This window comes from Carya illinoinensis, chromosome 14 (genome assembly GCF_018687715.1).
Source record: "Carya illinoinensis cultivar Pawnee chromosome 14, C.illinoinensisPawnee_v1, whole genome shotgun sequence".
Taxonomy (NCBI): domain Eukaryota; kingdom Viridiplantae; phylum Streptophyta; class Magnoliopsida; order Fagales; family Juglandaceae; genus Carya; species Carya illinoinensis.
In genome coordinates, this window is record NC_056765.1 from 16,622,038 (window position 1) to 16,694,126 (window position 72,089).

General features: G+C 36.1%; 1 protein-coding gene across 4 annotated transcripts; it reads right to left on the reverse strand.

Annotated features, from left to right (window-relative positions):
• Positions 1-9,859: 9,859 nt before the first annotated feature.
• On the reverse strand, positions 9,860-18,279 carry LOC122295170. 4 transcript variants are annotated; one of them, XM_043104250.1, is made up of 7 exons: positions 18,044-18,276; positions 16,379-16,905; positions 15,970-16,119; positions 12,842-12,946; positions 11,957-11,998; positions 11,396-11,832; positions 9,860-10,566 (listed from the first exon to the last, which is right to left on the reverse strand). In XM_043104250.1, the coding sequence occupies exons 2-7, from the start codon at positions 16,887-16,889 to the stop codon at positions 9,982-9,984; spliced, it is 1,830 nt and encodes a 609-aa protein (XP_042960184.1). In that variant the 5' UTR covers positions 16,890-16,905; positions 18,044-18,276; the 3' UTR covers positions 9,860-9,981. The 4 variants fall into 4 exon arrangements, with proteins under 4 accessions (XP_042960184.1, XP_042960186.1, XP_042960185.1 ...); XM_043104252.1 differs by lacking the exon at positions 15,970-16,119 and having other exon boundaries at positions 18,044-18,278; XM_043104251.1 differs by lacking the exon at positions 11,957-11,998 and having other exon boundaries at positions 18,044-18,277.
• Positions 18,280-72,089: the final 53,810 nt, after the last annotated feature.

The following is a 72,089-nucleotide window of genomic DNA, read 5'->3' on the forward strand; positions in this document are numbered from 1 at the left end:
CAGCAAAAGCTGCAGGCTATTCAATATAAACCTCTTCCTCAAGATGACCGTTTAGGCAAGCAGACTTAACATCCATTTGATGGATCTTCCATTGATTTTGCACTGCGAGTGATAGTAGTAGTCTGATTGTCTCCAAACGGGCAACAGGAGCAAAAACTTCTTCATAGTCAATGCCTTGTTTTTGCTTGTAGCCCTTTGCAATGAGTCTTGCCTTGTATCTTTCTACTTCACCCTTGGAATTCTTCTTGACTTTATACACCCATTTGACTCCAATTGCTTGATTGCCACTTGGAAGCAAAGCAACCTCCCAAGTGCCATTCTTTTTAATGGCTTGAATTTCCTCCTCCATGGCTTGTACCCATTTTTTATCTTTCATAGCTTCTTCAAAACTCAAAGGTTCATCACTAGAATATAAACATAATAAATTCACATCTTCTAACCTTTCAATTTCTTCATAGAGATCCATGAGGCTTTGATATCTACGAGGGCCTTCACTTGAGCTAAATGAATGAGAAGATGATAATGATGCTATAGAGGATGAGGTTGGTGCTGTTGGAGATACATTTTCGCCTTGGGCTTCTTGTATTGGAGTTTCATCTTCATCAAAATAGGGACAAAAATCAAAAGCTGTTTCATTATGTGTACTCCAATCCCACGTTGTATCTTCTTCAAATTCAACATCTCTACTAATCATGACTTTGTTGTTGCTTGGATTGAAGAACTTGTAGCCTTTTGAGTTTTCATCGTAGCCAATAATTAAACACAACCTTCTTACTCCTATCATCAAGTTTTGATCGCTCTTGCTCTAGAACTTGACATAGGCAACAAACCTAAAGACTCGCAAGTGTGACACATTTGGCTTCTATCCACTCCATGCTTCTTGGAGCGCCACATCCTTCAAACTTTTTGTAGGTGAACGGTTAGAGAGATAAACTACACATGCAACCGCTTCAGCCCAAAACTCTTTTGGTATCGACTTGCTTTTCAACATGGTTCTTGCCATATTAAGGATTGTTTGGTTCTTCCTTTCAACAACTCCATTTTGTTGTGGTGATCTCAGAACGGTCAAGGGATGACGAATTCCATGTGTATCACAAAAGGCCTTGAATCCATTGGAAGTGAACTCTCCACCTCTATCAGTTCTTAGAGATTTGATCTCGTAGCCACTTTCTTTTTCAACATGAGCTTTGAATTTTTTGAATGTCTCAAAAGCCTCACTCTTTTACATCAAAAAATAAACCTATCTTTTTCGTGAATAGTCATCAATAAAAAGCAAAAATAAGAGCTTTTACCAAGAGATGAGGGCTTGATTGGGCCACAAACATCTACATGAATAAGTTGAAGTGGCTCGGTGGCTCTTGAATTGGATTGCTTGGGAAAACTCTTTCTTGAATGCTTGCTGTTGCACCTAAACTTTGACTCAAACTAATGAATCAAAAATTTAGTGCAGTTTTACCTGCAAGTATACAGGTGTCGTAGTACCTCACAGGGTCGAATCCACAAGGATTGACTTTTGTGATAAAGAAAATAAATTCAAACAATGAACAGAAATCACTAAAAGAAACATGCAATCGAATATAAAATAAAATTACTGAGATGAAGATTTATAAAATAACTTAATAAAACTAAAATGATAAAATGAATTGATATAGAGAAAGACTAAGATTTCGAGGATCCGTCTAATAATTTATAATATTGTTTCCGATCAATTTACTTCAATTAAACTAGAATAATGATTCCGTTTAATTGGAAAATTTAGCATTTAAGGTCAAGAAAAATAGTCGCTAATGATTGAGCATGAACGATTGATGATTAAAACATTCACAAATCTATTTGAATATCACAGGGATTCCTCAAGCATTCACTGTATTCGAAAATCACAATCAATCAAGATAAATATATAGATAATCAAAATATTCAATAATAAAATCATTCAATCGATCAAGCTCACAAAAGAAATTTTACATTGATCCAAAAACAATGTTTAAATCATTAAACTTCACCTCTAACCTTAGTATGAAAATTTAGCCAACCATGTTCATCACAAGTGCTATAGAAATCACATAAATATTCTTCATTAGAAAACTAAAATAAAACACAAGAAATATTAGAAAACAACTTAGAAGCATTAAAATCTGGAAACCCAGTTGAAAACCAAATCCCGTCAAACGAAAACGTACGTATAACAAAAGCAAAACAAATAACTAGCCGCCGAACGAAAACTAAAACAAAATAAAACAAACTGCGAAAATGAAAAATAAAATGATCACGCCAAGAGAGCTTCACGCTAACTCCCCTTGGTTCCTCCTCAAAACGAAAAGCATCCACCAAAAAAGTAAAAGTTAGGGAAAACCCAAGCTAGCCAATTAAATTCAAACCAGCTGAGGGCCCCTTGTTCTCCGTCTAGAACCCAAAAAGAACGAGAAGCCACTAAGGCCAATAAAAATGATGAAATCGACCGACTGAAAAAATGTAAAACTGAACTGCAGAAGGAAAAAGAAATAAACCAAGCCGCCGCCTCCAAAGGTCTGGACGAAAACTCCCCAAGACGTCAAGACCCCTCTTCGTCCATGCCTTTGTTTTCATGTCCAAAGACTAGAACAGTTCTTTTTACGTTCTGCCATGCCTTGAAGTCACTGAACCTACCAGTCCCAACTCCACCCAGCTGGCATACATGAAACTGCTCTCTACTCTGTTCTACTCCTCCAAAACAGAGCAACTCTATATTTTTTTTCCTTTTGCAGAACGTCCCAATGGGAACCAGAGCTCCGTTCAGCCCGCTGCTTCAGTGTTTTCTTTTTTTTCTTCCGTAAAAACCTTCTCAGCTTTACGTCCTCTCTCCAGCCTTATGTCTAACTCCTCTTTCTTCAACATCCCTTCACGTAAGTCCTCCCTCGTTTTCGTCTCAGCCTTGCCTTCTCCGTCTACGCTTTTATTTTCTGGTTTTCCCTAAGCATTTGTCCCTCTCATCCCGTGTAAAAGTCACCTTCCAGCTTCTCTCACTCTAGCTTTGAAGTTCCGCTCCCCGTCCCCTTATATGAATTTAACGTTGCATGTGTTGTCCGCCAAAAATTATTTTACGTTCAAAGTCATCTGTCTTTATTTTTTTTCAGCTGCCCAAGTACACCGCCTCCTTCCTTCTCTTTGTCTTCTCTTCTGCATGTTTCTTTGTATTTCCTCTCAATTAGCATGTGCTTTTGGTCAAATGTTTTAACCGGATCTCATGTAAATTTTATTTAAGTTGAAAATAAGGAGAGAAAATTAACACTCAAAAATAAATTAAAAGAAAAATAGATTATCAAAAATATGTTATATATGTGAGGAAATATTGTCCAATTAAATCATAGTTATAAAATTAAGCATAAACATGATATCAATCAATTAAAAATCACAACTCATATTTATACTTATTAACTATTTTTCCATTTAAAACCAGTAATAATGTCAGAAAGCATTTAAAATACATTAATTTTAAATATATAAAATATGCAATATTTCAACTCAATCACTTGCCTAATAAGCAAGCTTCACATAAATTATCGTGGTGATCAATTGTTGGAATACCTTTCACCATCTTCTTTGCTCCCAAATCTCTAAGCCCCCCAAAATTTAGATGCCCATATCTCATGTGCCAAATCCATGATGGATCTTTAACACAAGTCTTTAAACACATGGCTTCGACGGTCTTCATATCCAACAAGAACATGCGATTTCTTGTCATAGAAGCCTTAGCAATAAGATTCCCTTCTTTATCTCTAAGCCAAAGAAAGCGATCTTCCATGTTTATTTTGCAACCATTTTCCATAAGTTGCCCAATACTCAAAATATTATTTTTCATCGTAGGAATGTAGTAAACATTAGGAAGAACCTTATGGCTCCCATTCTTTACCTCAAACAAAATTGTGTCTTAGCCTTTAATCTCCAACTTTGATTCATCACCAAAGCGCACATGGCCCGTCACTTTGGTGGCAAGTTCCACGAATTTGCTTCTATCGTCAGTCATGTGGTTGCTAGCTCCATTATCTAGGTACCATGTACTCTTCTCACCATTGGGTTCTTCCTTAAGCATAAGGAATAATGAGGGCTCCTCCACATCTTCCTTGTGCAAAATGAGCTTTGTCTCCTCTTCTACTTTCTTGGTTTGAAACTCCCAAGAATAATGCCCATATTTTCCACAAGAATATCATTCAATTTGACTTTTGTCATTCTTTACCTCATTGTATCTTTCATGGTTGCCTCTTCCTCTTCCTCTTCCATGTCCTCTTGAAGAATTTTGATTTCTTCCTTCTTGAGAAAAATTTTGCTCAGCTTTTCCTCTTCCACGACCAGGTCATCGTCCACGGCCTCGACCTCTTCCATGTCCTTGGCCTCTTTTACCGTTTTCATAAGCTTCTCCTTTATCTTTCAATGAAAGCCTTGCTTGCAAGGCTTGCTCTTGCTTGCCTCGGTTCATTCTTTCTTCATTAGCCCGTAAGGATCCATTTAATTCATCAATGGACATGATCTCCAAATCTTTAGATTCTTCAATGGCTACCACTATGTGGTCAAATTTCAAGTTGAGAGAGCGGAGAATCTTCTCAACAACACAAACATCTTCTAATTTTTCTCCAAGCCTCTTCAGTTGATTCACCACTGCCAAGACTGTTGTGAAGTAATCTGAAATAGATTCACTCTCTTTCATCAAAAGAGTTTGAAGACACACTTTCTTTACTTTTTCAACCCCCATGATGGAATTTCGAAGAGTATCCCATGCTTGCTTGCAGTTTGTTTCGTTGGCAACTTTCTCGAACATGTCATCATCTAAAACAATGATCTTTCTTCCTTTCTTTCTCCAAGGCTTCCTTTTGGGCTTGATTCAAAGGCTCCTCATTTTGAGGTTGATCAAAACCTTTCTCAACAATCTCCCATAATCCTTGGGAACCAAGGATAGCCTTCATTCGAATTGCTCAATTCTCATAATTGGGCTTGGGGAGTTGGGGGTATTGAAAAGAAAGAGTGGCTCCTTTAGAAGACATTCTCTTGAACCAATGCTTAGATGCCAATCTATTGGAAACAAGATGGAGACAAACAACAAAGAAAAAAGTAAAAGAGGAATACACCACTCTGTTTTCATTCAATGAAACATTGATCCAATACGTGCTTATAAATTCAAAAGAAAATTCTGGAGTCTAAGTTAATCACATTTAATACTATTCAAGTCCTCTAGATGTTTTGCACAATTTCTTAATTGATCATAACTTTCTCAATAAAAATCTAATTGATAAACTGTAGCCCCTTCAAATTCTGATAAAAAATATCCCTTTAGTTTCTGCAATAAAACCAAGTTTAATTTTCAACATCGTGAACCCAATCGGTCTCTTTTAGCTTTCAACTCCTATACTTGAAATTGTTGCATCGGAGAAGCCAACGAGCTGCCCTCCACATCGCTGCAACCACGCCAACATCCCTTAGGAAGAGGACCAAATACCACTTTTTTACATCACTGAAATAGAGAGCTATGCCCACCATTACAAAAAAAAAAAAAAAAAAAACAAAGAAACTTTACCTAACCCGAGAGCAACCGAAGTACCACTCCACGTCTGCCCAACGCTACTAAGCTCTACCAGCACATTTCTGGGTTGCTTCCCCGAAAGGGCCCTTGCGCCGCTAGATGCTGCCTGTGATACCCCGTTTTTACGTGTATTTTCACTGAAGGAATATTTTAATTTAATTAAAATATTAGTTCTTTTATTTTAAATTATTATATTTTAATTAGATTTATTTAGTTGTGATATTTGTTTTGTAGAGCTTTCTTAATATTAATTATCGTTTTGAGTTTAAATTGCTGTGTAATTTATTTTAGCTTGTTTTTGGATTTAAAATTATGTTGTTGTTTTTACTAGTTATTTATTATATTTTAGCTTGATGTGGTGTTTAAATTATTTTAATCATTTTATAACTTTTAAAATTGTTTTTGTCGGATCAGTTTCTGGACTCCAGAAGTGAGGATTGGATCTCATTTCTTTTCCCCATCTTTTCTTTTTCTCTTTTTCTTTTTCCTCTTTTCTTTTTCTTTTTCTTCTCTATTTCTTTCTTTTTTTTCTTTCTTTTCTTTTTCCTTCTCCGTTTCTCCATGCGCGCGACCCAACCCCCCATTTCTGTCCGTTTCTTCCACCGCCCAGTTCGTCGCCGTGACCTGCACCGCCCCCACCGGTCGACTCCCCTCCGGCTGCACACCTCCCCACCAAATATCAGCCCCTCCCTTGCCGTCGTTAGCCACCGAGAGCCCCACCATTCCACACGGTTTTTCCCCCTTTTCATCGCCGTCGTTCCACCTCCGGCCACCATCTCTTCACCACTTCATCACCTACCTCTTGCAGTCCTAAACCACCCATTTCCAGCTCCGATCCATTGCCAGAGCAGCTCCCACGAGCTCATCTCCATTTTGCTATTTTTTCGCTTCCACCGCCATTTACACCGCCACCCACGGCCAACTCTCACTTCCATTAGCTTCATAAACACCTCTAAGTCATTCCCTATCAATCACAAGTCTTGGTTTTTCCTCGTTCGAAAGTGGGTATTTTACAACCCATGGCCATAGTGTATTTTACACTGTTACGCTGCTTTTTCTCTGCCATTTGTAGCTCCTTGATCCTTCAAAAATTATTATATAGCACTGTAAGCATTTTTCAAACCTTCTTTTAGATTAAAATATATCTTTACTTTAACGATAAATTGTGATTGGTTAGTTATTTCGGACTAAGTCTGAGGAGTCAGGGGTCAGATGGATTTGAGGATGGAGTTAATTATGTTTGGTTGATGTTGATATTTGTTGGAGATTTTGTGCCTTGATGTTTGCATTGTATAGTGCATGCATGTTCATGTTTAAAAAGGAAAAACTGGGTTTTTGTGTAATTGCATGCATGTACATGTGTTTGTAAAATGAAAACTGGGCTTGTAAGCGAGAAATGATTTATGGTATATGTGAACGATTGGATTGACTGGTTTGAGTCAGAGGCACGCGTAGGGATGGTGGTGAGTAGGGATGGTGGTAGAGTCCCGCCTGCGATTCCCGCCTACGGTGCACGCGGCGTAGGGATGATGGTAGAATCCCGCCGGCGATTCCCGTCTACGGTGCACGCATAGGGATGGTGGTGAGTAGGGATGGTGGTGAGCAGGGATGGTGGTTGAGTCCCACCTGCGATTCCCGCCTACAATGCTCTGATGGTTTGGTTTTTGGGTCATTATCTGGGATAATGGGGAGGTTACGTTTAAAGGGAATGTTTTGGGCCAAAATGGGATTTTTGGCGTGTGTGGAAAAGGTGGACTTTTGGGATATATGCGTATGGCATCATTTTCATGCATATTGTTGTGGCATGAATATACTTTTTATCTTGAGGTTTGTTTGGTTTATTACTTACCTGCAGTACCATTTTGGAACCGTAGATTTTGATGCAGATGTTGAGGAGGAGGAGGAGGCTGAGCCCGAGGAGGTGGCTCCGCCAGAATTTTGATTTGTAGTTGTCTATGTCAAAAAATATCTCTACTAGCTTTTATGCCTTGTATTGTGGTTTTGAACCAGTATTTGAGACTTGTAATATTTTATTATGTGTAATTTAAACGAGTTTGTATTTAAACAAAAATTCTGGTACTTAGTTATAAGACTTTTATTATCCGCTGCGTGATTTTATTGTACACTTGTTGCATGTACACACACTTGGCATTTGACGATGGGATGTGTGACCCATGTTGTTATCATCCCGACGCTTCGATTTCCACGTGTCCGTACGTGGGAGTTGGGGGCATCACACTGCCCCTGGTGGATCGTTGTTACACCGTAAGTCTCCTTTTATATCCCACAGCTTTAACCGCCTCACTTGGCCGTTAGCCACCGATGACACCCACAACCACGTCGAAGAATCACCAACGTGCACCGTGTACAACCAGTACACACACGCAGCGCCTTACGTGAGACCCTCTCTAGCTCTCGGTTCCACCTTCTCCCACCACCTATTATCCCTCGACGAGCATCTATGCCTCTCAACCTCAAATTTTATTTTTGGTTTTGTAGTCAACTGGTTAGTGGTCTCAAATGCAGATTAAAAGAGATCAAGTCATGCATGTATTTTAAGTTTGACTTGGTGTTGAATTATTTTTAATATATATATATATATATATATTTTTTTTTAAAGTGGGTCAATTTTTTTGATGGGTTCAAATTTTAAGTTGGACTGATCTAAATAGCAACAGAACACCACTATAATAATTTGTAGTGGGCTAGGCTGAGAAGAGGGCCCATGTAGAAAGCTCGTATTAATGTTCTAGCAGCATAAGATACTGGCATGGAGCATGATCCAGCTTCTACTAGTGCCATTGTTGATAGACAGGTTCCAGGGGCTACTATTACGGAGATACGATCACTCCTCAATGAGCATCGCAGACTTTTGATCTAGGAAATGAAGAAGATCACTGGCCCACCATGGTTCTCGACTGCAGGAGATTGAGGGACGTATTGTTGTCGTCCAAGAGGACCTGGATAATCTTACACAATAGTTTTATTTTTTATTTGACTTTTTGTTTTGTAATTAACATCATGTTATCAATTTAATTAATATTTCTTTTTTATTCATTATATAGTATGCTTGTTCTTTATCAAAAATCATTTTCCTTATTTTACTTCCCAGTTTATGATAATATAAAAATGACACTCCGTAGAAGGTAATGCCTTTTTAATTGTAAATTTTTATTTAGCATAATAAAATTTATTAATTAATTTTTAAATTAATTATATAAAATTCCTAGGAATATGATATATTTTTAGGTAGATTTTTTCGCTTTTGAAAATAATAATTAATAAACTAAAATAATATTTATTGTTAATATATTTGAATGCATCATTTGAATGCGTATTATAAAGATTCAAATAGTTTAGAGCTCTGTTTGAACATAATAATACCATTCGAACTATGTAGCAACCATCCAGATTTATTTATAACTTCCCACCAAAACATTCATTCAAATGGTCCTGTCAACATTCGAACATGAGTTAAAATACTATTCAAACTTGTATGGGTTAGTTCGAATAGTGTAACAACTTCTCCGCCAGGATTATGCGCTACTTCCCATCAAAATTGTAGGTCGAATGGCTAAATTTCTTGTTTGAACAGTTTTTACCTTTCCCTGTCACAATTGTATATATATTCGCACCACGAGTATTATTTGAACCATTATGTAACCATTTGAATGGTAAGTAAAACATGTTTGAACGTTTTTTGAAGTGTTCGAACAGTTTTTTTTTTTTAAGACAACATATTTCATCCCAAAAAGTCTAGTTCGAACATATATTTATTTGTTCAAACACATAAAAAACCGCTTCCATGTTTTGAGATAAAATTTAATTTTCGTCCCAAACAAGTATTTTTAGGAAAGAAATTTAATTCATTCCTAAAAAATTTTGTCTCTAAAACTCTGATGTCATGTAGTGATACTTGGTTATTTTACACGGTTATCGTTATGCTCTTTATCTTTCAATGAGATAGTTTTAATCCTTGAATTTGTAATTCTTTTAATTGAGTCCCTTCGTCAAACTTCCATTTGAAACTTAATTTAACAAAAATGTAATGTAGCATGCCACATGGCGATATATACAAAATAATAAGAATTTTAAACAAATCTAAATGAAAGTAATTAGGTGAATTAGGAAGTAATTAGGGTTGAGCCATTGTGGAAGTATTTTCTTGTTTCTCAAAATTATTGAATAGAAACAATATCAACAATGTATGTAAAAATGTTCAAATATCACAATAGTTGAATAATTTATTGATGAATTAATGATAATAGGTCGAAAACAATTAACCACAAAACATGCAAGAAAAACCTATGTTGAAAATCCATCCATTGGTTATTGGCCCAACAAAAGGGAACAAATATTCAGTTTTGGCTGATATGCCAATAATTCATACAACAAATTAACATACATGATGATATCCTATTGCAGCTAATTTATAATTTGGGTTTCATTTTCCTGTCAAAGATGCTTGGCCCATAGGTTGAAATGATCATATCTTTAAGAATAGGGAACTGAATCCATAAGAAGAAGAAGATTGGAACACCACCCAAACAAATAAGAGGAATTGAAATCCTTAATTGCTCATTTAGGATAATTAAAAGGGCACTGGCAAAGGTTATCATCATGGTCGCAATAGAGCAAAAGAGGGTGAAAAGGCCTATTATCATTTGCCTTGGCAAATTCTTGAGAAAATCATCTTCTGTGTAACGTGAGGTAAGGATTCCCAAAAAGATCAAGACAGAAGTTGAGGATAAAAAGAAGGACAAGGCATCAAATATCATAAAGACCCTAAACAGGCCCGAATCTCGGTTGTTATCACCTGGAAGGGTAAAGGCCACTTGAAACATAATGGTAACAATGAGAATACCCACCACCATACATGACGTTGCTGTGTCCTTCATCCATTTCTCTCCCTCTTTCATCATGTTCTCATGGTTTTTCGTAAACAATTGTCGGGGAGTGAAACCATTCTCATTGGTACTTTCCTTCTGCTTGTGATGGACAAGTCTCTCGACCTCCTGCATGGATAGTATTAGAAAGACAGTGAAAATCTAACCTCACATAGAAGAAATGGTAATTTAACGAGGTCAATGCTTCCAAATTAGATTAATCTGCCTAGTCCATGCTAAATCGTCATCAGCTCCATTGAATATATAGTGCTAAGTGCATATATAAATATATATGTATATCTGTATATTTCGGACATGTACAAGGATAGAGGAAATGACTGGAATTGATAATCTATAAGACCATTAATCCTTATATATCCCAGTACCTCAACCTCTGCCTTCTACGACCAGATCAAAAAATAAAGATAGAAAAGGTCTCATGACAATCTTTCCTTTCATGCTTTTTACTTGTTAAAATATTGTTCAAGATCTGAAATGCCAACATGCCTGGAGTCCCAATTTGGAAAAAGATCGGACCGCAACAGGATGATGTTGCATTGGAAGAATTATAAAAGACTAATATTTCACCTGCATGTAATAGATCTTCAATGTGGCATTGATGTTTCTTTCTCTATACCATATATTAAGCTGAAAAGTTAATGTAGACTCGGGGTCGAGTCTTGTTGGAAGGGCCTACTTCATATTTTTATTTCGATTTCACTTGAGGTACTCAAGTTAGAATTAACAAGAACTTGAGAGAATCTTAATTAACTATTGCTCCAATCTAGGAGTATGATAAGGAATAGTTAATTAAGTTCAACTCTCAAACACTGCACAAATCTCAGGCAATTATTGTACAAGGCTGCTGATTATGAGCTAGTCATTTTATAAACTTATTTTTTTTGCTTATCACCTACAACATGAGAGAGAGAGAGAGAGAGAGAGAGAGAGAGAGTACCTTGAACCATTGTAACTCTCTTTGCATTTGTAAAGCTGCCCCTGGGATTTGATTAACCCTAGTGGAATGTTCCATCATCCCTGCCATATGTAATATGTTATTTTTATTGACATCTAATAAACATGTCAAGGAGTTGTACTTCATCATCATATCTCTGGAGTATAGAATGCTAAAGATTTTTTCGTGACGATGCAAGACTGCAAGCATAAATATGTTTCTTTCATATCCATCTCGGGCCCATATAAATTGTTGGTCTACTTCAAGCATCTTAGAAACAAACTCGAAAATCCCGTTCTCGGTAGCCCGGCAAATGGCAGAATAAACCAGACCATCTAGAAGTTGCTGAGTTGTTGATTTTGATATCACTTTACACATGAGAGAAAGAAGTTCATTGTACTGGTCGTGGATCTTCTTCATTTCGTACAACTGCATGATTCCTTTGACAATTATGATCGAGACATTGCCAATTAGTTAACTAGATGAAAATTATAAATAAACTAATAAGAATTAAAAAAAAAAAAATTAGTGAATAATTAATTTGATGGATTGTACGGGGTATACCAAAGAAGTTGAGTACTCCTACGGCACAACTTCTTGAAAGTACTGCAAAGAAAAAAAAAAAATTGTGAAGTGAGCTGGAACTTTATTATATTCAACCAAGCTATAAGCAAAATATTTATTCTTTTACATACTAATTCGCAGGTTTTGCAAGTTCCCACTAGTTTCTGTGTAGTGAGGAACTTTAATATTATATGCAGCCAGTAAATTAATAATTAATACTTTAATATTATATAGCTTTAATTAACTAATTAAAAATAATAACATATCAAATTAAATTACTAACTTGTAGCTAGCATATTTAACTTAATAATTTGGAAGTAGGGCATTTGCTCATATATGTTGATACCACATCATCCATTCTTATATTAATGAAAGGTAAGGTTAGTAAATATTAAAAAATATGAATTTTTAAAAATTTTAATTAGATTGAAAATTTAGTAATTCATACCGCGTAGTACTTTAGTAATCGAAGAATGAAAACTTTTATTTTATTTTTTTAAAAAAAGGAAAAAAAACTCTTTATTCTTATCCTGAACAAATTAAAAAAAAAATAAAAAATAAAAATCTTATGCATTAACTGTTATTTGCTCTATTTTTAAAATTATTAACTAGATTTGTTCAAAAATGTGACTTGCATAATTTAAATTATTCAATTAAATTTTTTTTATCTTTTTATTTTTATTTTTTTTGAAAAATATGTTTGTGAAGGCTTCGATTAATGGACTAAATAATCGTCGTTTGATAGGAACAAATTATGTGGCTTCAAAGGATCAGTAAAACTCCATGCTATCAAAATCTTATATACCTAGTATTAGATCATAGCTGATTATCATAAAAGAAAAATTGAATATTATGGGAAAGTAAGCTAAGAAAAAATTAGCATACCTGATATGATATTTTGATCTTTTTGATTCCTTTGGCATTGTCCTTCATTTAAAATGTTCAAACGAGTCTCACTACTAGTCGGAGGTACAGGTGGAATGCGCATACCTTTTTAGCAAGCAAAATTAATTAACAAATCCAATTAATAATATAGTACAACTTATTATATTCTCGGTTTTGAGTGATCAATCTTCTTTATAACGGCAAATCAAATGTTTAGTATGCCCTAGGATAACAAAGAAATAAGAGAATAAATAACTTAAAGTATAGCATCAACTTTATAACTTAATTATATTTTCTTATTTTAGTAAAAGAGAATCTTTGCAAAACTATGATGATATTTGAAGTAAAATACATTAAATGCCTTCTTATTGAAATTATTTAGATTCATATTATATTTATTATTCTTGAGTTGCATTGTATATAATTTTAGATTCATATTACCTTCACTTTATCGAAAGTAGTCATGGATTTATACTTCAAATTCATTTATATTACCTTCACTTTAGTCTAATCTCAAAATTTTGGTGGGTGCAGCAAAGACAATGAGAGAAAGATTCACTAGAAGAGTTGAGGCACAATGGGGAAACCAAAGAATGAGGGTGGTATAGGGTTTAGGGACTTGGAGAGCTTCAATGAAGCTTTACTTGCCAAGCAATGTTGGTGCATGATGTAGCGTCCTTCCTCTTTGGTTGCTCAGATTTTTCAAGAAAAGTACTACAAGTAGAGGAATATCATGGAGTCTAAGCTGGGTAGGGGTCCATCTTTGATTTGGAGAAGCTTATGGTAGCCATTGGGTTGTTGAAAGAAGGTCTAAGGTGGAGAGAGGGTAATGATCAGAATGTAAAGATTTTGGGGCATAAATGGCATCTTAGATCAAGATGCATGTCTTCATACGCTTATTAATGTTGATGGCCATGGATCGAACAAAGAACTAATAACAGAGATTTTTGAGAATGAGCAAACTAAGCACATTTGTAATTTACCCATGAGTCATCTTGGAGGTCCTAATAAATGTTACTAGGGATATACAAATGATGGGTCTTATATTGTGAAAAGTGGGTATTATACTGCACTTCAACAATAGAGAATGAAGAGGAGTGACTCCTCAATGGTGAGTGGATTAAAGAAATGTTGGAAGAGGCTATGGAGCTTGGAGGTTCCAGGGACAGTGAAACACATTTTGTGGAAAGTATGTCAAGATGTGCTGCCAACTAGGTAGAACCTTTTATGAGAAACATTTTCTTAAGGATCTTTTGTGTATGATATGTAAGGAAGAGGAAGAAACAGTCACTCATATGTTATGGAGGTGTATTGCAGCCAATGACATGGGTGGACAATACCAGCCCAGTTTATAAATTGAGTGTGAATGAAAGTGAATTCAAGGAGCTATGGAAGAGATTTAGTGATTGTTTGACATAAGTTGAACTAAAATGGGTAGCTATTGCTATATGGAGGATCTGGCTAAGAAGAAATAACTTTCTGTTTCAAGGCAAGATGGTGTTTCCTAGGAAGATAATTCAAGGTAATGATGAGCTATTGGAGACGTTTCATGAAGCACAGGAGAAAGGGCAGGGAGTTCATCAAGGGTGATCCGAAAGGCATATTGCTCAAAGATGGAAAAGACCAGTTGAAGGTTTTATTAAAAGGCCAATTGGGATGTAGCAGTTGATGAAGGTGCAAGGAGAATGGGAATTGGGGTGATTGTGCGTGATCATGAAGGGGAGATATTGGCATTGTTGTTTGTCAACAAGCCATTTCATTCAAAACTAGTTTTAGCCGAATGTTTTGCTTTGAGTAGAGCTATGGAACTATGTAGTGAACTTAACTTTGGTAATGTTATCTTTGAAGGTGATGTATAGGTGCTTGTGAAGGTAGTGAACGCTAAGGGTGAAAATTGGCTTTGGTTTGGACAAATTGTGGAAGATATACAAGAAATACTTCGAAGGAGGGCAGATTGGAAGGTGTCATGGGTTCCAAGAAATAGAAATTGTGTGGCACATCAGTTAGCTAAGTTAAGTTTCCGTTATGAGAGTAAGATTGTAATGATCGAAGAGAGTCCTGAGATTATCTTAGGTAATGTCTTATTAAACAAACTTTGTAATTGATCTATTTTATCAATGAGATGTCCTTTTAAAAAAAAATAATCATTTATATATATATATATATGTGATTTTAAATACATGAAATTGTGTTCTATATTTATAGGAGAAAATATACAAAGACTCTCAAACTACCACCCAATTTACAATCACATCCACAAAGTATCAATTTTGACAATCAATTCCCTTAAACTGCCAAAAAATTGCAAGGTAGCCTCTTTTCTCTTAAGAAGACAAAATTACCCCTAAAAATATTTTTAAAATTACAAAATAACTCTATCAAATAAAAATAATAAGTTTTAAATACTATTTTTTCCACATAAATATTCTTTAAGATAAAAATAATTATTCTAAAAATTAAAGAGAAATATTGTTAAGAAATATATTTTGTAAATTAGACAGGTTTGTAAGTAAGATAAGATACAAAATTCTCTTCTCATCTCATCAATATAATTTTTTCAAATTTTTACTTAAAATATAATAAACAATTCAATTTTTTCAAATCTTAAATTGCCTATTTTTTCCAAATCCTAAACAATAATAATACTAAAAAATAATATTTTAAACTTTCACCTAAAACTAAAAATTTTCATCTCACCATCCAAATATTTGAATTTTTTTGAGTATTTTTTTTCTAAATATTTGAATTTTTCAATATTTGTTGTTCAATTTCTAATGTTTTAGCAAGGGGTATCTGCCAATTTTTGACGGAGGGGGGGAGATTGCTAACTTTTCATAATTTGAGGGAACAATTGTTAGAATTGACAATTTTTGGGGTGATAGGAAATTAATGTTGTAATAGTTTGAGAATCTTTATATATTTATCCCAAATTATCTTTAATAAACACATGCAACCGCAGGAGAATATATGTTTAGGAGAATATATGGATCGCTTGATTTCTTTTTTAATTACTAATTAGAAAAAGTAATCCAATACATATTATTGATGGTGTTTTTTAAAATGAGCCATTAATATTGAATAATATTAAAATGTAAAGCAGGATAATTAAAGGATCAGGGTAGTAATACAGGAGTAGATGCGTTGCTTCCAAAACCCGAGCTGAATTCCACTTGGGAAGGAATGACGCATAGAGGCCAATGCTAAGATGGGAGACTTGTCATCCTTGTCAAGAGCCAGTGCCAAATTTGGACAGGTTCGGATTAATTCCAAAGCAATATCTGTTAATGTGTCGTACATACCAGGCGCATCACGTACAAAATTTGCATAAAAATCGTCAAAGAGGAATTATTATTATATATATGGCAAGAAAATAACGACAGCCAATTAATCGATTAGAAGTTTTAAGTTTAGACTAAAACAAATTTCTATATTCACGAGGGTTGTAATAAATTAACTAATTCCACATGATATTGTATAGAAGTTCTTAATATCTTATCAAACATTTCTATTACCAGATAGTAAAACACGAGTTCTTACCCAAAGTTCCAGTATATATGGCACGGGTAAAAAGCGTAGCACAGTCTTGAATCTCCTGATTATCATTCTGTGAAATTAAACCTTTATTTGCAGCAAGATAATACAAATTGCGCGCCATTTCTATTTGCCCGAAATCAATAGCCATAACAACTGGAAGATCTTTCTCTCTGGAATGTCTAATGCTAATCAAGTCAAAGTCTATTCGAAGCATGCACTTCACCATTCGCCATTTTCCAAGCACGGCTGCCAAGTTTAGAGCTGTGTAACCGTCACTATCATACATGGCCAAGCTCTCATGATCATTTGACATCCGATTCACCAGCTCCTCCACTATACGTTCATGTCCATATGTAACAGCAGTGTGAAGAGCCGTTTTGCCTTTATCTGAGATTTTCAATTTCAATGCTTCGGGGTCTAGAGACTCAATAATCCTTATTATTGTCTCATCCAAATTACCGTCTCGCATAGCATCGTACAAGCTTGAAAGCATAGCATCCTGACAATCTGCCATTTTTTCTTTACTTTCTCTGCAATGTTAAGTATTCAAGAACAAAGAATTCATTTGTATTTCAAAATTCTGCAAATAATAATAAAATAATTTGATCAATTAAGATGTTTTAATGGCCTGATTTTATTCAAGTGGTGTTGAGAAACTAAATTATGAAAAACTTTAATAATTTTGTATTTTATTTATGTGTCCCAATAAGTTATAAACATACATGCACAAGGAACCTACGTATGTCATAAATATGTAGTATCAATTAACAAGTCAAGCTGGCAGACATTTGGATGCCAAAAATTAACGTTTTTATAGCATTATATTAATATAATATTCTAACGTATGGAGAGAAAAAAAAAAAAAACTAATTATACAAGTATTGCAACTATTTTTTTTTTCTTTTTCTTTTTTTTTTTTAATGAGAAAGCAGCATTATATTTTTTTAACGAGAGATATATAATTAGGGATGGGGGATTCAACAACTTATACCTTGTCACATCATCACAAATATGATCTCAATTCGTAGTTTGTGGATTAAAGAAAAAAGTTAAAAAGACTCTTTAGACTCTTTAGGTAAAGTTTCTCACTTTTTTTGGTTTTTGAAAAGTGAGATCATCAGGATCGGAGTTGCAGTGAAAATTAATGTTACTGCTTATCCCGCGCAGGAGTGAGAAAATAACAAGTAAGATTTAAATGAACTTACTAACATATATGAACATTTATTATAGCTCGACTCAGATGGCTTTTATATATACTTGGCTATCCCAATATAAATTTACCAATTTTTCCGCATCTTGAACAAAATTTATATAACACGGACATGATATGGCTAATTAATACTCTTAAGACTCGTCAAGAACAAAGTATCCAACAATTTTTGTCGTTTTGTGTTTTATGTCTACATTATATCTTATCTGTTGCAAATAATAAAGTTTTGGTTTGGATCTTGATCCATCCCGCCAATCGCTTATATATATAAAAAAATATACACCCTTGGATTTAATTTAACGTGATTGCTGATTTTAAAAATCGGAGCCTAAACTCATTAAATAGGAACTTGAAAATAGTAGATTTATCTTTAATTATAGAAAACAGCTCTTATGAACTGACAAGCACGGCTTCATTACTCTCATCATGATGTACACAGCTAGGTAATTAATACTTACGACGCTGGACTGGATCGGAGGGATTTTCTCCAAAGTTATCTGTTGGCTTCTTAGTCTGATCTTGTAGTCTCCGAAAGAGCACTGACGATCAGTCTTGCAGAAATGATGACCAGCACACGACTCAAATATGCCTTGGAATTCCTTCTTTATCGCTTCTTCAGTAGTGGAAGACGTTCGTGATCCAAATAATTGAATTAATCCTGTTGGGGTCTATCATTTCTTTTTTATGTCTAAAGCAGATGCCCTGAGATTCCGAATCATCTTTTTGCATTTTAAAATTTTGCTTTTTTACTGTAAAAAAAAATAGACTTTTACTATCAATTTAATCTCAAAAATCATTTGAAATCATTCAAATCATCTTTAACCGTGCTGTAACATTTTGAAAAGATTCGGAAGTACCATAATCATTACTAGCTGGCCAGTTGTAATTGTGTCGTGTGCGATAATATCCAAATCATCATTTTGGAATTTTGCATTTTGGAATAGAAATCATTCAAATCATCTTTATCCGTGCTGTAACATTTTGAAAAGATTCGGAAGTACCATAATCATTAAAGGCTGGCCCGTTGTAATTGTGTCGTGTGCGATAATACCAACAGCTTTGAACTTACTTTATGGTATATTATATGTTATCGTTGGATAAAAATTACCTCCTTCTAGTTTATTGGAAGCAGCTCATCAGGAGTAAAACAAGTTCACATATAAAATATGACTCAGCAATCATAAAGAAGGAAGAAGATAATCTTTAGATAATTACAAAATTCAAATATCTTAATAACAATAAAATTAAATCTTAATTCTTAATTTCCTGAAAATTAATCCAACATAAATAGTCCTTCAACAAAGAAGAGTTGATTTGCTGGTCATGAAGATGGAAATATCATGTGCTTCAATGACAAAGTCGAAGTGTGAACTCGACTAGGCATTGAAAGATTGGTGATGGTCGCCGTAGAGGATGTATTTCGGACCTTGGTTCGATACTAACTTGCACCAAGAAACGATCTGATCCGGTGTGCCTAATACATCTCTGATGTTCAAGTTAGAATGAAAAATAGAGAGAACCATTAATTATGAAAGATCTATAGAAAGTTACATCAAATTTACCACCGTCGACCATTTATATAGAAATAAGTATTATTTAAATAATAGTATTATCTTTTCTTTCAATCTTGATATCCCGATTATTGGGAGAGGGAGTCATATTCACAAAGGAAATGATTATCATCCTTGGACGAGTATATTGCCCCTTCCTTATGTGGGATATGATCTATGGTCAATGGTAACAATTACCATACTTACTCAGGATTGGGGAACACGATCCTCTAAAGGCGGGAATACCATATACTCCTTGCTTGCAGAGTCAATGGGATTTTATTATCCATAGCAAGCCCAACCGATGGGGATAAAGACACCCCTCCAGTTGCGATGACATACACCTATCAGCAAAGGATATGACTGTCACAGCCCATTCCTTAAGATTAGGAGTGTCACCGTGTTTACATACATATATTCAGATATGAAATTTCAGGACTAATAAATCAAACTAAATAAATAATTAAAGTCTAGAATTAAATCCAATTGCTTCATCTAATTCTTGTTTGCCTACTCGTACTGATCATCTTCATCTGGATAGTTAAAAAACATGAGACAAAACTAAAATAAATAAAAAAATTCAATTAAAAAAATTCATCATAATGTAAACGTAATAAACATAAAATTTTCATAAAATTTTTCATGTTGAGAATTTAAAATCATGATATAACGACCTGACCTAGTAATTCTAAAATCGAAATATTGATAATTTTTATTGAGTCTAATTTATATTCAAGGAGTTTAATTTATATTTAATGAACTATATTAGATAAGTTTACGAGTAATAAATTATACAAATTGTCTAAAAATTTTAATTAGACTCAATAATCACATCAAATCTCATTTATTATTTATTAATCGGGTTAAAATTATTTTAGAATTTAAGGATAAGACTGTCACTTTTCATCTTTTTTTTTTTAAAGTAATATTATATACAGTTATAAAATATATAAATATCACATAATCACTTTAAAAAAATAAAATTGATAATTAAAAAAATTAATTTTTATTATATAAATCTCGAATTAATTTATCTTTTTTAAAAAGATTATAAGATAATTATATAATTACAATTACAAATATCGTCAATTGGAATTGCATTATTGCAGTCGTCGCTCAGTCCTTCTCTCTCGATCTCTGTGCCAAGCACCACTGTACTTCTGCTTTGCTGTTATCTTTTAACATCACGTACTTACTGCTTAGTGATGGTTGCTGTCAGTCCCTTGTCAAAAGTGTCGTCTGGCTTCCGTAAAGCACAAGGAGAATTTGAGCAAGGATAGCTTTACCATTCATTTACAAAACTTTTATGTACACTTGTTTTTATAGACTTTTTTATACATTTTAATGAAATGATTAATTATATATTAAAAGAAATTATTTTTATCAATTATATTAACAGAATATATAAAAAATACATTAAAATAATTATATATAATATTACTTATTCATTTATAATTTTTCTACAACTTTTTAATAAAATAATATTTTTTTTAAAAAATTTTAAACGCATTAAATCAAAATCAAAATTAAAATAAATATTTAAGATAATATTATTGTATTAATGCGTTGTAGAAAATTGTAGAATGTAATAATGCTGTCATTTCTCGGTGAATTTTAATTTCAATTACATTCTTGTCCTTCGTTTTCTCTTCGCTCCACATAGTCCAGCTTACTTTTTGAAGGAAATTACTGTAGCTTTTCTAAACGATGAAGACATTATGTTTATGACTGATTACTGTAGCTTTCTCTAAACATGTCAGGTAAATCAATCAAGCATAATATAAGCATCACTATAATCAGTCATAATTTTAATTCTCAATATAAAATATTTTATGAAGATATTATAATAAATATGTTTAAATTATTATGAGTTTTTTATTGAGTCATAGATTCATTTTAGTTTATTTTTTTAAGTTTTTAAACCATCCTAGATCAAAATATTTGTGAAAGTAGAGTTGATAGACAGGACTTAGTCTAAAGAGACATGACGGTGGCCTAGATCATGTACAAAGATTTTAAATTATGATTGTTATGACATAAATTTTGAGAAATTTTAATAAATACTTCAGTGCAATATCTTATGATCTCAGTATTTTAATACAAAATGATTTTATTTATAGAATTTATGTTCCTAGCGCTTCCTTCAAAGTAAAAGAAAATAGTTTTTAATAATTTAAAAAAAAAATTCTAGAAAGAGAACCTCTAACTTCTCTCTAAAAATTCCTCCAAATCGAAACTAGTTTGAGAGGGGGAGTCCCTCCCCCCTCCCCCAAACCTCCAACCTCTTCGTTTTTTTTTTTTTTTCTCTTTTTTAAGTCTATGTTTTGCTCTCTGTTTTGTGTGTTTTTTCTCTAGTCAAATAAAGGACTGAACTATAATTTCCGGTGTTCCAAGTCCGACCCACAACACTCCATGGTAAAGATGAGCAGATCGGTGCTTGTAGTGGTGAACCGCAACTCTCCAAGCCCAACCCGCAACCATCCACTATGAATGCATGTAGGATGGACTGAGTGGAGTTGAACCTTTTGCTTGAAACGTTCTTGATGTTATATATGTCAAAGTTAGTGGTAAGATGGTTATAGTTCGGAGAACACACACATACTCTGTGGATTGCTATAGGTGGATTGATCTTGATGAGTTATTGAACTCCTTATATTGTTTTGACATGTGAATTTGAAAAGTGTGACTTGGTGGCCTTTGTGTATGATTTTCTTTGATCTATTTCATTGTTTTGACATAAAAATTACTAGGGACTAGCAATGAGTAAGTTGGGGGGTGTGATGAGTGCGTGGAAGTGTACTCTAAATACTTATTATTGGATTAAAATGTTAAAATATAAATAGATATCATAAGAATTAATGTGTATTCTTGAATTGAGTTTCTATTTACATTGGAATACTCCTAAACATTTTTTTTTATGTTTAATTTCAGAATTTATAAAACAGCAAGTCAAATCTCAGTCAAGTTCAAATGAGGAATTTCATGGGGTTTGAGAGTAATTTTGATAAAAATAATAAATAAATAAATAAAAATCACAAAAAGAAACTGCAAGAAATCCAAATTCTAAATTTGCTAGGAGACAGTTTGGACATACTTTAATATTTTGATTGTAACTTTTTATTCAAACATCATATTAATGTGATTATTGATACATTAGAAATTGATCTTAAAGGGCTATAAATTTATTTATAATAAGGATTTCTAAATTCAAATATAGTGAACGTTTTTGGCGATATTTGTTGCCACAAAAAGTCATATGTCTAGCCGCAAAACTGTATAAAACATGGTTACAAAAGGTCGCAAATATCTTTTTATGACAATTTGTGTGGCCGCAAATATTTATTGGCTTTGATTGCCGGAAATAATTTTCTACAAAATATAAAATAAAAATAGTATTGAAACCTATTACATAAAAGTAGAAAACTACACATTTTACATTATATTATAATACATAAAGCAATTACACAATTGTCTGACTACATAACGCCAATCGATTTCAACCCATAATTTAAGAGAAAAGAAAAAAAGAAATCATATTAGAGACGTAATCCAAGACATAGACTTCGAACATGAAAAAGCAAATGCAAAAGCCTAATAAAGCAGAACCTATGTTTAACAAATAAAAACTACAACAAGAAATAAAGAAAACTTCAAAAACTCAATGAACAGACCAGAGCAAATAGAAACATGAAGATCTTCAAGTTTCTATCCAAAGAATCCTACATTGACAATGACACTAATATATGAGCTTTTTAATATTAGGACCCTACATTCACAATGATAGTCTGATATTCAATATTCAGAATTTTAAAGCTATTTAGAATATTTATTGCTTAATAATTTGGACTAAATGGTGTGAACCCTGACAAATAAATAAAAACCACAATTGAGAATAACAAGGACGTGGCTCTCAAAGTCTCTCTCCCTCATTTTATCTTCTTCATTTCAATTTCTTTTATATTTTATATTTTATTTCTCATTAGTTTTAAATTAATGAGAAAAAAATTAAGGACTATTTTTCATTGGACTATCGAAATCTTTGTGGCAGAGCATGGATGGCCTTGCAATGGGAAACAAAAAGTGGATAGGAGAGTGATAGTGATGATAACAAAACACACTAAAATCTTAATACATCCTATTCTTACAAAACACACTAAACACAAATTCGTGCCAAACAAGAAATATTTAAAATTTCTCTCAAGCCCTTAAACTTGTGAGATAATGAAGAAAGTTATGAATCTCTATTATTCTCACAAACTTCAAGCCTTCTTCCTTGTATCCTCAAGCCAGCTAGAAGCATGCAATCTCTTGTTTTGCCGGCCACCGAAGAGATCTTAATTTTAGATTGCAAAACACCATATTGCACAATGGATTACTTAAAATCAAGCTTCATCTTTCTATTGAAGATGCTTGGAAAATAAGTCGACATGAACATATCTTTAAGAATGAGGAACTAAATCCTTGCGAAAGTGACTGTTGGAACACCAATGAAACAATTGAGAGGAATTGCAATCGGTAATTTGTCACATAGCATGATTAAAAAAGCAGTAGAAAAAGTTATCATCATGGTTGTAATAGATAAGAAAAGGGCGGAAAGACCTAGAATCATCTTTATCGACAAAGACTTAAGAAAATCTTCTTCTGCATAACGTGATGTGAGAATTTTCAAAAACATCAAAATTGAAGTTGAGGTAAAAAAAAAAAAAAAAGGACAATGCATCGAATATTATAACGACCATAAACGATATTTTCTTTAAGAATATTGGAAGGCCTGAAGTTTGGTCATAACCACCTGGAACCGTAAAAAGCTACAGTAAACATAATGTAACAATTAGAGCACCCACCACTGTACATGACGATGCTGTGTCTTTCATCCATTTCTCTTCCTTTTCCATCATGTCCTCATGGTTCTTTGTAAACAGTTTTCATGGAGTTAAATTATCTTTGTTAGTACCTACTTTAAGATTGGAGTACTGGGTAATATTAGAAAGACCAAAAACCTAACCTTACACAAAATAATATATACACACACACGCATATATATATATAAGTCATAATTTTCAAGCTTTCAAGTACGAACACATAATTTGAATAAAGTAGAAACCTAGCCAAATCTGTATTTTGATCTTAAAACTTCTAAAACTACGTAATTTGAATGCATTATTTTTTATTTCATTAAAATATTTTTGTGTGCAGATATAATATATATGTACCTCAAATGTGTAAATTAAAAAGGATAAAAAGAGAAGGAATGATTAGAAGAGCAATTCTAACGAGGGAGGGGAAGAGAAAGATTGTGATGGGGATTAACTACTAAGGGTTAAGAGAGAGAGATAGTGTATACCATGTATGAGACTATATATGGTATAATATGAATTTCACACTTTTATTATTATATCTAATTTCTTTTATGAAATTATACCATCCAAGTTAGACAGAGAGTTGGAGAACATCTCAACCCACATGTTTAGGTATGGTGTATTCTCTGTACCGCTGGAGTCGTCAATTGGAATTGCATTATTGCAGTCGTCGCTCAGTCCTTCTCTCTCGATCTCTGTGCCGAACACCACTGTACTTCTTCTCTGCTTTCTATTGGGTTTTACTACATATAATCAATAAATATAATTGATATGCAATCAGCTATACGGAATAAATAAAAAAAAATTATAAAAAAATTATTTTATATTCAGGAGAACCTACGTGAATAAAAAAAAATTATAAAAATAATTTTTTTTTATGTAGATATCATATTAATTTATTTTTTTCTCTACAACTACCGACTGTATTTACTGATTATAAAAAATATTTCTCTACCTCTTTTAACATCACATACTTACTGCTTAGTGATGGTTGCTGTCAGTCCCTTGTCAAAAGTGTCGTCTGGCTTCCGTAAAGCACAAGGAGAAATTGAGTAATCATAGCTATACCGTTCATTTACAAAAATGTCACGTGCACTTATTTTTATATACATATATGATTAATTATGTTTAAAAATAAATTATTTCTATTAATTATATCAATAAAATATATAAAAATAATTTTATTTAATATTATTTATTTATTTATAATTTTTCTACAATTTTTTTAATAAAATAATATTTTTTTAAAAAAATTTTAAACGCATTAAATCAAAATCAAAACTAAAATAAATATTTAAGATAATATTATTGTATTAGTGCGTTGTAGAAAATTGAAGAATACTAATAATGCTGTAATTTCTCGGAGAATTTTAATTTCAATTACATTCTTATCCTTTGTTTTCTCTTGGCTTTACATGGTCCAGTTTACTTTCGGAAGGAAATTACCGTAGCTACCTAAACCATCCACATTTATTTCTTTGTATATTACTATAATGCCACTTATCCCATGAAGTTTCTTTTCCAAAAGGCATCCTAAAGTCTTTTAAATATCAAAAATTTTTTGTTCAGTTATTTTTATTTATTTCTTATACACTTAACTAACAAAAATATTTATTATTTTTTTAATATAAAATAAATATTTTAATCAATCATATTAATAAAATATATAAAAAAACATACAAAACTAACAAAACGCTTTAAATATTATTACGTTAATGCCATAAACATGTCAACGTACTTTAAGCTTTGCATTCGGGATTTATTATTTGGAGTTTGTTCTAAAGGGATGAGGTAAATTCACACTGACAAGCAATATTTATGGGATTTAAACTATTAAGTATAATTTTTACAACCAAATTACTATAATAAATTGTAAGAGTTAAATTTAGTAATGCACAGTATATTGTATAGGTAATATGTTATGAAGTGAGGTTTTGGAAGCAACACTACAAAGTAAAGAACTTGATCATTAATTAGGATTAGCATACGTTAGCTAGTTATATATATTATTATTAAAGCCAATTCTCGAAAAGTCAATATTTATATACCATGCACGTCCTGATATTTGCAAGTATGTAATTCATCATATTTCATTCTGTATATCATAGTATGTATTATACATCTTATACATCTTACATTGTATAAGACATGAAAACTTTCTTAAGATCAAGTACAAGATAATATCAGATAAGTTCAATCAGATGGTCATTCAGATACATTTTACCAATGTGGTTTTAGGATGTATGTGCAAGTCACGGACTCAAGCGTAGTCCACCATAACCAAAATACTATCAGTGCTCCCTTTGCGACCTAGGGACATGGGACTAGTGCATAACTTTGCATACAGGGTTAAGTATATTGGCCAATCATATCAGTTAAATAAATTAGATCAGTCAATTAATTCTAGTAAATCAATCAAGCATAGCATAAGCATCACTATAATCAGTCATAATTTTAATTCTCAATATGAAATATTTTATGAATACCTTATATTAAGTATGTTGAAATTATGAAGAGTTTCTTACTGAGTCATAAACTCATTTTAGTTTATTTTTTAAGTTTTTAAACCATCCTAGGTCAAAATCTTTGTGAAAGTAGAGTTGTTGGATGGGACTTAGTCTGACAGTGGCCTAGATCATGTACAGAAATTTTAAGTTATGATTTTTATGGCATAGATTTTGAGAAATCTTAATATTTTGAAAAAAAAAAAATGCTTCAGTGCAATCTCTTATGATCTCAGTATTTTAATACAGAATGATTTTATTTATAGAATTTCTATTCCTGGTGCTTCCTTCAGAGTAAAAGAAAATATTTTTTAATAATTTCAGGAAAAAAAACTCTAGAGAGATAATGCTGCGACTAAACTCTGACTCAAATTAATGAATCAAAAATCTAGTGCAGTTTTACCTGCAAGTATACAGGCGTTGTAGTATCTTACAGGATCGTATCCACAGGGATTGACTTTTGTGATAAAGAAATAAATTCAGACAATAAAACGAAATTACTAAAAGAAACGTACTATCAAATGAATATTGATAAACTGAATGGAAAAAGACTAAGGTTTCGAGGATCCGTTTAATAATTTATGACATTGTTTCCGATCGATTTACTTCAATTAAACTAGAATAATGATTCCGTTTAATTGGAAGATTTAGCATTTAAAATCAAGAAAAACAGACGCTTATGATCGAGCGTGAATGATTGATGATTAAAACATTTACAAATCTATTTGAATACCACAGGGATTCCTCAAGCATTCACTGTATTCGAAAATCACAATGAATCAAGATGAGTATATAGATAATCAAATTATCCAATAATAAAATCTTTCAATCGATCAAGCTCGTAGAATAAATTTTACATGGATTCGGAAACAATATGTAAATCATTAAACTTCACCTCTAACCTTAGTATGAAAATTTAGCCAAACATATTTATCACAAATAATATAGAAATCATATAAATATTATTCATTAGAAAACTAAAATGAAATACAAGAAATACTAGGCAACAATTTAGAAACAACAAAATTTAAAATCTAGTCAACATTGAAAGAATAAAGCTCACAACGTTATTAAAATGCATAAAACAGAAATTGAAACTAAGTTGTAGCCCAATGCCAAAAGAAAAACATGAATGATCGAAAAGGAATACAACTCCAACCACTTCACATGTCCCTTTCTTCCCCTCACAAGTCCCCACTCTATTCCTTTCACTCTACACCCACCAATTTCTTTCAACTCTTCCCTCTCTCCTTTCCGTGTCTCTTCCCCCACTTCTCCCTCAATGTCCTCCCTTGGTTCTCTTCAACCAACCTCTATTTATAGCAGAAAAAGCAATAGCCGAACACTCCACTTGCCCTTGAACGTAAAATCTATTTTTTTTTTCTTTTCTGTTTTGTTTTCTTCCGTAAGTTCCTCAACTCCAGTGACACACCTTTTCTTTCTTTCACTTTCGGCTGCCCCTCCTTTCTTTCCTTTCACCAATCGGCACCTTCATTCTCTACCCAAACCGACCCCACACACTTCTCACCCTCACTAAATCACTCCTTCAATCTCGGCAGCTCACCTCACCGATTCCTCTACCATCATTCCAGCCAATTCTCTCATCTTCTTTTCTTTTTTAATGAGGGCCCACGTAATTCCTATCTCAACCACTCATTACTCTCCCTCTCTACTCATGACTAACACACCCATTTACGTAACCTGCCCTCACCGATTCCTCCTTCCTGGTCCCCTTCGACTTGGATGAAACACACTCACCCACTCTCCTCTCAAACGAAAAAGAAAATAGCTCCCCTCAAATTCTGCTGCTGCCTACCCCCTAAACGAAAAGTAAGATCATGAATAAAACAAGCCACCTTTAGTCAAACGGAAAGGAAAGAAAAATGATCCTGCTGTCTCTCTCATCTGTCCATAAGGAAAAGCATAATTGTTGCATGTCCAGTGTGAGATTAGCTGTTGAATTTCCGTCTATCAACTCCATGTTGTTCCCTCTTTTGTCCCGCATGCGTACACATTTCAGAGTTGGTCAACCCATGTGCTGCTGTCCATTTTGAACTTGAACTGTACCGAAACTCCCGTGAAAAGTTGTTGTTTTCTGCATTGTGTTTTTCTGCATCTATTTTCCGATTGGTCTGCATGTGTGCACACTTGAATAATGTTGTGTATTGCCCAAACTATCCCTGTTATGAGAGGAATAAAAATGAAATATTTATTTTCATGTGAAACAATTGCATTATAAATCTTTTTAAACACCAAAATACTAGAATTTGTCAATTGACTCAAGTAATGTGATCTATTGCATAATTAAGTACTTAAATCATTTTTTTATTAAACAATTTGTTCGCTTAAATAACTTAATTATGCAATTTTAGCGCTTCATCAGATAACCTCCAACATCTCTCTAAAAACTCCTCCAAACCGAAACTAGTTTGAGGGGGAGGGACTCCCCCCTCCCCCTCCCCCAAACCTCCAACCTCTTCATTTTCTTTTTCTCTTGTTTAAGTCTATGTTTTGCTCTTTGTTTTGTGTATTTTTTCTCCAGTCAAATAAAGGACTGAACTGGAATTTCTGGTGTTCCAAGTCCGACCCACAACCCTCCATGATAGAGATGAGCAGATCGATGCTTGTAGTAGTGAACCGTAACTTTCCAAGCCTAAGCCGCAACCATCCACTATGAATGCACGTCGAATGGACTGAGTGGATTGTTGTGTTTTGGTGGCGGTGATAAATCGTGCATGTGGAGGGGGCTGAGAGGCACAATTGCTTTGGGAGGTGGAGGACGATTTGGCTGGTGCAGATGTGGGCGAGAGGAAGTGGCAAAGTTCGTATACCGAATGGGTGAGCTGCTTGCCAGTGGTGGCTATGAACGCACCAAGTGATCTCGCTCATGGAGAGGTGGGCTCTATTTTCGATAAGCTGGTGCTCGTGCGGGCGAGGGATGGTGGCGCTTTGGCTGACTGGTGTTCGTGCTTGAGGGTCAGTGGCATTGGCAGGCTGGCTTGTGCTTGGCGGCGAAGGCTGGCTGGCTCGTGCTGAAGAGGTCACGAGGGAGAAGCAGGAGGAATAAGGAAAAAAGAAAAAGAAAAATAGAAAAGAAAGAAGAAAGGGGGGTGGCATGAAGTTTAGAGATGAAACCCAAGAGCTGGGCCTACATGTTCCTTTCAGTCCATGTGTCCCTTTTATTTGTATTATTTTTATTGTGCTCTTTTAGTTTTTTCAATGTATTTGAAGTTATGTAGTCCATAGTAGTAGTGTTCAATAAAAAAATAGAAAACATTCTCTCTAAGACTTAGGGTCCATAGAGTTTGTACTCCACTCCATGGGAGGGAGAGTTTTGTGGGCTATCTTAGATAGTGGTCTAAGATAGAGTTTTTTGTTTTAGATGGTTAGGCTAAAGGTTTTGAATAAGAACCTATCAGCAGTAAAGAAATTTGTAGGTTGAAGAGCGAGAAAATGTTAGAATTTGACTTATATTTTTTTATGTTAGAAGTTGTAATTGTCTGTTTTATAAATGAATGAAACAATGTTTCACTATAAAAATAAAAAATAAAAACAAGAAGAAAGAAAAAGAAAAGATCATATCAGTTTAATGAAATTGCCATTCAGATGCATTGTACCAATGTAGTTTCAGGATGAATGTGCAAGCCATGGACTCAAGCATGGTCCACCATAGTATGCCAAAAATATTATCAGTGCTCCCCTTGCGGTCAGGGGACATGGGACCAATGCACAACCTTGCACACAGGGATAAGTGTATTGGCCAATCATATTAGTTAGACTAATCAAATCAGTCAATTAATTCAGGTAAATCAATCAAGCATAGTATAAGCAACACTATAATCAGTCATAATTTTAATTCTCAGTATGAAATATTTTGTGAAGACCCTATGTTAAGTATGTTTACATTCTGATGTGTTTCTTACTGAGTCATAGACTCATTTTAGTTTATTTTTTAAGTTTTTAAACCATCCTAAGTCAAAATATTTATGAAAGTAGAGCTACTGAACGAGACTTAATCGAGGGAGACATGACGATGGCCTAGATCATGTATAAAGATTTTAAGTTATGATTTTTATGGCATAGATTTTGAGAAATTTTAATAAATGCTTCAGTGCAATCTCTTATGATCTCAGTATTTTAATACAGAATAATTTTATTTATAGAATTTTTGTTCCTGGTACTTCCTTCAGAGCAAAAGAAAATATTTTTTAGTCAATGTTTACTAGTAGTACTACAGCTCCCATAATTTTCTAAAAATAAATAATGTCCTTCTTAACTGTGGGGAGCGGGATGTTACAGTTGATATTAGAGTCTTGATCGAAGATTATATAGACTATCATAAAATTGAGCCAACCATGTAAATAAAGCCCATGTGAATTTAAATAAGCTCAACTAAAATAATTCAAACAAGAGATGCAACCTGACTTAATTAAACCCAATTAAATCAAAGGCCCATGCGAATCGACCCTTTTTCACATTAGGGTAACAGGTGTACAGAGACTCAATTTGACTTGAGAGTATCACTGTATCACACACGAGAGAGAAAGAGTGTCGGTGGCAGAGCTTACCTAGAGGGAGAGGAGGACACAACAGAGCTGGATGAGACAAGGTCAACGACAACAGAAGCTACAAAGCGGCGCGAGGTGGTGGTTGCTCTCTGGCTTCATGGATCCCTAATGCGAACTGGCATGCATGGTGATCTTTTGGTGCAGCAACAAGGTGCTCCAACTATTGGTGTAAGGTGAGGTCATGATGTCATAAGCTTTAGAAGGACATGAGGAAATCCCCTTGCGACAGATCTGAGGTTGGCTGAGCTATGGTGGAGACTCGTCAGCTTTTGAGCATGGTGGTTGGTGTCAAATGAATAGAAATGCAACAATGGTTGATGCCATGGGTTGATGGTGGTTCATAGAGCAAAGTAAATGAGCAAGGGTGGTGTTCCAATTCTGTTTGCAATGGCGCAAGGTTGTGGTTGTTACATTTATTATAAATTGTGATATTAAATATGTGAATTTATTGTGGGTTATTATTTATTTTCTTAAACAACTATTTTAAGGAGATACATTGGTTCATTGGTAAGAGTGTGTTGTTTTAAATGAAAGGGTATGTATTCAAACCACCATGACTACACTTTAATACTTTAATTTTAACAAGGGTATGGAATAGCCCAAGGGGAGCATGGGCTAGCCAGAAGAGGCACAATACTTGGGCCAAATAGGCACCACGCATGGGCTGAACCAGGTGGGTCGAAGAGGCACCATGCATGGGCCAGTTCGACCCATGTTAAGAGCCCCTTGGATGGGTGCAATGCTTCAAAATTAATTCAACTTAAAAGTTGAATAGGTATTTTTCAAACCCCTAACCTCCCTTGGGCAAGGGAGGTGTCCAACCACTTGACCAAGCATGTTCTTTGGTTTATAAATGAAACAACATGACCTTTCAACTATAACCACCAGTTGAAAAGTCACAAGTTAATAGTTGTGATTTTTCACGTGGCTGAACCAGTTGGGCCAAAGAGACACCATGCATGGGCTAGTTCAACCCATGTTAAGAGCCCTTTGGATGAGTGCAATACTTCAAAATTAATTCAACTAAAAAGTTGAATAGGTGTTTTTCAAACCCCTAACCTCCCTTGGGTAAGGGAGGTGTCCAACCACTTGACCGGGCATGTTCTTTGGTCCCTAAATAAAACAACATGACCTTTCAACTATAACTACCAGTTGAAAAGTCACAAGTTAATAGTTGTGATTTTTCACATGGTGTCACTTTATTCTATATAAATAGAGGATGAGACCCACGAGTTTATTCATTTCATTATCTCATTTTCCAGCCACTTACACAATTTTATAAAGAAACACTGACAGAAAAATTTCAGAATTGCTATCTGCAATTGGTGACTTTATTGTATCCTTGAGATGAATTGCTTGTAACTCGGTAGTAAACTTTTTCAAGTGTGAGCAATTATCACCATAAAGATAGTGTTCTACATGTCTCAAACTCACATTTATTTTTTCAGATTACTATATCTGCACAATTTTTCTTCAACAATGATCATGTATGGGTACACAACAATATACATGGGCATGGAATGCAATGATATCAAATTGATTTCTTGGTTCCACTTGTTGGTGTCGATTGGTGGTTGTAGGGAGGAGTTGGGTTATAGTTGTCTGGGTCCCAGCAGGGAGGGAGGTGCTACGTAAAGGGTCTGTTGGAGGAAGGTTATTGTTTGTGATTATTGTGGTGAATCACGAGTGGTGTTGCTCTCTTCATAGTGGCATACATTGAAAGCCATCTGGTTGTACGCGGTTGTTAATGGTCTAAATGATTGAAGTAACTACGGTAATTTCAGCAAGAACCAATGGTGCATGGTGGTGTTTTTAAGGGTGGCATGAGCTCTATTTTCGTATTGAAAACTAAGCTCTTGGTTTGGATGTGGTGTTGCTGTCATGAAGATGGTGATCAGCGTTATGTGTGGTCGGGGAAGGAGACGATTAGGGGTGGTTCACAGAGAATGTTTCTTCATGGTTGCAATGGACTCACTGTACGCTGGGCATCCCTTGCATTGGTTGGATGCATGCTTGTTGGGCGGACATCCATGGTAGCTGCTAGCTATGTGGCTTAGAGGTTGTTGTTCTGTGCAACAGGGCGTTGAGGGTAGGCTGTGAGGGTGCTGGCAACTTGGTTACAGTGATCATCGAGATTACAAATCTTGGACAAGGTTGCTTGGTGTGATGAGAGATCAATTGCATTAAGAGATATATAAAAATGCAAAACGGTTATAGATTATGCATAACGCGCATGCTTTGAAGACTCTTCTAAGAGCAATGGAGAACGTAGGGTAGGAAGTTTAAACTATCCCACTATCTTCATCCTTTTATTAATAATAAAAATAAAAATAATTGGATTAAAAATGAACCACTTATTAAGACAAAAAATTTGAAAATAGTAGTATATTAACAATATTGATATTATTTTAAAATATAGTTAAATAAATAAAATTTATTATATGGTCTAATTTAGATTCTACATGATACAAACCTCAATAAATAATAGTCCATCCTCTAATATCAATGCTGATTTGGATCTTGATTCAATCAACCTTTGTTTACAATAGTCTCTTATGAAACCTAGTAGGGTGTCCATGTGGAGAAGGTAAGCTAGGTGAAAAAGTATTGCTAACATGGAAAGACTAAAGCCTCTCCGCTTGGAAAATGTAACAAGAGGTCTGTGGTCATTAGCAAAGGAAATTTGGTGCACTCATCTATGTCCAAAAGGCTTAAAGCCCATCTCACGCCCACAAGGAGTTCAACTTAGGATGGTTTGGTGGAAGTTGCTATGCAACCCAACCACCAACAATGACTTGCTTAAGCTGAAACTATCAAGAGCTTGGGAACCGCTTCACCAACTAGTGAAATCCAAGTGTCTTACTCATGGAAACTGTGCTGTAGAGATAAGGTGGAGAGTATCAGGAACAGAATTGGGTTTGATAGAAGTATTGTGATCAATAGCAGAGGTTTGAGGGGGGGTTGAGCTTCACTATGGAAATCCAATGTGGTGGTGGAGTTGGAATCCTACATTGATTGGCACATTTCAGTCTGGATTCATTGTCCAACAGATGGAGTGAGATGGTTATTCACTAGTTTCTATGGTAACCCTGACACTGGACAAGGGATGGAAAGTTGTAAGTTGCTTCAAGCACTGAAGCCCCGAGGTAATATGGCCTGCTTTGTGTGGGGGATTTCAATGAGATTTTCAAGCAATCTGAGAAGTTTGGTACTGCAAGAAGACCTACTAGACAGATGGAGAATTTTTAGTCTACTTTAGAGCTACGTGAACTGCATGACCTTGGCTACATTGGGGATAAAATTACCTAGAAGAATAATTGAGATGGTGCAGCTTTTACTAAGGAAAGGCTTGATAGAGCCTTTGGTAACTCAGCATGGATTAACCAATTTGAAGACTACTCAGTGCACAATCTAATGGCCAGCTACTCTGACCATGGCCCCATCCTGACTTATTTACAGAACCAAGGTCCTCTTTGCTACAAAGAAAGCATTTTTAGATTGAAGCTACCTAGTTTGAAAAAGCTGAATGCAGTACCTTAAATTCTTAATACAAAATGCATGGTTAGCAAACACAAGTTCCTTGACTAAAATTGAAGTTGCCATTAGAGGTTTGAAGAGTTGTCAAAGTAGACTTAAGCAATGGAGTAAAAATATACAGAGAGACATAGGCAAGGTGATCAAAGTCTAAAATATTGAGCATGTTACAAACTGGTTAATCCATGCTGAGTTAAGCAGTTGAATAATGATATTAAGCAACTGGTTAAGGAAGAACAACATAATTCACGCTGAGCTACTAAGCAATTGAATAATGATATAAAGCAGTTGGTTAATCCATGTTGAGCTAAATAAGGGCAGTTGAATAATGATATTAAGCAACTACAAAGGGAAATTGATTGTCTACTTGAAGATGAATAGAAATGGCTCTAGGATGGGGACAGGAATACAAAAGTTTTCCACAATTGTGCCATTCAGATAAGGAAGAACAACATAATTAACCAGATCACCAATGTAGATGGCCAGCTGACTAAAGTACTTGAGGAGATCAATGACATGTTTCAAAACTATTTTAAGAATTTATTTGAGTCTTCCACGCATACAGGCATTGACTCTTGTTTGGAATCTTTAAAGGCTAGTGTTGCAAATGCCATGAATGCTAATCTAACTAGGAAGTTTACTGTTGAAGAGGTAAAAGATGCCATTTTTACTATGAATTCATTAGGAAGCCCTGGTCCTGATGGGTTCCCTGCAGTTTTTATCAAAAACATTGGGATGTTCTAGGCCCTGGTACAAGTGTTGTAGTGTTAGTGTTGTAGTGCTTGAAGTCTTAAATGATGGGAAATGGTTAGCATGTTTAAATGAAATGTTCATCACTCTTATCCCTAAATCCAAGTCTCCACTCCAGGTAACAAAATTCAGACCCATTAGCCTCTGCAATATTTTATACAAGATCATTACCAAAGCTATGGCTAATAGGTTAAAAGATATTCTTCTTGCCATTATTTCACCAATCCAAAGTGCCTTTGTACCAGATAGACTTATTACAGACAATGTTATTGTTGCTTTTGAAGCAATGCATTCTATGAAGACTCGGATGAAAGGAAAGGAATGGTTCATAGCTCTTAAACTTGACCAAGGCTTATGATAGAATAGAATAGCCATTTCTAAGATTTGTTATGGAGAAAATGGGTTTTGATCAAAGGTGGATTGGCCTTGTTATAATATGTGTTTCTTGAGTTTCATACTCACTAATTATTAATGGTGTTCCACAGGAGCAGTTCATTCCAACTAGGGGGATTAGGCAGGGTGATCCTCTCTCACCCTACCTGTTCATCCTTTGTTTTGAAACTCTAAGCACTCTTTTCAACATAGTTGAAGCCACATGGTTGAGCACTAGCTTACCACTGGCCAGGGGTCGATTGCATATTAACCACATCTTTTTTGCAAATGACAACCTTATCTTTTGTAAGGCTAATTCATTGAAGTGGAGCAGGTTGTTCATGCTTTTAGAATCTTATGAAAATGCCTCAGGTCGAAGACTCAACAAAGACAAGACTTCCATTTATTTCAGCAAGAACACTCGAGAAGAGATTAACAAATCATAACAAGCATTGCAGGGGTAAGGGCCACCACCACTTATGAGAAATATTTGGGATTACCAACACTGGTGCAGAGATTTAGAGTTACTTCTTTCAAAGGAATTGGTGACAGAGTGCAAGACAAATTGAAGAATTGGAACAAAAAATACCTCCTATAAGCAGGTAAGGGTATCCTTCTGAAAGCTGTGGTGCAAGCAATTCCCACGTATAGCATGGGTCTATTCAAACTTCCTAAAATCCTACTACAAACTCTTAACAAAACTATGAGCAACTATTGGTGTGGGTTGCAGACTTAAGGGACCAGCAAATGAGAAGAGCTAAGAAGCTAGCAGGCTTGGGATTCAAGGAATTTGAAAATTTCAATACTACTATGTTGGCCAAAAAATGGTGGAAATTTCTTCAAAATCCCAATTCCCTTGCTAAAGTTCTTAGAGCTAAATACTTCCCAGCTACGAGTTTCCTAAAAGCAAAGTTGAGCAATAATCCCTTTTATATTTGGTAAAGTATTTTATCTGCTAGAACTTTGTTGGAGGATGACCTTTTATGGAGAATTGGTAACAGAGATGTAGTTAGTATCTGAACTGATAAGTGATTGCCTCAGCATACACCTTCAAACCTCAAAGCTTGATCAGGTTTCTATAGGCTGATACTAAAGTTAGTAACCTTATTGATTTAGATACTCATTAGTGGAAGGATTCACTGGTCAATGTCATTTTTTCTAGAGAAGAAGTAGTAATCATTAAAGCCATCCTTATTAGTCACTATAATAGGTCTGATAAGAGAATTTAGAGATGTACTTCAAAGGGTGATTTTACTATCAAAAGTGCATACAATCTCTGTGGTGAACTTCAAGATCCTGACAAAGGACAAACCTTAGATCTACAAACTAAGTAAGATGACTTGACCAAGATATGACACCTGCAAATCCTAAATGCTCATAAAACTTTTCTTTGGAGAGCTTGTCTCAATGCTCTTCAAACAAGAGTTAACTTATCTATCAAAAATGTTGATGTTAACCCTGAGTGCCCATTTTGTAAATAGCACCCTGAGATAGTGAAATATGTGCTGTGGGATTGCATTGCAGCTAATGATGTGTGGAGACAATGCACAATTAGTATTCAGAAAAATAGATCACAAAGCCATATATTCAAAGAATAAGTGGAGAAGTCGCTTGCTACTTTAAATCAGTATGATATGAAGGAATTTGCTACTGTTTGTTGGTTGATCCCCTACTGACTGAGGCAGTAGGTTCTCTCCATGCGATAATTTCTTTGTCAGGACTTGGGCTTTAGAGATATTATATTGGACGAAGATTATTTGCAAGTAGTTAAGGGGCTCACAAATTTTGAAGAATATGGAACTAGTACTAGTATGATGTTGGCAGAAGCTAGGTCTCTTTTGGAAAAATTTAATTCTTGGACTGTATAGCATACTGAAAGGAACAACAAAAGAATTGTTCATGCTCTTGGAAAAGATGCCTTGGGTTTGAATAATTCTCTCATTATATTGGAGGATATTCCTCGTATTCTTCCTCTTTTATAAGAGTTAATGGAATAATACAAGGTTTTTCTCAAAAAATAAAAATAAATACATAAATAATAGTCCATCAACTGATTCGAAATGGCCCATTAAACTTAATGTTGGTTCAATAAGATTATTAAAAATATTAGTCCGGATTATTACAGTGACTAGCATCTAGAGACATAGTCGATGGCTGGATACAATTGCCGGTGTAAAGATTGGCGATAGCTTGAGCCAATAATGATGGCTAAGCCTTTAAAGTGTAATCAATATGCAAACGATCAGGACCAACAATTGACCAAATATGGGCCTTGGTCAACAAACAAGACCAATAACGAAAATGAGCCTAGCACTTCAAATAATAAAATACCTACCAGACCAAACAAAAGGTGATCAACTTGAAATAAGAAATGAGGTGGTTGAGACAATGTAGATTTTTTTTTTTTTTTTAAAAGAGGCAGAGAACCTTTCATGGTAGTGGAATCGAGACTGGCATATATGGTTAGGATGTATATACTTTTAAAGAGAGCGAAGAGACTGGTATCACACGGGATTAGAAGATTGATGGTAAATTTGCTTTGTGGTAGCTTTCAATTTGAGTTTCAAAATTTGAAATGGATCATGGAACCGAGTGAGTTGAAGTGAAGATAAATGTTATGTTTGAGTAGTAGAGTGATCTGAGTTAGAATTGAAGGGATACACTTGGAGTTGAAGTGAGATCATTCTATTACTATTCATTATTATCTAATATTTTATCATTACTATTTACTATTATTTAATATTTCACACCCGCCCTATATAAATCACTTGAAGTTGTTTCTCTATTCGCAAGTGGCTGTTTAAATAAGTACCACTGAGAATTGTCTCAAATAGTATTAATTTGAAATTTAAGAACAATCATCGTCATGAAATTGGTGTTCTCAAGGATATGGAATTTCTTATGTTCTGCAAAGTGTTTATGGATAATAATATGAGTGCACCTTGGATCCTGAATTGGTGTAAACACCATCCAATAGATTGCTGAGATGTTAGCATAACACATTTTTTAATAAGAATCTCAGCATAACACTTTTTTTAATAAGAAGATTAAGGTGCATCGAATCATTTCCACTCTCTAATAATTCCTCAGAATTGGATACATTGTTATTTGTCTCTCATCTCCAGCACCTCACAATTAAAAATCCTTACGTTCAGGAATCAGCGTTCAGACCAAAACAACTCATTAGTAGGTTTGGAAATAAGATTATTTCATCTTATCTCATCATTATAATTTTTTTAATTTTTTTTAAAATATAATAAACAATTCAATTTTTTCAAATCCTAATTTTATTTTTTCAAATTCTAAAATAATAATAATATTAAAAAAATAATATTTTAAATTTTTATCTAAAATTAAAAATTTTCATCTCACGATTCAAACCTCGGTCAAATTAGAAAAAATAAGAATCCTTAACTTTCACCTTCTGAATCTCTCTCTCTCTCTCTCTCTCTCTCTCTCTCTCTCTCTCTCTCTCTCTCTCTCTCATTTTTAGTTTAATAAATGCATGTTGACTTGAGGCTAGTCTATTAATTAGGTTTCAGTTTGCGGAAAAAAGCATTTCCAAAAATTCTCTCTCTGGCTTTAGGGCTTCGTAGAGGGTGGTTTTTTTTTTTTTTCTGCCTAGTGCAGTTTCTATTGTCGTGGGGTACGATGGATGAGAATCTAGAAGTTTTGTATCAATGTTTATCATTGATTGATAAGGAGGAGGAGGAAGTTGTTGGGAGCTATTCTGACACAGAGACGATTCTAAATAAAGGAGGGACGAAATTTAACGTGGTTCGGCAATTGCCTACGTCCACAGCTGCTGTAATTTCACTATAAAACGATTTTTACAGAAAACTCTCTCACCCACTCTCTACACTGTCTGCACACACACAGCTCTCTGTTTTCTCTCTTCCACGCTTTGCTGCACACTCCACATACTTAAGCTCTCCTATTTATAGGAGAGCAGATCAGTACTATGCAGCAATTTGCTGCATGATTTTAGGGAGGTGGGGAGGTGCCTAACAAAAGCACCGAACGGTGCCTTCGGTGCCTAACATGCCAAAATAGTAAACGGTGAGCCATGCACCGTTTACTTCTTTGTCTCCATCTGCAACAATCTCCCACTTGGAGACAAATGAGTCTACATATCTTCATAGCAATTATCACAGCAACTTCAAATCATGCCTTTAAGTACGGAGGATAACTGAAGCTATACACAGCTTCAGTTTGTCAGCAGTAACTACTTTTGTAAGCATGTCTGCTGGGTTTTCTGCTCCTCGAATCTTCTCAAGTATCAGCTGTCCACTATCGAGAAGAGATCGGATAAAATGGTATCGTAATTGTATGTGTTTTGTTCTGGAATGAAAGGCTGGATTCTTTGCAAGAAAAATAGCACTCTGACTATCACTGTGCAGAATGCCTTTTTCATTCTTCTTTCCCAATTCCTCCAAGAATGACTGCAACCAAACCATTTCCTTCCCTGCTTCAGTTATAGCAACGTATTCAGCTTCTGTAGTTGAGAGAGCAACTATCTTCTGTAACTTAGAAGCCCACGATACAGCTGTACCACCCAGCGTATACAGAAATCCAGTAGTACTTTTTCTGCTGTCAACGTCACCTGCTAAATCAGCATCTACATATCCCTGTAGTTTTAAACCTGCTTTTGTAAAGCATAGTGACGTATCTGAAGAGCCTTGTAGATATCTCAAAATCCACTTAACTGCTTCCCAATGCTGCTTTCCTGGATTACTCATGTACCTGCTCACAGCTCCCACTGCTTGTGCAATATCTGGCCTTGTACAGACCATGGCGTACATAAGACTATCTTCTGTAGTTGAGAGAGCAACTATCTTCTGTAACTTAGAAGCCCACGATACAGCTGTACCACCCAGCGTATACACAAATCCAGTAGTACTTTTTCTGCTGTCAACGTCACCTGCTAAATCAGCATCTATATATCCCTGTAGTTTTAAACCTGCTTTTGTAAAGCATAGTGACGTATCTGAAGAGCCTTGTAGATATCTCAAAATTCACTTAACTGCTTCCCAATGCTGCTTTCCTGGATTACTCATGTACCTGCTCACAGCTCCCACTGCTTGTGCAATATCTGGCCTTGTACAGACCATGGCGTACATAAGACTACCAATAGCAGATGCATAGGGTATTCTGTTCATGCATTCTTGCTCTTCCTCCGTCTTTGGCGACTGATCCTTAGTTAGTCGAAAGTGACTAGCTAAGGGTGTGCTCACTGGTTTCGCCTTATCCATGTTAAACCTTTTGAGCACCTTCTTTACATACTCCTCCTGGGAGAGCTTGAGAGTATCATTAGACCTGTCTCTAATAATTCTCATACCAAGGATTTGTTTTGCAGCACCCAAATCCTTCATCTCAAATTGCTTTGACAACTACTTCTTCAGTTTATTGATCTCCTCGATGCTTGACCCTGCAACGAGCATATCATCCACATACAACAGTAGGATAATATAAGAGTTGTCAAAGTTCTTCATATAGCAACAATGGTCAGCCTGCAGTCTTGTAAATCCATTACTGCACATGAAGTTGTCAAACTTCCGGTACCATTGTCGTGGAGCTTGTTTTAGGCCATACAAGCTCTTCTTCAGTTTGCAAACTAGATTCTCTTTTCCCTTCACTGAGAATCCTTGTGGCTGGTGCATATAAATGTCTTCCTCCAAATCACCATGAAGGAATGCAGTCTTCACATCTAACTGCTCAAGATGTAGATTCTCTGCAGCCACAATTGCCAACACTAGCCTGATCGTAGTCAATTTTACAACTGGGGAGAAAATGTCTGTGTAGTCGACACCTTCCTTTTGTTGAAACCCCTTTACGACCATTCTGGCTTTGTAGCGCTTGCTACCATTGTGCTCTTCCTTAATTCTGTACACCCATTTGTTGTGCAAAGCCTTCTTGCCTTTTGGAAGCTTAGTTAGCTCCCATGTCTGATTTGACATCAGTGACTCCATCTCATCTTGCATGGCTTTCTCCCACTTGATTGAATCTTCAATTTGTAGAGCTTCATCATAACTTTCCGGTTCACCACTATCTGTTAGCAAGATGTAGTATAGAGATGGTGAGAACCGCTGTGGTGGCCTGATCGTCCTTGAAGATCTTCGAATAACAGTGAGTGGTGTACGTTGTTCGATCTGTGGATCATCATTCTCTTGATCCTCGTTCTGATCAGTGTTGACTCGAGTAACATCAAAGTCAACAACCTCAGGTTTCTTTGGCTGCTCCTCAGGTTCAGCTTGTGACCTAGCTTTGTACAGAATCTGCTCATTGAAAATCACATTTCTACTTCTGATGATTTTGCGATTTTTATCATCCCAAAATCGATAGCCAAATTCTTCATCACCATAACCGATGAAAAAACATTTTCTAGATTTGGCTTCTAACTTGTTACGATCAGTAGAATCTATGTGAACATATGATAAACAGCCAAAAACTTTCAAATGGGAAAGATTTACCTTCTTTCCGCTCCAGACTTCCTCTGGTAGATCGAACTTTAAGGGAACTGAAGGTCCCCGATTAATCAAATAGGCTGCAGTGTTAACTGCATCAACCCAAAAACATTCAGGCAATCCTGAATTCAGCCTCATGCTTCTGGCACGTTCGTTGAGAGTTCTGTTCATGCGTTCAGCTACGCCATTCTGCTGCGGTGTCCCAGGAATAGTCTTCTGAAATCTAATCCCATTTGCAGCACATAATTCTTTGAACCCTCCATCGATGTACTCTCCTCCATTGTCTGAGCTCAGACATTTTAAGTTCAAGCCTGTTTCATTTTCAACCATGGCTCTCCATTTCTTGAAAGTATCAAATGTGTTAGATTTATTTTTCAAAAAATAAACCCATACTTTCCTGCTTGAGTCATCAATAAAGGCAACATAGTACCGCGATCCTCCAAGAGAAGCGACTGGGGATGGCCCCCACAAATCTGTGTGCACCAACTCCAACTTTGTAGATTTTGGAGTTCTACCATTTTTCAGGAAACTAACTTTTTTCTGTTTCCCAAAAATGCAACCTTCACACATGTCGAAATTAGTTGATTCCAACTTTGGTAACTTCCCCTTGGATAATAGTATTTTCATTCCTTTCTCACTCATGTGATCAAGCCTTTGATGCCATAGGTTGGCATTTGCATCAGCAATTGCAATAGTATCTCTAATGCTTGAAGTCATATATAGAGTACCTGTTTTTGTGCCTCGAGCTACTACCATAGCTCCTTTTGTTATCTTCCACGTGCCACCGGTAAATAGTACCGAATGCCCATCAGCATCAAGTTGTCCTACAGAAATCAGGTTCCTCATGAGCTTAGGAACATGTCGCACCTTCTGTAGCAACCATTCACTTCCATTGGGCAGATTGATTGGTACATCTCCCATGCCTTCGATTTCCAACGCTTCACCATATGCTAAGTACACATTCCCGAAATCACCAGTGACATAATTCTGCATGATTTCTCGGTGTGCTGTAGTGTGGAACGAAGCTCCTGAATCTAACACCCAAGATTCAATTTGATTGTCGACTGAAAGAAGTAAGGCATCTTGGAGATCTTCTGTTGTGGCATTAACAGAATCATGCTCATTCTTCTTCTTTGCTTCTTTGCAATTATTTTTGAAGTGGCCAATCTTGCCACAATTCCAGCACTGTACTTGTTTTCCGGACCTTGATTTACTTCTGCCTCTTCGGGACTTCGATCTGCCCCGATTTGAACTTCTACTAGCTCCTCTACCTCTCGTCTCGAGGTTTAAGGCAGAACTGGAAGTTGATGCTTCTCCCGTATCTCTTCTGCGAACTTCCTCGCTAAGAATATGGTCCCGGATATCTTGATACTTCATCTTTGTTTTGCCATAAGAATTGCTGACAGCTGTTCTCATGGCTTCCCAGCTCTTTGGCAATTGAGCTAGAGCAATCAGTGCACGTACTTCATCATCAAATTCAATCCCCACTGAAGCTAATTGATTGATGATGGTGTTGAACTCATTCAGATGCTGAATAACTGGAGTTCCTTCTGCCATTCTCAAGTAGAATAGCTTGTACATCAAATGCACTTTATTATTGGCTGATGGCTGCTCGTACATGTTCGATAGAGCTTTCATCAAATCTGCCGTGGTCTTCTCCTTTCCCACATTGTGTGCAATTGATCTTGACAGTGTTAGTCTAATGACTCCCAACACTTGTCTATCAAGGAAACTCCAATCTTCATTGCTCATGTCATCTGGCTTTCTTTCTAGGAGTGGAAGATGTAGTTTCTTCCCATAGAGATAATCCTCTATCTGCATTCTCCAGTAGGCAAAGTCTGTACCGTCAAATTTCTCGATACCAACACCTTTAGCTTCTTCTCCAGCCATAACTTTACAAATGAGTTCAAATTCAAACAAACAAAGATCACAGTTGCGTCCGAAATGATACAAATAGTTTGCCAGCACTATTTGATCGTCGCGATGGAACTTCAACTGGCGTGATCTAGCCCAAAATGATCTGCAACACGTGGATGGTTCAGATCCAATATACTGATGCCGAATCTCAAAATTTCAACCGTACGGATGAGTCCGGAATGATCCAAATAGTTAGAAAGCACTATTTGATCGTCGAAATCGGACTCCGAATGGCTTAGATCTAGCCAAAAACAGATCTGAAAAATGGACAGTTCAGATCTGCTGGCGCGTGAGATACACGCGCTGCACAGTGCGCGTGGACAACGAGCTGGCGCGTGTAATACACGCGCGTACAGTACTGTGCGCGTGGGGGAGAGTGAGGCGCGTGTAACACACGCGCTGAACCTCTCTAGGGCGCGTGGGGGCGCATGAGCGCGTGTGGTTCACTCGTCTTCAACCTCCGGAGCGCGTGGGGCGCGTGAGTTGCAGAAGATGCACGCGCCGATCTTCTAGGGGCGCGTGTAGCCTCGTCCGACCTCCGTTTTCGATTCCGTTTGCGGCAACGGATTCGTCTCGACGCGAGGAACACCGTGGAGTTGTCAAAAATTGATTTTGAACAACTTGAATTTTCGGACAGCTCGAACCGGTGCTCTGATACCAGTTGTTGGGAGCTGTTCTGACACAGAGACGATTCTAAATAAAGGAGGGACGAAATTTAACGTGGTTCAGCAATTGCCTACGTCCACAGCTGCTGTAATTTCACTATAAAACGATTTTTACAGAAAACTCTCTCACCCACTCTCTACACTGTCTGCACACACACAGCTCTCTGTTTTCTCTCTTCCACGCTTTGCTGCACACTCCACATACTTAAGCTCTCCTATTTATAGGAGAGCAGATCAGTACTATGCAGCAATTTGCTGCATGATTTTAGGGAGGTGGGGAGGTGCCTAACAAAAGCACCGAACGGTGCCTTCGGTGCCTAACATGCCAAAATAGTAAACGGTGAGCCATGCACCGTTTACTTCTTTGTCTCCATCTGCAACAGAAGTGACGGTGGATGATGGCCGTTTGGAGGATATCTCTCTATGTGGGGGGAGAGGTTTGTTCATGGCTCTGTTGACTGAAAAGCATTTTAAGGTGAATATGTGATGTGCATGGCGTCTAGTGCAAGGGATCCGGTTTCGTGATCTCAATTCTACTCTGTTTCTGATTGAATTTGATTTCTACTCTATTTCTGGTTGAATTTGATGATCGGTGAGATAAGGAACGAGTTATCCGAGAAGGGTTGTGGGCTTTTGATAAGTATTTGGCCGATGTTGATGCAAGAGGTCGATGGCAGTAAGCAAGTTGATAGGGTTATTATTAAAGAAGATAACTTTTGGGTAAGAGTCCATGATCTCCCTCTACGGGCAAGGAATGAGTTTGTGGGAGGTTTAATTGGAAGGAAGATTGGGTGGGTTGTGGAGGTGGATTTGGAGGAGGGGGAGTTGGCTTTGGGTGAGTTTTTTAGAGTGCAGGTTACTGTTGATGTTTCAATGCCTCTGCTAAGAGGTAAGAAATTCTCGATGGGGGATGGGAATTCAGTTTGGGTGAGGTTCTCTTACGAGAAATTGCCTTATTTTTGCTACAGGTGTGGCTGTTTGGGTCATGGAGATAAGGATTGCAGTCAACGTGCATCTCCGGCGGTTTCAGCAGATCCGATGGGGCTCTTTCAGTCAATATGGTTGATTTAACCACCACAGTTGGGGTAGCGAAGTTAACGGAACCAGAGTTAGTGAGGCCCGAGTTTCTAGAAACAACTTCGGAGGGTGCAAAGGAGATAAACTTGGAAATGCTTTTTGAAGTTGAGGTTGTTGACGGGAGCGAGATTCAGGAACCATTGATACAAATCTTCACAGGTATGTAGAAGTTGATGTCGAAGCGGTAACTGATACTTCAAAAATGGGGTCATTTTCTACCTCATCGCTAACTGGGCCAATTGTGAAAACTGTGCAAACTGGGCTAAGGTTAAATGAGGGTGAGTTGCTGGGCCACAAAGGTGAGTTTAGGTCTGTTGGGGTGAAAAATCGTAAGTGGAAACAACTCTCGTTTCCATCTTCTTTCCCAGAGTCTATTTTAGAAGGTAATCAACGGTATTCTCCTGCTAAAAAAAGAAAGGGAGTGCTTCGAACTGATGAAGGTTGTGGGTGGCTGGTGAAGAGAAGGATTTCATATGCGGAGGCTATTACTGATGGGTTTGAAAATTAGCATCTCCGAAAGCTATGAAGATTTTAAGCTAGAATGCCCGTGGGCATGGGACCCTCGGGGCATTTAGACCCTTTGCAATCTTGTAAAGAGGGAAGCTCCCGAAATCCTATTTTTCTAGGAGACACGTCTGGAAGCTAGAGATTTTAAGTTAGGATTTGCAAATTGTTTGGTGGTTGAATGTTTTGGAAGAAAAGGGAGACTTGCGTTGATGTGAGGAAGGGAAATAAGTTTGTCTGTTCTTAGTTATTTGAAATGTCATATAGATGCTCTAATTGATGATAATTGTGATACCCTTTTTACGTGTATTTTTACTGAAAGAGTATTTTAATTTAATTAAAATATTGATGCTTTTATTTTAAATTTATCGAATTTTAATTGAATTTATTTAGTTGTAAAATTTATATTAAGGTGCTTTCTTATTATTAATTATTGTCTTGTGTTTAAATTGCTCTTTAATTTAATTTAGTTTATTTTTAAATTTTAAATTTTGTTGTTAGTTTTTACTAGTTATTTATTTTATTTTAGCCAAATATTGTGTTTAAATTATTTTATTCAATTTATTGCTTTTAAAATAATTTTCATTGGATCAGTTTCTTGACCCAAAATGTGATGACTGGATCTCATTTTCTTTTCTTTCATTTTTCTTTTTCCCTTTTTCTTTTCTTTTCTTTTTCTTTTCTCTCTTTTTTTTTTTTTTTTTTTTTTTTTTTTTTTTTTTTTTTTTTCTTTTTCTTCTTTCCTTTTCCTTTCCCCCCAGCCCATGCAACCCTCTCTCTCTGCCTCTCCTTTTCTGTCCGTTTCTTCCCCTCGCCCCAGCCGCCGTCGTTCACCACCGTGACTTACACCACCCCCACCTTTCGACTCCCCACTGGCTGGCGCACACCCACACCAATTTCCAGCCCAACCTGTGCCACCGTTAGCCGCCGTGAGCCCCATTAATCTGCACAGCTTTTCCTCCATTCCGCCGCCATCGTGCCACCCTATGCCATCATCTCTTCACCACTTCATCACCAATCTCTTGCGGACCTAACCCACCCATTTCCAGCTCCGATTCGTCGCCGGAGCAACCACCACGAGCTCAACTCCGTTTTGGCCACTTTTCACTTCCACCGCCGTTTTCGCCGCTACCCATGGCCAACCACCACTTCCACGAACTTTACAAATACCTCTAAGCCATTCCCTATCAATCCCAAGTCTTGGTTCATCCCCATTCAAAAGTGGGTATTTTATAACCTACTGTCACAATGCTTTTACACTGTTATGTTGCTTTTTTGCCACCTTTTGCAGCCCCTTGATCATTCAAAAAATATTTTATAGCCTTGTAAGTATTTTCCAAACTTCATTTTAGATATAACAATAAATTTTGATTGGTTGGTTATGCCGGACTGAATCCGAGGAATCGGAGGTCGGATGGATTTTAGGATGAAGTTATTTTATATTTGGATGATGTTGGATATTTGTGTCTTGTCATTTGCATTGCATGGTGCATGCATGTACATGTGTTGGATGTTGAAAACTGGGTTTTCATATGTAAATGGATTTTTGGGTGCATGTGTATCAAGACCCCAAGCTGAGATGTGGCATTATCTCGGTGGAGTTCCTCTGGTCACTCGGGAGCATAATATACTGAGTGACGTCTCCTGGGTTGTCGCTGGGCAACAACGGGATTGGACGAGATGGTAATGCTCTTGTGCCGACTCCGTGACCCCTCTGCTGGTGGGGGCTAGAGGATGCTTGGCTACGTACGCGCTGGGCGCGGAACTGGGTATCACTCGTGTAGATGACACATGCGTAGTCATTACCTACGGTGTGGCATAGGAGCCAGGGTGTGCGGATTGTCCCTAAGGGAGACCATGGTGCTTGCAGATTAAATTGGATATTGGTTTTGAGATTGGATTTTGGGCCATTTTTTGAGAAAATAGAGAGGAAAGGTTTTAAAGGAAATATTTTGGACCAAATGTGATTTTTGGCGTGAGTTGGAAAATGAATTATTTTGACAAAGGTTTATTTTGGATCTCATGCATATGACATCCTGCTCATGCATATTGTTGAGGTTTTAATGTATTTTTATCTTGTGGATTGTTTGGAGTAGTACTTACTTGCGGTACCGTAAATTTTGATGCAGAAGACGAGGAGGCTGAGTTTGAGGAGGCGGCTTCGCCGGAGGAGTGATCGGGGATCACTCTTGGTTTGTGATATATTTCCTACTTTTGATTATTGTTTTGATTTGTATTATATTTATGTTGGTTAATTGTAATATTTTTGATACGCTTGTTTTAAGAGAGTTTGTATTTAAACAAAATTCTGATACTTAGTTGAAAGACTTTTATTACCCACTGCGTTACTTTTGTGTACACATGTTGCATGTGCACACACTTGGTACTTAGTGACGAGATGCGTGACTCATGTTGTCATCATCCCGAAACCTCGATTTCCACATGTCCGTACGTGGAAGTTGGGGGCGTCACAATGATCCTGTGAGAGGGTCGTGGTATCTGACTAGAATTTATGGTTAACCTGAGATAAGCTCAAGGTTCCGAACTTGGAATCTATTACCATCTTTGGGTAGGCAAAATGGGGAATCGTGGCTAGTGCTAGGTGATTTCAATGAAATCTTGCATCACCATGAGAAATGGGGAGGTAACGTTAGGCCTAAATGGCAAGTGGTAGCGTTTAGGGATGTGATGAGTGATTGTTCTTTGAGGAATATGGGATATAGAGGAAATAAATATACATGGAGTAATAAGATAGGAGGTGTGATGAGTGATTGTTCTTTGAGGAATATGGGATATAGAGGAAATAAATATACATGGAGTAATAAGATAGGAGGGTCTCAGTGTGTTTGTGAAAGACTTGATAGAGTTTTGGTAAATACTCAATGGTGGGGTAGGTTCCCAAACGCCTTTGTTACAGATGGTTTGGTGGCCTATTCGGACCATGTCCCAATCTGGGTTACTACTGTAGGTGAGGGGAGTCAGATTAGGACTAAAAGACAATTTAAGTTCGAAGAGATGTGGGTGGGGGAGAAGGATTGTGAAGTTATTATTAGAGCTACGTGGAAATAGGTATGCCTAATAGCATTATGGGCGAGGTTATGGATCTAATAAAAGAATGTGGGATTGAGTTGCAAAGATGGAATAGAAACTGTTTTGGTAGTGTTCAATAGCAATTACAAAAAGCTAAACAAAATATGGAGCTTTTGAGTGTAGAGGATCCGACAGGTCAACAGAAGTCAAATATGATCAAGTTAGAGAGTAAGTCCAAAAATAGCTGGAAAGGGAGGAGGTGATATGGACGTAGAGGTCAAAAACTTTATGGTTGAAAGAAGGAAATAAGAATTCCAAGTATTTTCACATGAAGGTATCTCAAAGAAGGATGAAAATTTGTTTGGCAAAGATTAAGGATGATATGGGGCAATGGCAGTTTGGTAATCAGAGGGATAGGGTTATTGTCTATTATTTTCAAAACCTGTTTACAAGTTCTGACCCTAATGGCTCCACTAATTTTCTAGGTTCTGTAGCTGGTAGAGTTACAACCTTTATGAATGAAGAGTTGAGTAAGAGATACATAGTAGAGGAAGTCTTAGCATCTTTATCAATAATGAATCCATCAAAAGCCCTTGGTCCGGATGGTATGTCTCCAATGTTTTTTCAAAAATACTAGCATGTGGTGGGCAATTTTGTTCTCGCGGCAGTGCTTGAAGCTCTAAACACAGGTCACTTTCTAGCCTCTCTTAATCATACTCATATTACTCTTATTCCAAAGAAAAATGATCATTATACAGTTGTTGATTATAGACCCATTAATTTATGTAATGTGGCTTATAAATTGATTGCTAAGGTTATCTCTAATAGATTAAACGCTGTGTTGCCATATGTTATTGGAGATAGCCAAAGTGCTTTTGTTCCTAGGCATTTAATAACTGATAATGTCCTTATAGCTTATGAGCTATTATTTAAAGCACAAAAAGATGGGGAAAAAAGGGTATAAGTTTTTAAAATTGGATATGAGTAAGGCTTATGACCATGTTGAATGGAGTTTTTTCAAAAAAGTGATGGAAGTGATGGAGTTTCAGCATGATTTTGTTTAGTTGGTGATGTTTAGTGTGAAAACAGTTTTCTTTTCAGTATTAGTTAATGGATAACCAAAAGGACCAATTATCCCTAGTAGGAGGTTAAGACAAGGGGACCCTTATCTTTTTCTATTGTGTACTGAGTGTTTAACAGCATTATTGAAGGTAGCTGGGATTAGAAGAGAAATTTTTGGGACAAAAATTTACAGGGGTGCTCCTAATATCAATCATCTGCTATTTGCAAATGATAGTGTCATTTTTTGCAAGGCTAAGGTAGAAGAAAATAAGAGAGTTCAAGACCTTTTAGACTTTTATGAATGTGTCTCAGGTCAGAAAATCAATCGAGAAAAGACTTCAATGGTGTTAGCAGAACTGTGGGGAGAGATGTTAGAGAAGAAATTGGTTAGTTGTGGGAAAGTAGTGATGTCCAACAATATGAAAAGTATCTGAGTTTGCCTCCAATAGTTTGTAGGAATAAATCTAGTGCTTTTTAGTCTATTAAACAACAGGTATGGCAAAAACTTTAAAGTAGAAAGGAAAAACTGTTATCTCAAGGGGGTAAGGAGATCTTATTAAAAGCTGTTGTATTATCAATCCCTACTTACACCATGAGTTGTTTTCTTTTGCTTGCCCAATTTTGCTCAGAATTGGAGGGGTTAATGTCCAAGTTTTGGTGGGGTCAAAAATCTAATGAAAGAAGAATTCATTGGGTTAGTTGGAGTAATATGTGTGAGGGGAAGACTAGAGGTGGTATGGGTTCTAAGGATCTTAGAACTTTTAATCTTGCTCGTCTTGCTAAGCAAGGTTGGAGGTTATTGCAAGAGGAGGGTTTTGTTTTACATTAGCTCCTTAGGGCTAGATATTTCTCAAAGTCTAGTTTTATGGATGCTAGTTTGGGGAATTGTCCTTAGTTTACTTGGAGGGAAATTTGGGAAGCTAAAAAATGGTTAAGGGCTGGATGTAGATGGAGGATTGGTAATGGGAAATCAACATTGTTATGGACTGAGCAATGGGTTCAGGTTATAAAGCTTTAGAGCAAGAAAATGGGCTTCTTGTGCAAAACAGAAAGGATGTTGTGGCGTCTATTATTAATGAGGAAACTAGGTGGTGGGATATTGGTAAAATCAGGACTTTCTTCAATCCAAAGATAACAGTAGAAATTTTAAAAATGATGCTTTTTCCAAGTGATGCAGTGGATAAATGGATATGGAGCCATGAAAGGAGTGGTCAGCTTTCATTTAAAAGCCGCTACAAGTTCATTTTTTCATAGCAGACAGATGGTAGGGTAGGCTCTTCCTCGATGGTAAAACAGCAAAGGTTATGGAAGTCTTTATGGAAACTGAAAAGACCTAATAAAATAAAGGTATTTTCTTGGCATGCTTGTTAGGAGGGGCTCCCTTCCAAAGAAAATTTGCTTAGAAAGGTCATTATGGAGGCTCAGTGTAGTTTCTGTTCGTATCCTGTTGAGGATCTATTCCATGCGGTGATTGGCTATAACCAACTTAAAGAATTATGGAATCATTTTTTCCCTTCTCTGCTTGACTCAATTTGCAATACAGTTATGGATATTACTATGCAGGTGGTAAAGAGTAATGCGTTGCACGAGTTGGTTTTTTTTTTTTTTTTTTGCTTGGCTTGGGGCTTTTGGCATAGGAGGAATAAGATAGAGTTCGATAAAATCTGCCTTAGTCCTCTTTCTGTGGTGAATCATGCTTTGTGTGTTTTGAATAGCTATAAAGAAGTGATTGTGAAGCCTACAGTGCAGTTCAAACATTAGTATAGCTGGGTTCCTCCTCTAGAGCAGGTACTGAAATTGAACACTGATGGGGCTACGTTTGGATACATTCATCAAGCGGGTGTTGAAATTATCTTGAGGGATGTTGCAGGTAAGGTAGTGATGGCTGCTAGTAAGATTGAATTTGAAGTAGAAGTGCCTGAGGCTATAGAATTGTTAGCTGTTTTCTATGGACTTCAATTGTGTTCTACTATGGGCATTGCGGGAAAATTCTATTTAGCATCCTCACACTTTACATACCATATTTATTTTAATTTTTATTTTCATTTTTTATAATAAATATAATAAATATGTAGTGTATGAATGATAAATAGAACAACTCAATTAGTTTAACAAGAATAAAATAAAATAAAAAATAATAAAAAAATAATAAAAAATAATATTAAAATATGTAAAGTGTGTGGTGTAGGATGATTTGTAGAATTCCTCTTGTAAATATTATGGTGGAGAGCGACTGTTTGTTGCTAGTGGAGTCTTTGTAGCAAAACAATATGCTGGACTCTATTTTTGGGGCTCTATTTTCAGAAGTTTAGAGACTTGAAAGCTGCTTTACAACTTGTGTTTTCTCTCATGTGCATAGGGAGGGAAATAAGGCAACACATAAATTGGCTAGATATGCTTGAAGGGTTGATAGTATAGAAATGTGGTGGAATTGTATTCTAGAATTTCTTTATTGGTTTGATAAATGTATGTAATTGTCTTATATCTTAATGAAGTTGATTGTTTTATTAAAAAAAAAAAAAGTATTAGTTTGCGAGTACTATTTAATAGCAAAAAGTGATATTTTACTGTAGCATTTGTTTCTTTCTTGCGACAAAAAAAATCGCCATAAATATGAATTTTTACGGCTATTTTTTTGTCAACACAAACAAATGCTAGGGAATGGAGCAGAAATCACAATCTCTTCCGGCTACAGTATTGTCCTTGCAACTTATTGCAGTGCTTTTTGTGCCTTTTACAGCGTCATTATCTTGCCGCTAAAACTTGTTTCATATAGATGCATTTTGATACTTTTGATGGCTTTCAAATACTTTGTAAGTCTCCAGAGTGGTTATAAAATAAATATAGAAAACACCTCATTCATGCCATAACACCAGAAAAAACATTATAATAAATTAAGAGCAATACTACATATAAATCTAATTAATGCATGTCCCACAATGACTATTTGAAAAAAAATGGAACCCAATCGAAAGCATTTATTAAAAAATTATGTTATAATAATATTTTGTTCAAATTTTAATAAAACATCTCATCTTATCTGTACTGCATAACCAAACGAGACTGGGATTTCACTTTTATCCAATGGGTCATATGGGATTTACAAATCTTAAATTAAAAGGGTTGCACATTTAGCCGTTAACCCAACTTGAAATTCTCAATTATTCCGATCCAAAATGAAATGGGTTAAGGAGCGAAATAGTTTTGATTTGAGTCTACAATAATTCAGTTCAGGTCGGGTAATACCCAATAACCAAAATAAGATGCTCCAATTCCTGTATACTCGCTTTGAAACAGTGCCGTTTTTATATGTTTACTCTAATTTTGTTTACCGAATAACCGAAACACTACTCTCCTTCGATTCCTCTAATGTAATTGTTCTTATTCTTTTGAACTCACTCTCGCTTGCGTTCTTCAATTCATCTCTCCCTCGATTCCTCAAATGCCCTTAGGAAGGATTTTTCTATCTCACTGGCTCTAGCTCGCAGTTCCCTCAATGACCAACTTCTTTTCTCTCGATTGGTCACAATTCTTTGATTTGTGTTTTAAACCTCAAAGCTATGTTTCCTTCTTTTTCTTTTTCTTTTTAATTTTTCTGGTAATTTTTTTAAACGAAACAAGTGTTTTAAAGTTATCAAAATATTTAAATGTTTAAAATTATTTAAATTATGGTATTTTTGATATTATTGAATCAAACCTAATTTTAAGTTAATCTTTTTATATTGAAAAGCTCCGAAAATAATATAGTTTAGAAAATCATTTTATTTAAATAATTTTAATTCTTTAATAGTATTATTGAATATTCCTTATTTTATTTTATGTTAAAAGCTCTAATTATTTAGATGGTTTTATTTTATGATCCCCCCTTCTTGGTATTCTCTATCCGTCCTATTCTTATCATCGTGTTTCTTCATCCTCACTTGTGCCTCTTGTAGATTCTCTAGTACCAGAGCAGCGATAAAATCACGGCTGCATAATTCCTCTTCAACTGCTTGCACACGGGTTGATCCTCTTCATATGGTAATAGCTTCGGTGGTTGTTGTCCATACACAGCTTCAAAAGGTAAGATCTGTGTTGAACTATGCCTTGAAGTATTATACACGTACTCTACTAGGGCTAACCATTTTGTCCAATCTTTGGGTCTGTCACTAGAAAAACATCATAAGTAACATTCCAAATTTTTATTGAGTACCTTAGTTTGGCCATCCGTTTGTGGATGGTATGCTGAACTCATTAGAAGGTCTGTACCACAGATCTGAAATAGTTTTGTCCAGAACTGATTGGTAGATATTGGATCCTGGTCACTGACTATGGTTTGTGGCATCCCATGCAGTCGAAATATGTTGTCCATGAACACCCTTGCTACTGTCAATGCTATATATGGATTGGAAAGTGGCACAAAATGGCCATACTTGCTTAACCTGTCAACAACAACTGTTATTACAGTTTGACCCCTTGAGGGTGGCAACCCCTCTATGAAATCCATGCTTATGTCTACCCAGTTTTTCTCGAGTATAGGAAGAGGTTGAAGCAATCCCCTCGGGTGAAGGGTTTCAACCTTGTTCCTTTGACATGTATCACACTTCCTGACGTATGCTCGAATGTCCCCCCTTAAGCCGGGCCAGTAAAACTCCCTTTTTACTCTTGCATGAGTCTTATGTACTCCCCTGTGGCCCCTTAATGGACTGTTGTGAAATTACCGTAGGATCTGCTGTTGGAATCGCATCAATGTACCCAAGTGGAGTCTACCCTTATAAAAAGAATAGCTCATTGCAAAGTTGGTACTGAGAAGGGTCCAAGGTCTCTTGATGGTAGAGGCTGAATAGCTTTTGCAATAGGGGATCTTGGGGTAAGCATTCTTCAACTCTTCAATCAATATTGACTGCATCATACTTACTGCTTGCATTGTTATTGTTGGCTGCTGGTTGGTATGGTTAGGGTTGTGAAGTTGGTAGTTGGCTGGATGGTTGTTGGCTGACTATTGTGGTATTGGGTTGGTATTTTCTGTGGAGGGTAAACGGGATAGTGCATTTGCTACTGCATTAAACTTGTCACTCTTATATTCAACATTGAAATCATACCCGAGGAGTTTGGAAACCCACTTCTGCTGGGTAGGTGTCCCCACTCTTTGTTATAGTAAATACTTCAAAGCTTTTTGATCACTACGTACCTTAAAGGTCTGACCTAACAAGTAGTGTCGCCACTTCCTTTCTGCCATAACTATGGCTGATAATTCCTTCTCATAAGTTGATAGTGCCAACTCTTCCCCTTCAAGGCCTGACTAAGATATGCTATGGGTTGTCCCTCCTGCATCAGTACTGCCCCTAAACCATCTCCCGAAGCATCACACTCCACAATTTGTGAAATTTGGTAATCCCAATACAGGGGGGCTGAGCATAGCCTCCTTGAGCTTGTTAAAGGCCTGCAAGGCCTTATCCGACCACAGAAAAGCATTCTTTTTAAGTAGAGATGTAAGAGGCACTGCTATCTTCCCATACATGTGTATAAATTTCCTGTAATAACCTGTTAATCCCAAAAAACCAAGTAATTCCTTAATACTCTTGGGAATTGGCCATTGTTGCATAGCCTCCAGCTTTCGGGGGTCTGCCCTTACTCCTTCCTCAGAAATCAAATGCCCCAAGTACTCCACTTCCTTGCTCCCAAAAATGCACTTAGAAGCCTTAGCATAAAACTAATGAACTTGCAAAATTTCCAGAATAGTATGTAAGTGTTGGATATGTTCCTGCTATGTCTTACTGTAAATCAAAATATCATAAAAAAATACAAACACAAACTTCCGTAAATAGGCATAAAAACCTCATTCATCAACCCTTGAAAAGTGAGGGAGCATTGGTGAGGCCAAGGGCATCACCAAGAACTCGTAATGACTCTCATGTGTCCTAAAAGCCGTCTTGGAAATATCTTCAGGATTCATCTTGATTTGATGATACCCCAATCTCAAATCCAATTTAGAAAAAATAATTGCACCATAAAGCTCATCTAACAATTCGTCAATGTTGGGAATGAGATACTTATTTTTTATTGTATCTTTGTTAAGAGCTTGATAATCTATACACATACGCCAACTCCCGTCTGCCTTTCTTACTAAAAGAACTGGTGATGAATATGGACTTTGGCTGCTTCTAATTCGACTCGTCAACATTTCGGCCACTAATCGCTCAATCTCTTCTTTTTGATAATACAGATACCTGTATGGCCTGATACATGGAGGTGTTGAACCCTCTTGCAGTTGTATTTTATGATCAAAATTTCAGGGAGGAGGCAATCCCTTTGGATCCTAAAAAACCTTTCCAAATTTTTCAATAAGCTGCCTCATTTCAAAAGGAATCTTTGACTTCGAATCTGGGTTGATTTCCTCTATCAACTATAGCCAAATACCCCTTACCACAGCCTTCTTCATTGGCCTAATGTCCTCTTCTTCCTCCACAAGATTAATTGGCAACTGTATTCCCTGAAGAACAACCTCAGCATTTCCAACATTAAATTTCATGATTAAATTAGTAAAATCCCATACAATAGACCCAAAACTTCTTAACCAGCCAACTCCCAAAACAACTTCACATCCACCTAAAGTAAGGGAATAAAGATTAAGTAGGATGCACAAGTCCTGCAAATGTAATGGAATAGCCCTACATAAACCCAAGCAAGGTAGGCTAGCCCCATTAGCCACTTTAACTGGCAATTGGCTTTTCTTCATTGCTAGTTTTGCCAATTTTAACTGGCAATTGGCTTTTCTTCATTGCTAGTTTTGCTTTCCTTGCTACGTGTGGATCGATAAAACTATGAGTGCTTCCACTATCAATGAGTACCACCACTTTTTGCTGATTTATAGTTCCCATTATTCTCATAGTCCTAGGGACCAAAGACCCTACCATGGCATGTAATGATATGCCTAGCAGTTCCCCAATTTCTTCCTCATTCTCCTTAGGGCCATTGGTTTGTATTAGAGCTAATGTCCCTTCAGCCTCTTTTTCCTCCTCTTCTTCCCCTTCTTCTTCTCCCATACCTTCTAGTAAGAACATTTTGGGTCTTATGCATCTATGTCTAGGTTGGAATTTATCATCACAATAATAACACAACCCTTTTTCCATCCTTTCTTGCATTTGTGCAGGTGTCACTCTTCTAATAGGTAAGGTTGGCCTTTTGTTTGGGTTAAAGGTCTATAGCTGGGGTTGGTGTTTGTAGGTTCTAATCTGTTCGGTAGTGCAGGTAGTCTCAAAAGTGGCTTGGGTGCTGGTAAACATGGGGTTTGGGTTAAGGTATGTTGGCTGGTTGTTGGACCCTTAGACTGGTACCTTGAACTTCTCCTCCAAACTTCTTCCTACAATTTAGCCAACCCAAATGCAGCTGAAAGGGTTGTAGGTTTGAACATAGTCACCATGATCCTAAGATCCTCCCTTAACCCACTTATGAATGTGCCAATATGAAATTCATCTGTAAGGCCATTAATTCTATTAGACAATACCTCAAATTGTGACTGATAGTCCTCCACCGTACTGGTTTGTCGGAGCTTAGTAAAGGCTCCAACTGGGTCTTCATAAGTTGAAGGCCCAAGTCTAATTTTTAAAGTCACCACAAACTTTTCCCATGAATGGACTAGACTAGAGTCCATTAGCCAACAGTACCATGCAAGAGCTTTGCCTTACATATGGGAAAAGGTAATCGGTAACTTTTGTTGCTTTGGGGTGTTGCAATAAGAGAAAAATTGTTGAGCTTTTAAAACCCATGCAATAGGTTCAGATCCATCAAAGTTTGGAAAATCTACTCTAAGGATCCTAACCTAGATTCCCCCCTGGCCTTCAAATAAAGGGTTGCCATTTAATTTAAATGCATTACCTGTTGAACTTTCACCTGTGTTTTGATTGCCAGCAGCCACTACCAGTTGATCATAACTCGCTGCTAAGCTATTGAGCTACTACAATACAGCTTCTAGCATCTGTTTCTGCCTCTCCTGCTCCTCCTTCAAGTGTACTGACTCTCCCTTCAACGCTGACATTGCCTCAGCCAATTGAGTATGACGGGTGCCTTCAGCCATGTCGCAGGAACGCAGCTATGAGACCACTGTTAGGATCAAATCTTTGAGTAAAATATGTAAAAGTGAATAATGTGGTAATTCGAGGAACCACAACCTCCACAATGTAATTCTAGATAATGCGTCTTATGCCTTTTCATTACTGACTTGAGGAATTAAATACATGAATGGAAATCAATAACTGACAGCACATGCAGGGAACATGTTCAACTCCCAGACCCAATAGTGGACATACTGGCCCACATCCCACTACACTAAGACTCGGTCTACATTGACCCATTCAACTAAAACTAAACCCAACAATTGAAATAAAACACATTGTCACTTCTACCCTTGAATAAAATGAAATAATACATAATAGCCCACATATAAAACCCATCGCATTCAGACAATAACCCTAATATGCCGCACTTAACATTTACTTACTTCAAAGGGAAGTTTCTTGGGTGCCGAAAGAAGGTTTAGTATGTGTAGGTGGCGGAAAGAGGAACCTTGAGGCATGCCATCCCTCTACTAACACTGGGTAAACAATTCAAAATAAGCATATCATCAAATTTAAAAAGGATGACTGTGAATAGTTGCAATAGAAAATTATGAAGCCCTAAAATAGAGAAGTCTTGTATTTTTACCCAATAAATTAAGCTCTATGATTTTTTTATATCGAGATGGTAGTTTAATCAGGCCAACAAGAGAAAATTTAGACTTCTTTTTGGGTTTGGTCCATATTCTTTGACATTATCTCAGTAAAACAATGCACTACTTGTCAATCATACATTGACCAAAAATAAAAAGAAAATGATATGGGCATTAAATAGAGCTAAATAATAGAGGAGCAATGTCGGGAGTACTTGACTGAAAATTATCAAAGTCGCGAGTAGGGATGCTATCGATAAATTCTGTCATGCTATCCCATGGCCCATCTCCAACCCCAACTAGAATAATTGACAAAGGATACTTACTGTAACTTGTAAGGAACATTAAATAAGTGGCTTGAAGCAGTGTGTCTGACTGCATTACTTCACCTTTACTATTGCATCAAAATTTTTCCCCTCGGTGTGTCTGACTGCAAAACAGTCGCGTCAAAAATTGGAGAATTCGTAGCTGTAAGTAATAGAATACTAATATCGACCTTTTGTTTACTTGAACTTGTCATATTTTTATTCTTAGTATCTGTTAGCTCTAACTTCCTCTAAGACGAAACTTATTGATCCATTGACATGTTATTCAACTTAAGGATTCTACTTCAACTACTAATCCTTTCATCAATGAGGGAATTCAATGGTAACTACTACTAGAGCCATAGGGCGTCTGCAGCATATATGTATGAGTGGAGAATCTTTTTATTTTTATTTCTTTGATAAGTAAATGGGTGGAGAATCTATATGATTAGCCCTCAACAAAGATATCTACAATTCTTGGTGCCCAAGGACCTATGCAGTTTCTAGTCTTTCCCTGTTATCTCAATTTTATACAGCTTAACTTATTCACAATACAAAGCAAACTTAACAATCTCTTCAAGTATGGAATTCATGCCATAATTATGCTACTTAATACGTAGGTGTTTTTTCTAATGGATACACTCATATTGACAATTTGTAGATGTTTATTTCTGAAGTTCTTTGGGCCAGATGTTGGAAAGTACTGAAACTTATTAGAGTTAAAAGAAAACTTCTTAATTTCCTGAAATATAGCGCTTTCACTGTTTAAAACCAAAACCTAGGAGCTACAGATAATTACAAAATCATTTTGGTTTGTAAACTATGCGCAGCTAGATTAGGATTCTTGTCATCTGGTGATGAACTAAAGACTGGAGACGAAGTACCTTTCCATAAGCTATTATCAGTAACACATGATACTCACTTCAAATATATAAATCATATATTTTTTTTATTGTTGTACTATAATAAGTGAATTGAGTCGAACTCAATTTTCTTCATGCCAAACTTGTGCTTCTTCTCGAGTAGCCTTATTTATTTATATGCCTATTTATTTATTTACATTTTCCTTTACTCGGGTATTACATCATTCTCCCTTAGAATGAGCTTCATTGACCTTTGAATTTGGAATGATGTTGTTAAGTATACATTTTTATTTGTTGTTGCTTCCTTCCAAGTTGAAAATTTACTGACGTTAAGAAATCTAACGTACAGAAATGTTTGATTTGAGCTTGTAACAAGAGGACATTGCCTACTTATAACTCTACTTGGTGTTTGTATGTAAATAGTTGTAATACACAAGGGGAACACAAATGAAACGATGAGTCATAGTTTTGAGCAGTATTGATTAAGTTTGTTCTAATTGTGATTTTCTTAAAATCTGAGCATTTTGAAGTGGTATTAGCAAGTAAATATGTTCATGCAGGTATGTTTCTTTGAGTTTTGAGGGCGGGAGTTTCGGTGTAAGGTTTTGAAGCATGGGTTTTGGCATAATTCTGACATAGTTAAATGTGGAAGCCACAAAACTCAGTATTTTTGGGGGTTTCTTAAATGGTGGATGTGCTAATCATATTTTAATTTTTGAAATATATTTATAGTAGAATTTCATGTAAGTTTGCCAGTCTTGGTAATTTCTTCATGATCATGGCTAAAAATCCGATTCTTCAAAAGTGTATGGGTCCAATTGCAACCATGACCAAATTGCTGTTTTTTGTACTCTGAGAATTCTCATGCTATATCTTCTTTTTCTGAATGGCAAAATATAGTGAAGTTGCAGTGTATAATTTTAGAACTGATTGCTTAAAGCTTTTTTCTTTTGGAGTTTAGGTGAAGAATTTCAGAGCTGATGAGCTGATGGAGTTCTACAAAGTGACTCTTAGTATAAGATATTGGCGATTTCACCTACATTGCTTGTGCACAATTTGTAGGAGCTTCTATATTTTACTTTATATTGGGTGTGGAGATATTAGAATATAATTTATTGTTCTATGTTTAATCTTGATGTGGTAGATAGATTTGAAACTGAAGAAATTTTTTAACATAATTGAGAGCTCACCAGTGTTCCCTCGATTTGATTTTTTTTATAATTTCAGTTTGGTTTAGGTTAATGTGATAGAGCTTGTGCTTGTTTATTTCCTCCACTCATTTGTTTCATTGGTCCGATTTGCTTGTTTCCTTGTTTCATTGGTCTGATTTGCTTATTTCCTCCTTCACTCCTATACCTCCACATGGGTTCTTGGCTTCAAGTCCCCAAATTCCCCTATATATGTTGAGGGTTCAGGTATATGGATTATGTGTGATTTTTCTGCATTGACGTTATAGAATTGGCGTTGTGATGTAAAAGCATTTCTCCTTTGATGTAGACTCATCTGTGTCAAAATTAAAAGGAAAACCTATAAAACAGGGTATGGTGAGCACACAGGAATTTGTTTAAAAATCAACAAGTAGTTGTAGATCACATTTTCTAAAATATGTGATGCAAGAATGATTTGATGGAATAAAAAGTACTAATGTCTACAAAATACACGTTGAAATATCCCACCTCAATTTTGGTGATCGTTGTTTAGAGAGTTTCTGATCTTGCATGGTTGTAGTGATGTTGAAACTATTCCACCCACCCCTGCCAGGAGCATATTACTATTGCTACCTAGCATCTGAACTTGATTAGAGTAGCAGTTACTTTTAACCTAATGTGAAGTGGATATATCTGTTAGGCTATGATGTTTCTAATTACCTATGGATGGATCATATTTATTCGATGTTCCACGAATGCACCAGTGCCTATATAATGTGTATATATTAGTACATGTGTATCTTGTGGGGATGGCTTCTAACAGGGTGGGTTCCTGGCCATCACATGCGTCCAAAAATATTATTGTAAGAGCACCAGTTGACTGGTTTAATGAATGAGCAGTAAATTGAAACGTTCCTAAATTGTGCATTTGACCTAACTATTTGGTGCAATGGTAGACTTTTGTGCATTGTATGATAAGGATGTTGTGTGTTTTAGACTATGACAACTTTCCAGCTTTGGTAGTAATTTGTTTTTAATTTGTAATTGAGTTTTTCTGGCTATTTTTAGTTGCTGGAAATAAGCATATGGTTGTTGGAAGTGAACATTTGCAACGATTTTTCATCGCTATGAGAAATATTATTTACAGTGAGTTTTTTAAATGCTGCAAATTAAAACATCTTTTGCAGTGGTATTCTAGCTATTTACGACTGTAATAAATCATTGAAAATAATTTTTTCCAACGATTACGGATAGACCTGTGATGCGCAGTTGCAACGATTTTGTCCAATATTTGTGTCAGTGTAAATCGCTGCAAATGAGGTGTTATTTCCGGTGATTTCTGGCTTTAACTGGTTTAGTTTATAAGTGAGTAAACAAATGCAACTAACATTCGGCATAGTAAAAATCATTGAGAAAGACTAATTGCAGTGATTTTAGGAGTTAGTTGCGGCGATTAATGGCGTTGAGAAAGATAATTTTTCTTGTAGTGTCTACCCATTAGAATGACCAATTCCATAGAGGTAAAACTGAATTGTCTTATACAAACTAAAGTTAGGAGTGATCAATGAAAATCTGACACTACTTTGCCGCATACTAGTTGTTTGTCATGGGAATTAATAGGCTAATTCCTACCGATGATTAGGGTTAATATAATTAATTGGACAGTCAAAATTCCTACCTAAGAGCGATACTTCTACCTCTTATATAGAGCACTCAGTTCAATACATTTGTAGATCTGACGTTGTGTCCCTCTTTGGCACTATGAACTAGATTTTCTCATCTAAGAACCTGAAAAAACCGTTTTTGGCACTGGCAGCGATGAAGAATGAAGAAAACAATCGAAGGAAGAAAAAGTGAAGCCCATCTTGAAATTCATTGTAGGATCTCAATGCCATTTATAGCTGCAGTAATAGAAATTGCAGTGAAGCTTCTTTCGTGTCCATGGAAGGTCCTAGATGCTATCTCATGCTCTCTCTCTCTCTCTCCCCTCAAGTTCTTCATCTCCTTCTAATTCAAAGTTGAAAACCCCTTTTCAAGGTACAGAACTCTCTAAAACTCCCAAACCAACCCCAAATTTAAGCCCTCAAAAGAGATACTATGTCAAAATCAGCTGTCAAAGAAAACTCAAATAGACCCATAGCAAAAAGTGGGCAGAAATTGAAGGATAACCCTCCTTGTCTGAATCAGTGGCAATCTAGGAAAAACCTCCTCGTCTGATAGGTCAAACATAAATGATTATTTGTTATTCGTTTCACCTTCTTTGACTTCCGATTGGGTTTGCACATCTGATGAAATCTTCTATGCCCATGTTTGCAGGTTGAGTTCTACTTTAGTGATAGCAATCTCCCAAGGGACAATTTTCTCATGAAGTCCATCAATGAAACTGATGATAGAAGTATCCTTACTCTTCAATTTATCGATTGTCTTAATAATAATCTTGCTCTTAGTTTGCATTCGTGTGTTTGCATATAAAATATGTACATACTTATGTCTATGTATTTATATGTTTTATCTCTCCCTCGGTTCCCAAGCATTCTCCTTGCTTTGAACTTTAAATCATGCACCATTTGTTTTGGTGGGAACTTGAAAGTGTTCCTTGAAAATATTATCTTGGTGTAAAAAGATGTTTCAAGGTCACTTGAAAAAAAAGGGCAATGTAAAACAACAAACCCGACCACATTATGACTTGACCCGAATGGATCGGGTTGAGTCAGGTTCAGGTTGGGTTGGATCCAAACCTGGCTTGGGTTGGTCTGGTTGCGGGCCTAATATCTATAGCATGGCAAGCAAACTCCTAAAATCAACAAAAGATTGAAGTGCTTGAATGGGGTAGCACGAAGAGCAAATTGTAAGAAGCTATAATGAACTCTTATGATATTATGGGTCATTCTTCATAGAAAACAATGCACCCTGAACTCCACCAGCCATGCTCAATCATGCACTAGTCACCAAATATATCAATCATTCAATACCTCAAGTAACGTATAAAAGATTTTTACAATGGGCTGCAGTGCAATCGTTCTTTAAATGGTGGTTGACAACAGCATATAAAAAAATGCAGCTTGTTGGAGAAAAAAAAATGAGAATTTGTTAATACTAATTGTCCAAACATGTTTAAAAAACATTAAACAAGGAAAGATCGATGACTACTTTAGTTATTTATTTTTACCTGTTTCCTTGAGTAAAAATATTTATGGGAGATTCGTGATCAGTACTCATGACTGACGTACAAGCGGGTTGAACCAACAAAATATATTACCTATATATTACCATAGCATGCCTGAAACACACTGCAACACTCAAGAAATACATGCAGCTGATAAAGAGACATGCTGCAGTACACAAAAAGAAGAAGATGGCAGTAGCAGAAAAGAAAAGAAAGGAGATGGCACAGAAAAGCAGAACATTAGTTGAAAAAGTCTATAGCTGCACACAAAGAAGGATGAGGGCCACGATGCATAAAGTTGCTTTATACCTTGCTGTCAAATAAAGTTCTGAACTGATGGTGGTAATTGTGTAGATAATCAAAAAGTTAGTTTTAATAGCTTTTTACTTTTTCTGCTTCTTTGTAATGTATATATATGTGACCTTTGTATAAACAGAACAATCAATGAGAATCAGTTTTCTTCAATCTCTATCAATCTCCATTTCGTTTCTTTCCACTCATTTTCATTGCCTATTCTTAATAGTTTCTTACATATTTATTTCCTCTCATTTTCATCTTGTGTTCTTAATAGTTTATAGAGTTTTGCTACATATACGCAAAGTCCCGTACTAATCTGCGTACTAATATTGATTCCTTCATATTCAAAATTTAAATTAGTACTGTTTTCAATAAAATCTACTTTTTGACTAATCATATTAGATTGGTGCACATATTAGTGTACACTTATACTTACAATTAGATTTTTCCTAGTTTCTAACCATCCCTGCCTAAGTTTCAGCTGCTAGCCTTTAGCTTGAAATCCAGAATTGGGCCAAAATTAGTTTACATCATATGTGCATCAGCTGCGGACTTATTCAAACTCAACCCATTGAAACTCGCACCTAGTGTCGTTATCTAACGGGAGATTTTATGTTATGACTTATGATTGGACTTGGGATTCCAGAACGTCAGCCCATCTTGTGCTAACCTCATTCCAGCCTAAACTTTGGGAAAACAAAACAAAAAAGGAACGAAATAAAAGCCCAATTCGAGTTAGATTGGACAATACATACTCACAGGCCCAAAAGGTTCTTTCTCATGACCCAACAACAAAATCCCCAGAGTATTTGTGAGTCATAAACTGAACCACTTTACGAATCACAACATATGTTGTGTTTTCAAATAAGAATAGTTATATTTCAAAGATAAGTGTACAGTGTTCCAAATTACCAATTTGTCTTACTCACACATGTGCTTGCATTAATGGATGAAAGAGTCCATAGATAGATAGATGGATAGCTAGCGAGTTTGGTTTACGGATAAACGCAATTCATTGAATGCAGAATTCTTTGCCCGAATAATTAGATGTTGGCATTTAGTCCTTTTTTTTTTTCACACTGTCCATAGATATTATTAAATATTATAAGGTGCACATGTTATGCTCTTGGTTAGAAAAAATGAATTAAAGAGAAAGTTGCAGGAGAACTTTGATTCCCGTTTTATGCTCTTGGTGCTTTGTTTTCATGTTGTAGTTCTGTCTCTTGGTGCTTTTTTAATGATGCTTTATCTCAAATTTCAGTTGAGATGTCGAAAAAAGTATATTTTTCATTCATATTATAACAGGCCCTTGGTACAAAGTATATATCAATGTATAGAGCCCCACTAATCAAGCTAGAGCCACACTAATCAAGCTAATCAAATCTTGGCTATGACTAATTTACATCTATACAAAAAAGACAAGAATAGGGAAGAATCACCAAGACTTATTACACATATCTTGGTCTTCCATTTCAGCACTCCCCCTCAAGTTGGTGCATAGATGTCGCACATGCCCAACTTGTCCATAAAATGAGAGAATATTCCATTTGAAACTGCCTTGGTGAGAATATCGGCTAACTGATCTTCTGATCGAATTTTTTCTAGCTCCACAATCTTCTCATCCAACTTCTCTTTAATGAAGAATCTGTCCACCTCCACGTGTTTTGTGCGATCATGTTGAACTGGATTATGAGCAATGTCACATGCTGCTTTACTGTCACAATATAGTTGGATCGGTTGTGTTGGTGAATAACCCAAATTTGTTAGGAGGAGTCGTAGCCATAGTGCTTCACAAATTTTGAGTGTCATTCCTCTAAACTCAGCTTTAGCACTTGAACGTGCAACAACGTTTTGCTTTTTGCTTCTCCACGTAACAAGGTTTCCTCCAACAAATGTGAAATATCCTAAGTGGATCGTCTGTCATCTATTGCTCCTGCGCAATCGGCATCAGTATATGTATCTATACTTTGACAGTCTACATTTTTTGTGAATAAAATTCCCTTTCCAGGAGCGGCCTTTAAATACCTCAAGATTTTTGTCATTGCATTCATATGTTCTTCTCCAGGATTGTGCATGAATTGGCTAACAATACTTAATGCATAGGCGAGATCGGCCTAGTATGTGCCAGGTACATCAACCTTCCTACTAGTCTCTGATATATTCCTTTATCAACAGGTACTTGATTAGGCTCAAAGCTTAACTTCAAGCCTTCTTCCAGAGGTGCATCGACCGGTTGGCATGCTGACATGCTAGTTTCTTGTAGTAAGTCTAAAGTGTATTTTCTCTGTGAGAGGAAAATACCTTTATCAGATCGGGATACTCTGATGCTAAGAAAATATTTCAAGGGGCCAAGGTCTTTCATTTCGAACTCATTGGACAAGTAATTCTGCAAGTTCTTCCTTTCCTCAAGATCATTTCCTATGACCACCATGTCATCCACATAGACAATGAGTGCAGTGATCTTATTCTGTTCTTCAGGAATAAAGTGTGGTCTGAATTACTCTGATGGTAGCCAAAGGTTCTCATAGACTTTGTGAACCTTCCGAACCATGCTCTAGGAGATTGTTTTAGCCCATATAGAGATTTCTTCAATCTGCACACCTTTTGATTGTGTATATCTGGTATCATGCATCTTGGTGGAAGGTCCATGTATACTTCTTCAGATAGCTCACCATGTAGGAATGCATTTTTTACATCAAATTGTTGTAGTGGCCAGTCCAAGTTCGCAGCTAGAGACAACAAGACAAGAGCTGTGTTGATCTTAGCTACATGTGCAAAGGTTTCTGTATAATCAATTCCATATGTCTGGGTGTATCCCTTTGCCACGAGTCTCGCCTTGAAACGTTCAATTGTGCCATCTACTTTGTGTTTCACATTAAAAATCCATCGACACCCAACAGTTTTCTTCCCTAGTGGGCAATCAACAAGCTCCCAAGTTTCATTTTTTAGCAAGGATTCTACCTCTTCATTCATAGTTGCTTTCCACCTTGGACCAGTTAAGGCTTCCTGCACATTTTTAGGAATAGATATAGTAGTTAATTGATTGACATAGGACTGATTTGATTTCGACAACCGATGGTTAGACACATAAGAACTCATAGGGTATTTAACTTTACTAGAGAGTTCGGGTTCATATGTGGTTTTAGGAATACCTCTGGTTTGACGTTGTGGCAATTGTTTTCTCGTGGGTTCAGTTACCATGGCAGGCTTCAGTTTCTTGGGGTGTGAAAGCTTCAGATGGCGGTACTTCAGCTGAGTGTGTATCAGTGTCCTCACTAGGATCAAATGTGGTGCCTATATCTTGATGAACTTAAACCTCATCTTCATCATAGTCTAGAGTCTAAACTTCCTTTGGATGCCCCCCTGAAGATCAGGCTCAGAGGAAAAATACATGGATGTTTCATGGAACACCACATCCAAGGTAACAAACATGCCATGTGTAGGAGGATGATAGCAACAGTAGCCCTTTTGATGTAGGGCATATCCTAGAAACACACATCGTAGTGCTCGAGGTTGCAACTTGGTGCACTGATGTGTGTGCAAATGGACGAAAGCAACACATCCAAAGACATGGGGAGGTAAGTTTGGGAGAGATGGAGCAACAACAGCTTCAAAAAGATCCTGTGATGGAGTGCAAAAGTCAATGGTACTGGATGATACCCGATTAATTAAATATGTTGCAGATATCAGAGCTTCTCCCCAGTAATATAATGGCATATGAGCCTTTATTAATGAAGCACGAACAACTTCCAATAACTGACGATTTTTTCGCTCAGCTACCCCATTTTGTTGTTGTTTGTGTGGACATGTGGTTTGATGGATAATACCTTTTGACTTCAAGAACTATTGGAAGTCAGAACCCATTATCACTGCGAAGAACTCGAGGTTGAGCAGCGTATTGTGTGCTTATCAATTTATGAAACTTTTGAAATAGAAAGTTCACTTCACTTTTGCTCTTCATTACACATACCCATGTTGATCTTGTACAATCATCAATAAAAGTAACGAACCATCGCGATCCACTCAACGTGGGAACATGTGATGGACCCCAAACATCCGAGTGTATAACCATAAAAGGAACTGTACTTCTATGAAAACTTAATGGGAATGAAGCACGATGACTCTTTGCAAGTTCACATACATTACACTGAAAAACAGAGGTACTACATCTTGCAAATAAACGAGGAAATAATTTTTTTAAATAACCAAATGAGGTATGTCCCAAGTGTCGATGCCAGAGTATGATTTATGAGCTGTCCTTCTCCCCCTGAGAACTATCCATGGACAATGCTTGATGCAATTTATTCGAACTGTTCAGCACCAAGTCTAGGTAATACAGCTTCCCACGTTTAATACCACACCCAATCGTCTGCTTGGTTTGTATGTCCTTAAACACACAAAAATCAAGCCAAAAAATAACAACACAAGATAGGACAGTGGTTATTTGTGAGACTAACAACAAGTTATAGTTCAAAGAAGGAACAACTAAGATAGGACAGTGGTTATTTGTGACGGACAGCTTCACGACGAATCAAATCATAACACTCCTCGAGTTCAGGAACAGGATCCCTTCGCAAAATTTCACCACGAATTTGTTCGAAGTCGCCATCTAATCCGGCAAGGAAAATGTGCACCCGTTGATGTTGCACTGATTTTCGATAAGTTTCAACATCTTTAGAATTCTCAATGAACACGTTATCACGGTGAACTAATTCACTGAAATTTTCAATCAATTCGCCATAATACACAGAGATTATTCTGCCCTTTTGTTTGGTAGAGAAAGCTTTTTTATTCTAGGAATATACTTGTAACTCCATCATAGAAAGCCTTAGATAGAGCTGCCCAAATATCACGAGCCGTAGGCCAGCGAAGGTAACGTTTCATAATATCTGGGGTCATAGACATCAATAGCCATCTGTTGACTTTTTGATTATCCGTGTTCCACTTTTCATACCCAGCATTCTCCTTTGTAGGAATGGGTGAGGTGCCATGGATATAGGAGAGTTTCTCCTTTTCAGCAATATGCATCTCAATAATCTGAGACCCTAGATCATAATTCATTTCATTGAGGATGATTCCTGCATTGAAAGATGAACCTTCAGATTAAATGATGATGGGTGCAGGATTGCTCATCGTGTGGTTTGTTTGATGGTGGGGTTAGGTGTTTGAGAGGTGGGTCAAGGATGAAGAAGAAAAATCAGAGTATTCCAGGATTTGTTGTAACTTTGATACCATGTCGAAAAAAAGTATATTTTTCATTCATATTATAACAGGCCTTTGGTACAGAGTATATATCAATGTATAGAGCCCCACTAATCAAGCTAATCAATCAAGCTAATCAAATCTTGGCTATGACTAATTTACAGCTATACAAAAAAGACAAGAATAGGAAGGAATCACCAAGACTTATTACACATATCTGGGTCTTCCATTTCAACATGAGACTGATGGAAGCTAGTGCTACTATACCCTTGTTAGGGTCTGAATCAATTCCTGACGTGATGTATTTGGATAGCTCTATACCTCCAAATTTGGATAGCCTTCTGACTACAACTAATCCTAGTGGTCGCCCTCCTATCGCACATAAAAGATCTCAGAGTAGATCAGAAATATGGCAGCATTTTACTAGGATTGAGGACGAGGATCCCAATGAGCATAAAGCGGCATGCAACTATTGTGATAAGGTTTTATTATGTTATCCTAAAAAATAAGGTACTTCATCCTTGAAGTACCATAATGGGACATGTAAAGTCTTTCTTGCTATTGAGATTGGAAGGGATAACCCCAATCCAAAATGATCGGAGCAAGGAACCGGGAGAGAGGGGGGGGGGGGGGGGGGTTGATGGTACAACTAATAGTCCTAGTGTTGAACTTACTAAGTACAAAGAATAGAAAATAAGGTTGGCTATAGTTAAAATGATAATTCTGGATGAGATGCCATTTAGGGAAGGTTTGAATAGTGAGTTGAGTTGAATAAAATATTGTTAGAATATAATTTTTTATTCTAATATTGACTTGTTTATTATAATTTATTTAGAAGTTTGGAAAAGTTGTAATGACTAGATGATATATGATGATATGAGTTGAGATGGAACAACGGAAGATTAGATCTCATAGAGTTCAATTCCCTTTGAACCCAAATAAGGCCTTAGAGTTGTCAAAGGTCAAGAGTTTAAAGAGTTTTTTAACATAATTGAGCCTAGATTTCCAATCCCTTCTCGCACTACTATTCTACAAGACTGTGTATATGTATGAAAGAATTGAAAATTTATAAAATAAATATATGTTGAAAAAATCACAAACTTGAATTGAGACACAAACAAAAAATAAATAAATAAATTATTAAAAGTAATAATATTTTAAAAAAAAGAATGAGGTGACATATTTAAAGTTGGACAGTGCTAGGGATCCCATTGCCTCATCCTGCTAGTACATTTTTTTTTTTTTAGTTTTTTTGACATCATTTTTTAACAGTCTTAAATATTTTTAAAAAAAGAAAAAAATTCACAATATTATTAAACAACACTTTCTTAATCACTAAGTAAAAAAAAATGGAACGGGATTCCCCAGTAAGATCCCAAGCATTTTCCTTTAAAGTTATAAAAAAAATTAAAATTATATAAATACATTTTATACTTTAGAATTAATTAAATACAATCGGGATTTAAAATTTACAAAATTGTCATCTAAATACAAGAAAATTACAAAAACAACCCAAAACAGACTGGGGACCGAAACATCCAATTCAGATCAAAATGGCCAGAACTTGATCGAAATGGCCGAAATGGGACTGGGATTTGAAGCAAAATGGAACAGGGTGGTAGAGTGTACCGGACACTACATTCCAGCCAGAACGGAACGAAAATCAAAACATTGGGCACTGGTTTGAGTCTCAACAGGCGCACTCCTTGATCTTTAATTTTTTCGTCCCCCCTTTGAGACCCCTATTGGGTTTTGTAACAGATAAGTGTGCACCTAGGTTGGTAAGCCCATATCCTCAAGATTGGTTCGAGTATCAACAAGTGCAACCCTTATATTTAGGATTGGTTTGTTTTAACTAACAATCTCATCTCATCTCATTTGTGTAACTTATGAATTTCAAGATAAAGTCCAAAATAATATTAATAAATATATGTATAATTATATATGTTGAAAATTTTCTAATGTGACATGCAGATTATTG

What these genes read in the sequence shown, in the direction of transcription:
- LOC122295170 (XM_043104250.1), bottom strand. Translation starts at nt 16,889, where the DNA reads ATGGCAGATTGTCAGGATGCTATGCTTTCAAGCTTGTACGATGCTATG. An exon ending in AGATCAAAATATCATATCAG is followed by an intron (nt 11,999 to 12,841) that starts GTATGCTAATTT and finishes TTTTCTTTGCAG; the next exon opens with TACTTTCAAGAAGTTGTGCC. An exon ending in GAGAGTTACAATGGTTCAAG is followed by an intron (nt 10,567 to 11,395) that starts GTACTCTCTCTC and finishes CTATCCATGCAG; the next exon opens with GAGGTCGAGAGACTTGTCCA.